Here is a 72,089-nt window from a genome sequence, read left to right on the forward strand (position 1 = left end):
GTGGACGCTCTAACCACTAGGCCACCGGAGCGGTCGACACCAAGGTAACTATTGACAAAGAATTTAAAACACAGGCGTCACTGTCAAGATGCTTCACTCAAAGGGAGTCGATATTGGATATGGTGAATTTCTCATTCTACCTATTCTGGCACTCAGGCTCGTCTGCACGGTGTTTCGTTATTCCTTGAGTAGAATACGGACACGTGTCTGTCTGCATGCATGCCATGTATGTATTATGTACGTACGTATATATGTATGTATGTATGTATGTATGTATGTATGTATGTACAGCTGTATGTATGTATGTATGTATGTGTATGTATGTATGTATGTATGTATGTATGTATGTATGTACAGCTGTATGTATGTATGTATGTATGTATGTATGCATGTATGTATTAATTTCCCCATAGATTCTCTAGATGGCTGTGGTGGCTCAGTTGGCAGAGCGTTAGACATGTAATCCAAGTGTCTTGGGGACATTACCCGCCCAGGCCAGCCCGTGCTGGCTGCTTCAGTGCGTTCATGGAAAAAGCGTTCTGTTCTCATTTTACCGGCATGATATAGCCAAAAATGTGCTCAAAGCGCAGTTAAAAGCACCCAACCGATCTGTATAAACATTCACTCTTTTATCACTCTGTCATGTATTTATTTATTAGCGGACCTGAGATGTATCTAAAAGATGACGTAAGACGGCAATTATCTCTGAATTCAACGTCAGTTATCTCTCCCGAATTTGTAAAAGTATACATTGTGTACAAAACTTTTCTTCCATTAGCTTGTATATCAGTTGATAATTGCCTACTAAATGGCGGCCTAACTATCATATCACTTATTGAGCAATAACTTATCAACATTTTGATATCAACCGACACAGACTAGCAACATAATTATTATCTTGTTTTAACCATCTATGTCGCTGACAAAGACTAACAAAATACGCATAATGCGACGTTAACCCCATATGACTGATTTAATAGGCAAACAACACTGTCACTCATTACATAGTACATAACTGGATAGACAAGATCTCATTACGTGTACACCAAGTACAGCATTGGTTAGAAAAAAATCTCATTATGTGTACACCTAGTACTGCACTAGTTAAACAAAATTTAATTACGTGTACACCAAGTACAGCACTGGTTAGACAAACTCTCATTACGTGTACACTAAGTACCGCACTGGCTAGAGAAAATCTCATTATCTGTACAACAATCACATTTTGGATAATTGTTGGGTTATCAGCTGTTCAGTTCTGTGGCAATAATTCAACTTTTAATTATACGGATTAGATTCAAACTGTAACTAGTAATTTTAATGATGTTTTTAACTTATCCCATAATACATTTTTCATTTTTAATACAATTGTATAACAGCGGTACAAATGTACAACTGCGGTATACCTGTACAACTGCGGTATAACTGTACAACTGTGGTACAACTGTACAACTGCGGTATACTTTAGCCTCTATAGATTAGTTATTGTTCATACTTGCATTACAATCTTGCATTGTGCATAAAATAGGTTTCAAATGCATGAGTGCCCATTTCATGAAATAGGTTTCAAATGCATGAGTGCCCATTTCATGAAATAGGAGATACAAAAAAGAGCAAATACTTCCCAAATTCATTTAATTTGCAAGCAGCTTCTCCACGTGCAATTTCGGGTTGGGGGGGGGGAGAGAGCTTAGTAGTGTAGATTCTGCTTCAACAGGGCTGATGTTTGGCAGATTTTGATCTTGTTTTTTTTTTTGTTGTTGTTGTTGCTGGGATACACGTCAGACACGGGGGTAGATTCTACTGCATGAAACTTCTACCAAATACAAATTTTTCTCTTTTTACATTCGTAGTTCTAGCAACAGAACTCATCTACATCTAGTGTCTCCAGTCAACCTTGTGCTACTAGAATGTTAGGAGCAGATGAAATGTATTGAATCAACCCGCCTCCTGCTACCACAACGGCACAGACCCGAATCAAGTGCCTGTGCACAACGGCCACCTGTTGACACCTCCTCAGAACTGCCATCGCATCAGGACCGGCGTTTCGGGGTGGCAAGTGGGGCGACCTCCCCAGGCCCCGCTCTTGAGGGGGCCCCGCGCTTCAGACCTGAGGTCGTCCTTATGAGTTTGTCAATCTACATTCTCCGGTAAATTGGAAACGCTGATACAGGCCTAACGTAATGCACGCAAATCGCGAAAGCTGATCTAGACTAGACATAATCAGTGTTTGCAGTAGCATACCAATCGAGATATTGATACTCTGGCCCCGCGCGGTCATAGTCGGCCCTAGGCCCCGCGTACTCCTAACGCCGCCTCTGCTTCGCATATCAGGGTCTTCGCATTTCCCTCTACTTGTAACATTGCACAAAGCTTAATCTGTCTCCGCTTGATGGGAAAGTAGATTTGACTGTAAGTTATTTGATACAGGCTCTGTATTTTACACGAATACACGCACTAATTAGCTGAGTCACTGATATTTCTTCCATGTTGTTAATTCTCCAACTTTCGCTGGTATATTAAATCCAAATAGGTGCAATTTTGATTCAGTTGGTACAGCTGACTCGAAATCTAAGAGCTCAGACCTAGCCAGCCAGGACATGCTACCTCTGTTTGTCCTTGGCAAAGGAGCTTGGCTCCCTTTTCCTTGGCAGTATATAGTCAGTAATGTTTTATTTTTAAAAATATAAAAAATCTAAATAGCATAATGTTACTTCAGGAGTATCAATGTATACAGCTCTCACGAATTTGATCTCAAATTCCGGAATGAAAAAGAAAAAAAAAAAAACAACACAATAATTGTCAGTATTCTCTATTCGTTGCCTCTGTTTATTATCAGATGTTCAGGTTTAATTCTCCATGATAACAGAAATAAGAATAGAAATATCGGAACGAACGAAAGAAAGAAATCTTTATTCATCAACCGACTTGATGTTTGAGGTGTTCAGTCAAAGTATTGGATTTACTGTAGGAATCATGGTACTCTTACAGTGTGTGTGTGTGTGTGTGTGTGATTTGGATTTTTAACGTAGCTTTTTTTTAAAAATCAGTCATATCGCCACGATTTCTGCAGTGTGGCAGTTTATAGTGATATCAGCACTGGGGCATCATGCCGCAGACATGTAGCATCAAGTCCCACTCAGCCACATTATTCTAATACGAACCTCTTAATGCGGATCGCCAAGCGAGGCAGCTGTTAGTATCATTTTTATAAGCCTTTGGTATGCCTCGGCTGGGGTTGGAACCCGCGACCTCCCAAATCCGAGGCAGACACTTCAACCACCTAGGCCACCGGAGTGGTCACAGTGGAATGATGAAGTTGTGTGCTCTTCGTTTCCACTTGCGCATGTATGTTCTTTCTTCATGGCACAGCAATACATAAAGGTTATATCGTTCTGAGATAATTTAACTGGAGTAAAATGACATTCCCAGGGATACCCAATGGGATGATTAAAAACTTTGTGGCCTTGGGGGTACGTGTATGTTTATTTTGTAAATTTTAAAAAATAATTTTGATGCATGATTAAATTTTTTCAGAAGGCTATTACTTTAGACCCAGCTTCGTAGTACAGATCAAACATGTTCTGGTTTATTGCATGAAGCATATATTATAACATGTATGGGTATTCCTCGGACTAAAAGTGCTTTTATCATAACATGTATGGGTATTCCTCGGACTAAAAGTGCTTTTATCATAACATGTATGGGTATTCCTCAAACTAAAAGTGCTTTTATCATAACATGTATGGGTATTCCTCAAACTAAAAGTGCTTTTATCTTAACATGTATGGGTATTCCTCGGACTAAAAGTGCTTTTATCATAACATGTATGGGTATTCCTCAAACTAAAAGTGCTTTTATCTTAACATGTATGGGTATTCCTCGGACTAAAAGTGCTTTTATCATAACATGTATGGGTATTCCTCAAACTAAAAGTGCTTTTATCATAATATGTATGGGTATTCCTCGGACTAAAAGTGCTTTTATCATAACATGTATGGGTATTCCTCGGACTAAAAGTGCTTTAATCATAACATGTATGGGTATTCTTCGGACTAAAAGTGTTTATATTACAATATGTATGGGTAGGCATCAGACTAAAAGTGTTTATATTACAATATGTACGGGTAGGCATCAGACTAAAAGTGTTTATATTACAATATGTACGGGTAGGCATCAGACTAAAAGTGTTTATATTACAATATGTACGGGTAGGCATCAGACTAAAAGTATTTATATTACAATATGTACGGGTAGGCATCAGACTAAAAGTGTATATATTACAATATGTACGGGTAGGCATCAGACTAAAAGTGTTTATATTACAATATGTACGGGTAGGCATCAGACTAAAAGTGTTTATATTACAATATGTACGGGTAGGCATCAGACTAAAAGTGTTTATATTACAATATGTACGGGTAGGCATCAGACTAAATGTGTTTATATTACAATATGTACGGGTAGGCATCGGACTAAATGTGCTTTAGCTTATCATAAACCTATATTTTCAGTACGACATTTTTCGCTAATGCTCATTTTTTGTTGGTCTGTTTTACACGAGCATAGCAGATCCTTGCAAATAAATCGCTGCGTAACTGTTTTGCAATCTTGCAGGCGCATAATAATTTATTAACTACGAAACGAATTAATTATTGCTCAGTGGGGAAAACTATAATTGTTTAAGAGTTTAGTGATGGTCTTGGTTCTGAGTACCAAGCATCAGACTGCACTTTATGTGTTTTAAATGTTATGTATATTTAATTTGCATTGTTTATTGGTTAGTTGTTTTTATTTATTGGTCTGTCATTATACGCCATTGTGATGTAACATCGTAAGTTGGGCTTAACCTTGTTCAAAATAAAGTTGTTTATTTTACTTGACCTGAATTATTTATTTTTCATTCTGTAAACAACTAAGACATAGCTAAAATAGTCTCTATGTGTATGGGTTTGATATTAAGATTATTATTAATAGAAGTAAACATGTTTATTTGGGCCTGGGTCTAGTTTATTGGGAATACCCTGACTTACCTGACATAATCCATGTTCAATATTATAATTTTAGTAACAGACCTAATTATAGCTAACATTTTATCTCGTAATCATTTAGAACCTCCCAGATTGAAACTGTCCATTAGGTACTAGTTTTTATTAGAAAATGCTAATTGTGACCTGAAGTCAAGTAGAGGACTATATTATGTTGTCACTGGAAAAAAAAAAAATAATTCAAGCTTTAAGATCTAATAAAATCAATTGTATTATTGTTGTGTCCAGTGATTCATTTGGGTTGGAATTTATTTCTTCAAATTATTTCATTCAAGTGATTTTTCTCTGGAATTACAGAGTGCTCAAAAACATAATGTTATTGGACAGAGACATTCACTGGGGTTTATAGTGACTTCAGACCTGGAATTATATTGTTGTCTTTCAACAAAAGACTTGGTAAAAAACCGCAATACAGGCCACCACAAACACATCAACACTTTTAGCGTTGGATTTAATTTGGATTCCCACTAAAGTTTATTCAGAACTTTTATTATTTGGACTTGTGTCTTTCATTTTAGTTTTTTGGGGGATTTAATTCGCATTACCGTAAGTTTTTTTTTATACTTTCAAGGAAAAGAAATTATTAGTTGAATTTTACGACGCTTGCTGCTTTCCACTCTTTTCTGATAGTTATTTTAATAGCATAGACTCGTAACATAAATGTTTATAATTCTACTTTCTTTTGAGATGAAGTTAATTATTTTACTGACTACCTCTTAATTATACATTGATAGAAACGAGTTATATTCCATAGCCCTTGACAAGAACTCTCTTTCTTCGTTTAAAACTAAATATAGAAGTTACTAATTTATAATCTGTATTCCTGTCTCACTTGAATAATAATTTTATGTAAATTTTAAGTTCACGTCGATGACAAGAATCTCATATGCTTTCATTTACTCAGCTAATTAGAAAAGGTTTTATACATATACACTGAATAACAAGTTAAATCCAAGGTTTATGTTTAAGCAACATGCGCATTAAAATGCCACTCTCTGTCACTCTTGCGGCGTGAAAATAAATTATCTGCCCTCCAACACAAAAAAATCCCCAAAAAAGCACATTTTAATTATAAAAAACAAAATTTGTATTGTTCTAGCAAAGGAACGTCTGAAGCAGCCTTTTTATTATTAATGAGGAGATGAAATCACTCAACAAACGTTGCCATCTACACAATAAAGCATAGACGAAAAAATATCTTGGCTGTGTATTGACACTTCTTTTATTGTGAGAAGTATATATTTTTTCTATTAGTTTTATTCGATTTGACTCAATAAATAATACAGCTAGATATAGACAAAATAATACGGAAATACTATATACAAAAATCAAAAATAATGTATCGTTTAGAACAAATAAATATATAAATACATTAACATACTTTGCAGAAAAGTACTTTTTTGTCATCCTGAAAGTTTTGGGAAATTGATTGTCATTCTGCAGAAATCAAATGATTCTCCATGTTTTCTTTTAGTTATTTTTATATTTTTATTTATAAAATGCGTCAATTTAAATGCAAAAACATTTTTCTTTATTAATGTTTTTCGTTCAAAACGGTCCTGTCCTAACTGTTAGCAGTATATGTTTACCACGGCATCAGGAAAACTTGTGCGTTAAAAAGGGTGGACACTATCTCAGATTCCACGGTTGTTTAAGACAGGAAAGAATCTCACTTACCTGCACCAAAAAGAACAATTTGCGTTCTTGGCAATGTACCGTAGGTACCCACATATAAGTATGTTTAATTGCAAACTGCACAAACCCAGCTCTACCATCGCATAATGCAGTTTGCTATGAGTTATCAGCAGAACAAACAACTTAGACTCTGAATTGCTGGCGCTATGCCACGGCAGATTAGGGTCTGGGTTGTTTCCATCTGGACTCGACTTTTAATCATATAACACGGGATTTAATTTTAAGCCATATTAAAACTAGTTCATATAATGTCTGACCTATACCATACAAAGCTTCCCGAAGATCGGCTTTGAATACAAACATAAATTCTGTTTAACTATGTCGTATCGCAATAATATTTTTACTCTCTTTGTTTTCTTCTGCAAACTGTTGGAAATTTTACATTCATTAAATGTTATATTAATTCAAAACTCGCTTACTATCAGCGAAGAGGGCAAATATAACTATTAGGACTGAATACTATATTTCTATTTCATTTATTTCATAAAGACAATTGCTTTTTCCTTAACGGCCATCTGACTTATTCACACTTTCCAAATTCTCAAATCGTTCAAGAAGGATCCCGTCGCAGTTTGGGGCCTAAGTGGCCCCGATTCTACCATCGCACACGAACGATTCTGGAATAACTCTATGCAGTTTTAGAACTTTCATCATGCGCGACAAGATTCTCGAACTTCGAAGAATAAAACACACACACACACACACACACACACACTTGGAGTTATTTGACATTTAGCTGCATTTGATTGCTTCACAGTTTTCAGACTGAAGACAGTAATGTATTAAGGGATTTAATATTTATAATTATGACAAAAGAGAAAGAGTAACACTGCTGAAAGCCAATATGGAAAACATGTATCAGCTTCAGTCAGCTTCGGACCTTTGTAGATTTCTGACTGTAGTGATAAAAAAATACGCAATGCAAAATATCAGCACATTTGCTTCCTCTCGCTAGACAGGTGACCTGTCTATGACATGACGCTGGGAAACAAAAGATTTGGTCAGTGTCAAATAAAAGATACAGATATGAGACAAAACAACAATTTTGTCACATATAAATCTTCGTGATGGCAGGGACACGCGAGGTTAATAGTGAATAAATAGCCCTGCATGGAAATGCGAATGTCTGAAAAAGTATGTAAATGTGTCTGGTTTATCTTTTTATGCAGTTTAATGTACAGTGTATATGAAGGTAAGGGCGGATTCTTATTGAAGCCCCCATTGGCTCAGGTATGTCTTTTAGACAGACCCGAAAGCATGCACATAATTAACTCTTAAAAATTAGGTATTCTGTCAAATAGTTTGGCTTATGGGTAGGTAACCAAAACGTTCTTTCGGAGACAGTTGGAAGCACGTTGCACCCAAAACCATTTCAAAATAGAAACATATGTCTCTACTAGGAACTTGTTGAAACTTGTTTTATGGATTTTTCAAAATAAGAGTCGATATAAGAAGAGAAGGTTTGGTTACAACACACACGTACAAAGCAAAACGAATGGCACTAGTGCCATAATTAATTACACAGACATGTCTGACAAGGTTAATCACACAGTTGTGTACTCCGAGTTTCTCCGAGTTAAAACATTCTTCCTGGCAGATATTTATATCTTCCGTCCAACATTCGTATATGTTTGCTTGTCCCACGTGCAAAAAAATTAATAGGTAGCAACAAGTTTCTACGTCATCAGAAAAACCAGAAATATAGGGTTATGCCTCCAAGTAAATGTCCACTGGAATCGGCGTTGGTGCATGAGATGTTGCTGTTGTTGTTGTTGTTGGAGGGTTTAACGCCATTTTTCAACACAAGATAGGCTATACATGGCGACCAGTACAAATGGTGAAGGAAGAACCAGGGAAAACCCCAGAAAGAACCACCGACCCACCAGAAGCTACTGACAAGCTTTCTCACAAACCCACATTGGCCGAATCCGAGACTCGAACCCAGGCAGACAGAGGTGAGATGGCAGTGATCCGTAAAGGTAAGCGCTCGGGGCCCCGTTGATGCATAAGAGCTAAATGCTGTCCCTCCCGGCATGAGTTCGATTCGATCACTGTACTACATGAAATGGTATATAGATGTAAATTTACTACAGAAAATGGTATATAGATGTAAATTTACAACAGGAAATGGTATATAGATATAAATTTACTACAGGAAATTTTATATGGGATTAAATTTACTTCTGGAAATGGTATATGGGTATAAATTTACTAGAGGAATGGTATATAGATTTTTACTAAAGGAAACTAGAAAAGTTTACTCGTTTATTCAATGCACAGTTTCACGTAGTACATTGACGATTCGTCATTTCGAGTAGCCTAAAGGGTAGAGGTACACTATCAATATTGGTGAACTAAATTAACCCACTGATCTACATTCTGACTATTATATTGTTTATTCATTAATAAAGTTACTGGTTCAGTCATGCAATCAGCCAGTTGGTTTAATACAATACGCCGCCTATTTCTTTTGATCGGCTTAAATGATACTAATGAGTAATTGGCGTCAAATATATAAGATTATCTAAAGGGGCGTCTTCGATATCAAATATCATAAGACCACGTCCCTTGTGTAATATTTGTGACTAAATATCTTGTATTGACCTACTTACTTTATAGGATTTCTTACACTAAATACAATGCGTTCCTATTCCAGTCAGTATTAACAAACACACATTTAGAGGTCATGAAATTGTAGTTCTCAGGCTTCCTAATTGGAGATTAATGTCCACCTTATATGACGCACTGCCTATTTAGCAATGAATTTATTAATTTAGGTGTGTGTGTGTGTGTGTGTGTGTGTGTGTGTGATTTGGATTTTTAACGTAGCTTTAACAATTGTTCAGTCATATCGCTACGATGTCTGCAGTGTGACAGTTTATAGTGATGTCTAGCACTGGGGCATCATGCCACAGACATGTAGCATGATGTCCCACCCAGTCACATTATTCTAACACCAGGCCGACCAGTCCTAAGACTAACCTCTTAATGCTGAGCGCCAAGCGAGGCAGCTATTAGTACCATTTTTGTAAGTCTTTGGTATGACTCGGCCGGGGATCGAACCCAAGACCTCCCGCATCCAATGTGGACGTTCTAACCACTAGACCACCGGAGCGGTCATTAATTTAAGCATACATATAAAAGTATCTTAATAAATATATTGTCGTTGAAAGATATAGTAACGAATTTTAAAATGTTCAGTTCACGTGGACGGGACCAGGAACATTTTCCCCTTTTTTCTCTCTTGTCGGTTTATGCGTGTTCGTAATGAAGAAAAGCATCATTTTCGCCATAATTTCGCTAAAGATTCGGACATGGCAAAGTCCATGCAAAGGTCCTAAGATATGGTGACCTTGATATGGTATGTATGCGTTTCTGAACTATTCGTGCAAAGGTCCTAATGCAAGCGTCACGTTTGCTAAACTCAGGTATTAAGACATGTATAATTTCCGCGGCCATGTGTTTGATGTCTAAACATTACCACGGGCTAGAGTTAATCTGTTACGCAAGGTTGCCGTGACCCGCCAAAGAGATAGATCGTGCCAACTGGACAAAGGCTTGTCGTATCACACCTACATGTTAAAGTTTTGTTCAGAGATCAGAGAAAAACCGCGGGTTGAACGCGGCGTGTTCTCATCCGTCCCCACGTGGACAGACAGCGAAAATAACATTGTCCGCAAAGTTTGATTGGATTTGTTCACAGCGATATCCAGTCGGATTTGAGATAGAGGGTGTGATTACAATTTAGATTAAAATTATAACTGTATAATTTGCAATCAAAAGGTCAGTAGTTCTCCTGGGAAGATTGCTGAGGAAATATGATTACTTAGAGAAAGCCACTCGTAATTTGGCGGTAAAACTTATAAACAAATTCTAAGAAAAGACAACGCTTTGAAAAGGAAGTTTTTTTAGGGACTGAACTTCCGGTTCAGTTGAGTCCAGAGTCTCCAAGAGGTGGAGGCTGAAGTGAGACTAGCAGAGCCATCGTAGTCGACCAAAGTCTAGCCGGTTGAGAGAGTCGAGGAGGAGGAGGAGGAAAAGGAGTCGAGTAGGAGAAAGTGGAGAAGGAGGAAAATGAGTATAGAAAAGTTGAGGAGGAGAAGGAATTTGGAGAAAGTCGTGAGGAAGAGAAGAAGGAATTGGGAGGAATGGGAGGGAATAATACACAGATGAGTAGAATACAAGGACAGGTGGAAATCTATCTCACACTACTAATCAAGTGATGCAATATGCTATTTACAGGGTCGAGGGGAAGGAAAGTATGTAGAAAATTTGAATCATTTGAGTATTGAATTGTTTTTAAGTTTTTGTTCATTGAATTTCAACCTTTTTGTATATTTAACCATCTAACCATAGGCATTGCTGACTGGAGGCTCTGAACCATACATCTGTCTTTCACTAATTTAACTTCCAACCAAAATCGAACCTGGGTGGGACCTCTATAATAATTTAAATAAATATCTTGGGATCACCCCCCCCCAACCATAACAACCCTCATAGTATGGTGACCTTGATATGGTATATATGCTTACCTGAACTATTGATGCAAAGGTCCTAAGATACGGTGACCCTGATATGGTATCCCTTTTTGGCCATTGCACCATTATTTTAACCATAGAACATGAAATGAGCAAAGCAGACAGCGTACGCTGGAATTAAATTCTAAGTGATAGGAGTACCGAGATTATATTATTCTAATTACTAACAGGTAATAACACTTTTTTTATATCGTTTTGAAACATTTAGTTTTGAAATAACCTCCAAAACGGTTTATAGTTAAGCTGAGGTCAATCACCAGTAATATTAATAACTACTATGCAATTTATAGCTCGTCCTTTGAGCTCAAAGATGACCATGCCATCGCTACCTGGCTTGGTATATGTGCGCAGGTGAATAGCTGATCAGCCAGTTTGTGCTCTGAACGGTCTGTGGCACACTGGACATGAGATTTGGCTTCATTGTTGCTTGATCAACAAAGGACATGCTGCTGTTCCTCATCAATTTTCCTCGGCTCATAATATGCAGCTCCATTATGGATGAGACCGTTCTAGGTGGAACGATCCTGTGAGATTACTTCTGAAGACCAAGGGTCAGGTTTAGATTGTTTCAGTGATGACTCGAGGAAGTCTTTAAAGCGGTTGTTGTGGCCTTCCTGAGATGGATTTATATGATACGCAAAATCGTTCAAAATGAATGATCTGGAGAGATCATAGGATGACCTTAAGTAATTGTAGATTCAGCTGCAGAAGGCAAACTGGAGATGATCGTAGGGTTAACTAAAATAATCATAGGGTGAACTATGGTGCGCTTTCAGCGATCGCAGTGCGAGTTGGTGAGATGAAGTAATCATAGGGTGAGCTTGGTGAGATAGTAGGATGCACTGAGGTGATTGTAGGGTCTGTGTGTGTGTGACTTTGATTTTTAACGTAGCTTTAAGAACACTCCTGACTGAGATCACACCATTCTTGTGTCTAAGATCAATGGGCAAATAGTTCCAATAACTTTTTCCGTATGACTTCGTTATAAAAGTGGGAACAATGCGAATACGAGTGCTGAGAGAGTAGCGTAAGTTTCTAGATTGGGTGTACAAATGGGTTAAGTCAGATATATAAGTTGGACTGGGGCCAGTCAAATAAATTGTTGCATAGTAAACAGATTTTGTGTTTGATTCTGTATCGAACGTGTAGCCAGTGAAGGTTACAGAGCAGGGGGAGGTGTGCTAAGTCCTTCGTACTCTAAGCATAATCCTAGCAGCAGTGTTTTTAACTCTTTGAGGTTTTGTAGTAGATACTGAGACAAGCCAGATACAGTACAATTGGATTACATAGTCAAGTCTTGAATATTCTAACAATACATAGTTGTTTTATTGGCATCAACCGTAAGAAAAATGCGAATGGAGCTGATGCGTCTCAGCTCCAGATATGCAGCCTTGCATATGTTCATGATATGTGGGTTGCAATGAGTACTATCCAGAGCGACACACAGGATTCGTTGGAATTTAATGTTGGTCGTGCTGATACGCATTGTTTGAGGTAAAGTGTGTGGATGAAAAACTATTTACGTGGTGATCAGGATGGTTTCATCTGCAGCTTGTTACATATCATGTATAACTTCACATCGGAAATGCAACTCTCTACGTCTTTGATGGTAGCCTCAGCTTAAGTAGGGCAGCTAGATTTGTAAATTTTAGTGTCATCAGCGTACAATCGGTGTGCCATCTGATGTCCACCTTTGACACTTGAGAGCGGCTGAATGTATAAAATGAAAGGAACAGGGCCGAGATCAGAGCCTTGTGGAACACCAAAACTTAGATCAACTGGGCTGGAATGCTTCCATTTACGGACATAATTTGTGTCCTATTGAGTAGGGCTTGAACCCTAGTAAGGCTGTATTGTGAATACCAAATACATGCTGGAGACGGTGAAGTAATATATTATGATATAGTGATGTCCAGCACTGGGGCATCATTCCACATACATGTAGCATGATGTCCCTCCCAGTCACATTATCCTGACACCAGGCCGACCAGTCCTAACACTTACCCTCTTAATGCTGAGCGCCAAGCGAGGCACCTGTTAGGGTATAGTTTTCCAACCAACATTATTGCATGCTGTGTTTACCAGACTAACGGGAACATACCACCGACGGACACATGCTGATGTTATATGTATAGGGTGTTTCACGGTTAGTATCTCCCCTTGAAAACACCAGAGGGCATCTCTGTGCAGCTCACTTCCGGATAGTTCAATCAATTGAGATGGCAGATGTAGATCAAGAAAATGTGACAGACCGCTCACATTATGCAAGCAGGATCGATATCTCACTATCTTAAAAAGAAATTCTATCAATATTTGATCAATTATTTTTACACCTTTTCTTTCTCTCACTAACTTGCGCTGCTCCCAGCTTTCAAATAAATATTCTCCGCCCATTTCAGAACTTAATTTATATTGTTTGATATTGCGAAAGTGTATCGCTGCGTAAAAAGTTCTTGCAATTTATCTCGCTTGAAGAATAATAAAAACATATTTATTTTATACGGCTTCAAGCATAGCAGTTAATGGAGGTTGAACGAGAACGAGAAAAAAAAATCTAACTTCTTAAGGTTTTGTTATCATTAATTTAGACTGCTGGAGGTTGAACGAGAACGAGAAAAAAAAATTCTAACTTCTTAAGCTTTTTTATTATTGACTTAGACTGCTGCGTTTGCTGGCATACTGAAAAATAGGTGCTGGCATCTCACTCAAAGTTTCCCTACCCATCCCATCATATCAGTAGTACAGAGAGTAAATTGTAGACTTTGGTATCCACACTTCCAATTTGTATCAACAAGTTCTCTGACGTTAGCAAAATGTTTTTACAAGGAGTCATCTATAGTGCAAGCTTAATCAACTCATTTCAGTTAGTTTTAGATTACAGCTTAAACACCAGTTAACATACACCATGCAAATTCGTCTACCATAAGGTACTGACGAATTATGATTTTGTCTTTGAGCTGAGATACTTTATTTTTGTTATCTCAAGATATTGTTTCTTTATTTTTTAAAAATTCATTAAAATAGTGTCACATCCTTGTAAAACAAAATTCAATTGTTGGTCCCTAATGTAATTGAGGTATACCGTGGTACGTATGTTAAAAAAATTTCCATGGAAGACAAATATCTACTAAACAATTTAGATTATGTTTCTCCTTTTATATATATATATATATATATATATATATATATATATATATATATATATATATATATATATATATACGGAGAAACATTATCCAAATTGTATATTGGTATGTATGTATTGTATTGCATGTATGTATGTATGTATGTATATATGTGTGTATATATGTTTGTGTGTCTCTACTAAATAATTTAGATGTTTCTCCTTTTATATATGTGTGTGTGTGTGTGTGTGTGTGTGTGTGTGTGCCGACAGTGTATCAACTGATATAATTTGAGCGAGAACTATTAGGACTCGTATACGAGCAACGGCTGGCTATGAAACAATTTCGCCAAGATGAACCGATGGACATCTTCGCTAGCCAAGTTTCCGATATGTTAACACAACCCTATCTATACCTTAGCGGATTGTGCAGATATTCCTCTGCCTCTGATCTGTGAATTTTATTGGATGCGGTGGCAAGCCACGCATCCAATCAAAATTAAGTTGTTCAAATTTGAACATTGTTCCAATATGATCGAGACAAGGGAGGCACACAACTTGAATGGACTCGTAAATAAGCAATTTACCACTGCCGGTCCGTGTTTGTACCAATACCTCTCACTCAAATACACATGTAATCGCTTCTCGACGTGAATCGTACAAAGTGTCCTTTTGATGTCAATTGCCATCATCATTTTCGGTCGATGTACAATGCACCGCTCTTACACGCTGTTGGTTAGTTGAAGTTATATACTAAGGGAGATAAGACAATAGATGTCGCTAGGACAAAGCACTAAAATATCTGCTCGGCCCTCCAATGTGTAGAGAGGGTTAACATATCGGAACCTCAGGTAGCAAAGATCATTGATGGATGGATGGATGTAGATAGAGAGATAGTGGATGTAGATAGATAGATAGATAGATAGATAGATAGATAGATAGATAGATAGATAGATAGATACATACATACATAGATAGATAGATGAGGTTTTGGACCGGCCGACAGTGGCGATTTTGTTCCACTTGTCAACTGACCACTCCGGTGGCCTAGTGGTTAGAGCGTCCGCCTCGGATGTGGGAGGTCGTGGGTTCGATCCTCGGCCAAGTTATACCAAAGACTTACACAAATGGTACTAACAGCTGCCTCGCTTGGCGCTCAGCATTAATTGGTTAGTCTTAGGACTGGTCGGCCTGGTGTCAGGATAATGTGACTGGGTGGGACATCATGCTACATGTCTGCGGCATGATGCCCCAGTGCTAGATATCACTATAAACTGACACTGCAGACATCGTAGCGATATAAATGAAATTTTTGTAAAGCTACGTTAAAAATCCAAATCAGACACACATCACTTGTCTACCAATATATGCGTGATAATCGTATTACATAACCCTTGTATAAACCAAGATATAATCTTGCCAAGAGCCAAGTAGAAATCAACAACCCGTGTTCATATACCAACTCGAAGCCAGCATGGGATCATTGCATTAGCGCTCGGTCGCAGACTACGCTGTCAGGTGAGAAAACATCGAGAAATTATTTTTACAGCCATGAAGTAAAATTCACCGACAAATCTACGTCGGTTTTATTTCCCGTCAATTAGGTTAAACCAACATTTACTCAACTAGGAAGATAAAATTCTCATTCGCTTTTCAATTTGAACCGACTTGTCCGTGTAACAGTTTTTTTGGCGAAGACGAGAACGATCGTTTGGGACACAAATTAATGGTGTAATCAGCATTGTTGTATATGAGCATAGTATGAATGCACAATCGCCGGAGACTTAAATCTTCCCCAGGGAGATATTTTCAATGATTGCATGACAGTTGTATCATTAAGAAAGAGTAACTGAATAGAACTGCGTGTGCGTCTTGCACCTGAATTTGATGAGATCTGGTCAGGGTCTGCCTGCAGAAGTGTACTTCGCAATCACGTTTTTAATTGAAGAGCTGTAATGGGCCAAAATGTTTCATCGCGAGAAAAAAATTGAAACTGAAAAAACAACCTAGAGAGAACTGTTGTGTGCTGTTGTAAGCTTAGAGGACAGGGGTTATATTTTATGTGCAAATTTAATGCCGCAAGCAGAGACCTAGTATAATAAATAAAAAAAAAAAATCATAAAAAATCAAATACACGCGTAAGGTCAAAAAGGTCCATATTATGGGATACCTATATTAAAATAAAGCATAAGAATAGTATCCGCTTGACCAAAGAAGGCAATGATAGTTCATAGCAGAAGACATTTATGCTCCCCAATCCCAAATTTCTAACCGCAATTTTCATGTCCGAAGGTCATTTTTTACACCATGTGATGCTCACAGTGTAAACACAAGCCTTTTCCTGGGGCCCCGAGTGGCCGAGTGGTCTAAAGCGCTCTCCGTTATGGATCACTGCCATCTCACCTGTCTGCGTGGGTTCGAGTCTAGGATTCGGCCAATGTGGGTATATAAGAAAGCTTGCCAGTAGCTTCTCGTGGGTCGGTGGTTCTTCCCGGGGTTTTCCCGGGTTCTTCCTCCACCATTAATACTGGCCACCATGTATAGCCTATCGTGTGCTGAAAAATGACGTTAACCCCCACAGCAACAACAACAACAACAAGTCCTTTTCCTAGATGACAATTCTGCAAAACAGTGTGTACTAAACAGGCTGATGCGATTGAATATAGTTGGCTTCCAAGCCGTTTTTTAGATATTCTACTTGCCCCAAACCCATCTGCTTAGTGCTATGGGAGGTTAGCTCTTCTTCCTAGCCGAATGTTGGTATTTCACTATCAACATACTGCAGAGTAACTACGGAAGGTGTACATGCCTAACATCAATTTGAAGAACAACACAAGCCCGAAACACCAAGTTTACAAATATATCCATATCTTTAAATAGTAAACAATAATAGCTGAAAATGTCACACCATATCCTTAAGTTAAGAAATTTGCCAGGGGCCAATGTACGAAACTGGACCTGCCACCTTACCGCCGTGATCAGCGTTGGTTTGGGTATGGCAGAAATCGCGACCATAACAATCATCATAAGATAAGCGCACCAGTCTGAATTGTTGTCGGAGCCATAGTAACTGGTGCCGCAGGCGGAGCTACTAAAATAATCGAATACGTGTCTATTCAAAATTCTCGTGGAGGCACAAAGTAGTCCGGGTAAATTTAATAAACTATACTCGGTGGCTATTGAACCTATCGCTGGAACCTAATCTGTCTCCGTGAGTAGTATCGTAATTGATGTATGTGCAGTCTCATAATGGGCATGCACGAGACGAAGCTTACCTATCACTGCTCCCCAGTCCATGAACTTGCGATGTGGACCTGACTAACGAAGCTTCAAAGCGGATCCAGTGGGAAAAGTTATGAGGAATGGAGAACAGATTTCGTTATCTGGTAAAACAAAACCGGTGTGAAAATCTTAAACTCACACCATATTACTACTCAGAAGACGTGTCATTAATTTGCAGTTCCATTTTGGGAAATACGTATTTATGACGGGGGTTGGGGAGGGGGTCTCTTCTTTTTTGCTTTTGTGTTTTGTGTTTGTTTCTTTTCTTAATTTTGTACAGTTAAATTAAACCTTTTTATTGTTTTAAATTTGGATACAATTAAGCCTGGTAGTGATAATCATTTTGGTACCCTTTCTATTGGAAAGCATATTTGTCGCTCTTTTGTAGTAAATGTGAATGGACTAAGATTGTCTACCTTTGTTTTGGGCAAGAAAATGTTCCTGTGTGGTGTTTAGTTAACGTACATGTATCCATTTGGGTCATTACGCTGTATGACTTCAAATGAATACAACAGTAACTATATACAGTCTTGTCATTAAATCTGTGTGGATTATCTAGATTATCTTAATTGATAACAGATAAAATATGTAATAAATTATCAGTAGAACATAAAAAAATTTTTAAACTATCTAATACTTCACTAAAACATGGCCAAAACCAAATCATATCCATGTTTGTCCCTTTTTAACAACCCATATAAATGTATAAGAGAATTCATATCTTTGCTCCATTGTGTATTCAGATGTAGTGGTCACTTATGATATGCTCAAACAACTTCATCTTTTCAATTAGACACGCACGTGGTCATAATGTTTTTTTGAATTTTTGGTGAAATTTTGGAAGTTAAAAAATAAATGTTTCGTTCAAGTGGCAGATGACTAAAATGTTTTAACTATTTGTAATCACAGTAATGAAATCTAATTACTCATATTAATTATAATTAATTACAGTGTATAGCTTCTGCTGCGCTTATTTAAAGTCATATATTCAAATTAAACGGTGCTACAACCAAGAAATCATATTAACATAAAAGCAATTTAATAAATTGTGCGTGCTACATAATGTTTAGATTTAATTTAAGGTCACGGTCCCGACTCTATAGTTATAGAGGCAACGAACGATAAAGAATTAATTTAAAAAAGGTAAATTGCCATAGAGCTTAAACTGTTAAAGTTTAACCCAAAAGAAATTCTATACCAATTACATATTACACCATTAAGTCCTCATTACCCAAACAATTTATAGTGAAGTCAAAAACGTCAGATTGTTGAAATGATTGATAAATTCCCGCAGAATGCTTGCAAGTAAAGTATTCATTCTAAATGGCTATAAATAGACACGAGATATTCCCTGTTTGTGTCATTATGTGTCCTTCATCGTGCGTTACAAATCCGGTGACCTCCCCCACCCCCATTCTGTATAATAAAATTAATTAAGATCCCGTCGATTTTGCTCAAAGGAAAATCTACATTTACCGATTTTCCAATGTCTCGTTTAGTTTTTGAGAACAGGGAGTTTTGAGAACACATTATCTGGTGCAATAAATTAAACCTTTGACATATGATGAAAATATTTTACATGTCTTTCTAATAAGTTTCCTAGAGAGATATTAAAACCACGTGTTGGTATTATTTACGAGGAAAATAACTTCTTAAAGAAGAAGATAGTGGCAAGTACGAGAAAATAATTTGTATGCATAAAAGGTCTCTTGCTTTTGACTACAAAATGTCAGTATAAATCCTGTAGGATCAAATATTCAAGCCTCGCGTTGGATGATGGGCAATTTTGTATTTTCAGATCTTGAAGAAAATGAAACTGTTGGTAACAAACGACTTGTCAAATGCAGATTGTGCAGAAAATTCAGTATACGCGGAAGTGCTTTTTTATATAGGTTTTAAACGATAATTTCTCGATCTCTGTTACGCAGTACATGACTAATGATGCACAGAATGGCACCATATTTGTAAGTTCTTATCCTGTGAGAGTGGTAAATGTATGTTCTTGAGATCTTTAGGGATGCCATCGGCCCTTTCCGCCACCTGCTACACACATGACCTCTGATGTAAAGAATTTCCTGTAATCTGGTCATAGTAACAACTTTATTGACGTCACAACTCGTGACCTGTTATTACTAATAGTGACTTGGGCAATAGTTTAAAGCTATTTAAACCAAACGATTTCGTCACATTGTTTCATTAAAAAAAATTGCAGGAATTACATTTGAATTTAAAAGTGCCGGCATTTAATTGTTGGTTGAAACGTCGTCTATTGTTTATTTCAATACCTATCTGTTATAGGGATTATTCTTCGTACATCTAACTGTTTATCTGCCTGAAAATGACGAATTACTCCGATTACTTCCGAGTCTGAGCGAGTAGATTAAGAACTTATTGGACTATTTTGGGATTTAATTTGCATTACTGTAAGATTTTTTAAATATTCACTTTGTGTATTAGGGAAATACATTATTTGTCGAATTTCTTTTTTTTTTTATATAAAAAAGCTTGTTGGTTTTCGCTCTTTTCTATTGCTTAGTTTAAGACCAACGAGAAATATAACTTTGTATTATTTGTTTACAAAATAAAATAACATCAGTGTCCCACGGGGACGTCCATGAATTATGTCAACAATTTTTAGGCAATTTTTTACCACCACCCCTCCCCCTTGTCAACAACTGTCAAACTTTCAGTGACCCCCCTAATAAAATTTTACCACCACCCCTACAAACTAACAATATTTTATACGGCTGGCTTTTATGCTAAAAATAGAATTATGGAAATTAAAAGGTTTGCAAATAAATTTTAATACATTTTTTTATACTTGTTTAACAGATTTCAAATTGACTATAACACTTTGAATTCATGAAAAAATCGAGAGTTTATATTCTAGCTTCTATCATCTTCCCATGGAGAAGCCAAATGTTCCTCAGTTGTTATAATGGGCATAGTGGCTGATTCATTAATTTCTTGTGGAACCGATACACCCGACAAGTCAACATCATCTTCATCTAACCATTATGCGCTTAACATTTCTCCATGAGCAATAATTGCCATCAGCTGTCTCTGTCTTTTGGCAGCCACTCGTATTGGCCGAATTCTTTGCGGTTGAGGAGCATGTGGTAATTGCCTAGGCCGAAGATCGCGTTGTCGGTGCTGTTGAACATGCTTCTTCAACATGACTTGTGAAGCAACATAGAGGTGACAGATTTTGCAGATCCGTTCAAGCAACGACAACTGAATGGAAGGACAATATAGATCTTATGGAAGAATTCTGAATGCCTTTGCCGATCGAGGTAGCATGTTATCAACTTTCAAAGACTGATTGAAGAAAAGAGATGAAAATCTGTGCAAGTCGCTCTCAGATGCATCTGATGCTTTAAGGCCTAAACTAGTTTGGCAGACTGGAATTGGTGGTGGAATGAATCTATCGGTGATAATCTCAAAGTACGAGCTTCGAATCGGTTGGCAACAATTTACATCATGGCATTTTACAATTTGTAAAAAGTATTGACTTGTTCTTACATGGATTTTGCACCAATCTTGATCCTTAGTTAGCAAATTTTCTGCCTCAAGCTCAGACACTTCAGGCACAATATACTCTATCACTGTTGGAAAATTATCTATAGTTACTTGCGTCCATACTTCTGACAATGTTTCGCCAGCATATTTGAAATTTGATTTTTCCAATTCTTCATCAATTGTTCGACCTTGTGAGTCAAGGTGGCTTCCAAAATGCTCATGTGGTAAAATTAGGCCTGACAGTTCTCGACTCAAAGGAACCATTCGCCTTTCTACTCGATTGAATGCACTCCTGTCTACAGTCCACAATCTACATTGAATAAAAACAAAATATGATGATGCAAGACTATGACTTCCTTGGCAAGAGCTCAACCGGTTTAGGATTAAACTGGTGGGCCGTTGACGGGCGAGTGAGTGTGTGCCATGCCAACGCATCGACTAATTTCCTATTTTTTGATTTATTCAATTTATTGTAAAAAATAACATTGTTGACGTCAATTTATCTTGAACTCCCCCTCCCCCATGTCAACAATTGTCAAACTTCTTCAAACCCCCTCCCCCCCATTTTGTTGACATAATTAATGGACGACCCCCAAGTCAGATACATAGTGAACTTGATTCAAGACAAGGTCAAGTTCAAAATACAATAATACATAAAACATACTTATGGAGATAAAAAAAACTAACAAACAACATAAATTAAATATGCATAGCATAATATAATATGTTCCTACAAACGGCATTAAATTAGGTTTGTCCGTTGCATTGACAGTGTGAAATTTTTTATATAAAAAAATAACAAAAATAGTGGAAACATGCGCAGAAAATTCAACTACATTAGATATTTACTACATACGTTTCTATGAGAAAGTGTAACGCACACAGCTGTTAGTTTTAGTCTTTCACTAATCACGTTGTGTACAATAATACAATACACTGGAAGGAATACGATATAAGTGCCCTTCCTTCTGCGTTCACAAGGACAACTAAAGGAGAAACAAAAACGCCTAGAGGTCAAATGTTATACAAGACATGTATTGATCTAACATTAGACAGCAAAAAGGGTGCGTCCAGTAAGATCCGACACGCACCATCAGGTAACACGCCAGATTATCCGTAGAGTATCAAAGTTTTTTCGTATGTTGCCATTAATGGGTGTTCAAATAGACAAGAAAACAGTAACGTCGCTATTTACAGCAAATAAGAAAGAGAACAGCCGTTGTAGCAAGATGACGCCTGAAGACAAGCAGTGGTTTGTTTGTAGGAACTGTATTTCATATAAAATAATTTAAAGAACACAAAAAAGCAAGTGAACAAATAAAGACAAAACATTTATTTTAGTATTAGACCCTCAGTTCATTAGGTATGATCTGAAATTGTCAATATCGCTAGCTGTATCTTTTGAGACAATTATAACAAATGCATATTCAGTTAAATGGCATCGTTAATACGCATAATAAAGATCCCATGTACTATATTTGAATCACATCGTTCTGAGTGCGTGCATGTTTTGATGACATCTTTGTATTTATCTGTTAGACAGGTCGTGTAACTCATTGTAATCCGAGTTGTCGTTGCATATGCCGTATTAGATAGAGAGCTAAACATAGTCAGAATTATCTCTCCGCCAAGGGGACATACATACATACATACATACATACGGTATGTATCAGATATAAGTTCATGACTCCCCCTACAGCCTACGGATTTGGACTTGACTATAAAACAAGACCATGCATACTAATGAGAAACCTCTAGAGTAACTACCTACACACACACACACACACACACACACACACACACATATATATATATATATATATATATATATATATATATATATATATATATATATATATATATATATATATATATTCGAGTATATCCATAGAGAGCAATTAAATTTCCTTTACAACCTGCACATGTATATATCTATTTCTGTTTACGAGTGAAGCTAAAAACTAAATACATTTATTTTCCTTCCTTCTTGCTTTCATTTCTTCCATCTTATCATTATGGTGGCGATTATCATCATCATCATCATCGTCATCATTATTATTATTATTATTATTATTATTATTATTATTATTATTCTTTGAAAGTATATCCACAAGTGATTTTTCAGAAAGAAAACATATTCACGTGCATCATCACCAAAATTATTTTCATAGATTTACCAATGTCAAATGGCGTCTTGGATATTTGGATTTTGTTGTGAAAATTGTGGTACACGATTCAGCAAATGGGAGGAGTTATTGCGAAGTCGGTACAGTTGTCTGGCTTCGATTCCTTGCGTTCTGAGAAGGACGTCAGTACAATTGTCAGGCCTCGAGTCCTTGCGTTCTGAGAAGGACGTCGGTACAGTTGTCTGACTTCGAGTCCTTGTGTTTTGAGAAGGACGTCGGTACTGTTGTCTGGCTTCGAGTCCTTGCGTTCTGAGGACGTCGGTTCAGCTGTCTGGCTTCTAGTCCTTGCGTTGTGAGAAAAGTAATGATTCCGTGTCAAACTTGTTAACATCACCATAGAAAGAAACAGTTCGAAAACAAGAACAATAATTGTGAATTATTAAAAGCATCTTTTTAAAATGTGGACAGAGTTTTCCTTTCAGAAAGCCTATCACATTTGTCCAGGATAGAATTGTCCAATTTAAAGCATAACAAATTTGTCCAGCATAGAATTATCAAAGTGAACGCCTGTCACATTTGTCCATAACATAAACAATGTCCCAGTTGCCACTACGTTATCGATTTAGTCTACAATCTCTGATATGTGAAAGAATGATTGGATATCCACAACATAAAGAAGAAAATGAAACGGAACCATACAGCATCTTTTTCTTTCTTTTCCTTCTTCTTACCGCTCCGGCGGCTTAGTGGTTAGAGCGTCTGCCTCAGATGCCGTGGGTTCGATCCCCGGCCGAGTCATACCAAAGATATTATTATTATTATTATTATTATTATTATTATTATTATTATTGATCATATATAACAACTGGATTATTTCGTGATTATTTTATCTATCAATCAATATAAAACACCAACCGGAAGTTGTATATGTGAGTAAAAAAAATACTTTTGAGGTATTTGTAAAGAACAAATTGACAGAAGCAGAAACAAGAAAACAGAAAGGTGACATTATAGTACTTTCATATATACATGAATGCATACGTACTGGAAGCGGTCAGAAATATAAAGGATTTTCGGTTTCGGTTTGGTAGAATTATTATTAGTTGCTGGGCTGTGAAGGGGGGTAAACCCGAGAGAATAATTATTCTACGTATTCAATATGTGTACCTTACAAAAATGTACTCGCTAACTGCTGTTGCTAATCTTACTCCAGTCATATGGTGTAACATTTCAGTACACTGATTACAAAGGAATATTAATAGCTACCAAGGACAGAGGTTTAGTTTCATTCCTTTGCGAGGCAAGGACGTCTAAATACAAACTTGAAGATCAAATGACCTCAAGTTAGATAAAAGATAAATGTGTTCTTTCCTTTTAAGGTTATCTTTTAATCATACATGCACATCTCTGGAAAAGGTTGCGTATATGCTTCAGCTGATAAGAAAATTACCAACACCTGAGTAATGTAGAAAACATTGTTGGTTGAAATCCCAGTGTGTTTCATGGATGAAACAGGATAATTAATGATGATTTTTTGGTAAGATTTGTAGGTTAAATATATTTCTTTTTTTCTTTCATATGAAGTAAAAAATGTCAAATATACTACTTATCGGATATATTATCAACTAATATCACTCGAAACTTAAGTAAGGATTTGTTTGCTCTAGTGCCGACAATAACGTTCCCTCTAAGCTGCGCGCGCGGCTGCTCAGACATTCCCGCGCATCGCAATCGACGAAGATCTACACATTTGGCTCAAGTAACCTTAATGCTTGCATAGCGCGCACATCTACCATTCGCATAGAGGGAACGTTGGCCGACAAATTTATTCTGAGATATATAGAGTCAAGTTGTACATGTACCCGAGGCGAATACCTGGATACACTTTGTAACCCACAGTAAAATAATCTCGTGTGTCGACAGTAATAGGTTTTCGAAAGTTCCATTACTGTTCGTATGGAGTGATCAAGCTTTTAAATGTCGTGTGGGTAAACAAAGACAATAATGAAAATTGTGACGGAACGGAATGTTTAATCCCCTAGCACTCGCAAACTATCAAATGAGAACGTGTGATTTGGTGTCGACAGAAACCAAAACGAGGACGTACTATTTAAGACAAAAATGACTCACAACAGAATATTTGCATCGTATAACATACCGAAACTGTTACATAGGTAGTTATTAGAACAAACGTCACACAGACCTTTATAGAAAAATGCACAGGGTGAAGAGTTCGAACGTTCAGCATTTTCACAAAATGGACCAGTTTCGTTTGGTTTTTGGTGTCGTTTGAGGGCGATGCAGTTTTATAATTGGAAACTGTAAAAGGCAATCAGCCTTAATTAGAAGAGTTTATTAATTATTGTAATTAATAGTTAACATTAATCAGAAAACATATAATGGTGGGAAGGTTTAGAAAAAGAGGTGAAAAACAACCAAACATTAGGTTTATTTATCTATTTTGGTTTTAGTGTTATTGCAAAGAATGATTTACTTTTGCTTACCAAACACTGGATAAAAATAGATTACAGTACTGTGTAGCTTTTAGAAAAAGTCATCTACACTAATTAAGTTCTTTATATATTTTATCTACTTTTCTGCTGTTTTAGTGTGTTAATTGAATCTTCAGATGGACCAAGGCTGTCTTTTTTATGTTAGGAAGCAACCTGGATGTAACGTGTTATAAAAGTCAGCATAGGTTATCTTGCATTTTCTAAAACATGGTTGGATTTGATGACTGGAATTTGTAGTGTAAGTGACCTTTCCTGAACCGGCCGAATCACACCAGTTTGCGTTGCCATCATACACAAAACCAAAAATGACCGAACGCAAATAACTCTTTTATTTGTGTTTGAGGCTTTTATTCTGCTTTCTACTGAATTTAAGTAATAATCATTACTAATAAGTAAATTTCAAGGCAAAAAATCAGAGACAAAATATTTTTGATTTTTTATGGAATACAAAAGGATGCAATAAAAGCTTATTGTCACAATTTGTGTAGTGGTATTTAGAAAATGTAAATAGAGTTTTTAGAAAGCATCCGTGATTTGAAACTCTATCATTTATGCTGTATTCATTTACTCACAGAGAGGCAAGGGGTTAAAAGATTCAGCCGTCAACACTACTCGTCATAGTTGTATACATGATGATTTATTACGAATACCATGTGAATTATAAACGGGACAAGAATACGTAAGTTCACGATATTGAAAATTCACGATACGCAATTGAGATATGTGTGTGTGGAGAGAGAGAGAGAGAGAGAGAGATGAGTGATATGTGTGTGTATTTCGTGTTTAATAATAATATGAACTGTGTTTGTTGTTGCTACTTTAATCACGATGAGTATATAATATTGATTTTGATTAATTATTGATATATCCATCCATCATCAGATGACACCATGTTTTTTTATAAACTAAAAACTGAGAATTAGAGACTGTTGTATCAGTTATTTGTTCCTGACTTTGACCTCATATGTTACTCATTTATTATATTATTAACAAAGATATAAAATCATTTTTAATATGAGAATATGAATATAATTGGAACATATAAACACAAAATTGGAACATATAAACACAAAACTGCCATCACTCCATTTACTAGATAATTTCATAATGTTGACACAGAAGCATAGTTGTTGCCGGGAAGAAATAAATCAAACTGCGCAGATGTAATTCTAAAAATCTCAAAAGTGAGCATCAATTTCTGATTACACGTAACGCATATAATAATTTAAACACTCTGCATTTAAAAGTAAAATATTATGGATCAACGGAATTTCAGTGGTTAAAGTGTTGGACTCGTGGCCGGAATGATGATGGTTTGAATTCCACAATCGGATCAGCCTGAGTCGGCTACCTTTGTGTTTCTTGCTCAAGGCACTTTACAATAGAATCTTAAGTGTTGTTTTGCCGTAAAATACGGAACCAGACCAAACTTACACCGAACATGACGACATGTTTGAACTCACCAGCACTTAAAACAAAAGAAAATCTATATGGACTTGCAGAACGTACATATGACGAATTTATATTAAAAATAGTAGATTATGCAATGAATTTGGCTAACACGTTAATTTAGTGTAACGAATCTTAACCATACTCGAACTTTTGTTATACATTTACCTGTGTCTCCATTCAGTTCATATCCTTGCAATATCACACAGCTACATATGTTCTAACATTCGGTTAAAATGCATGCATGCAGCAACAAAAAACGTTTTGTTTGAATGTTATGGCTTTATCCTTCGATTTCATGCGTTTAAAGTATTCTTTTCATTTTTTTTAAACAAAGATATGCCATAGACGATGTCGCCATTAAGAGTCTCATATCATTGAAATAGTGTATAAATTTTAACAACCATTTTTATGCATATGTTCAAAAGACTTTCTAATGTTGTGTTATGAATTTGTATCTTAATTTATTTATTTATTTAATATTTTATTATTAATATTTTTTTTTAATTCATTGCATTTCAAACGTGCTCATTTACCTGTTTGATATAGTACATTATTTCTGTGTGAAAATAAGCATGTATATGATTACGCCAATAATGAGCACGAATGGGTCTACATTCATTTATATTAATCCACTAAATCTCAGGTCTTCTGCTGAATCCCTTCGAATATAATTGACTGTAATAAAGGGTCCTGTACGCAAGGCGTTAATATCAAGCTTACGTCGGCTTTACCGTATTTATCAAAGATTGTAGCCCAAGTTCTCTCGCTAAAGGCCATCAATTATGAAGTTCATTCGATATATTATATACTAAAACAATCCCGGCCTGTATTTTATCAAAGACACATTCAAAATTAAAGCTTATGCAGTGTATGTATCTGACAAATTAAGGGCATGAAAGTGACATGAAAGGTTTCAGCTATGATTACGTCATTATCTGTGTCTCCATTCAGTGTTTTATACCTGTGCAATATTAGAGTATTACGTATGTTCCAACAACCGTTCTATTCATGTATGTGAAAGACTTTTTGTGCTATGACACTATTGTTTCATTTTAAACACTTTTTAACCCATGGTTATACTTCAAACTGTGTTCTCATTCAGTGACTCATATCTTTCAAGGAGTATGTATGTCTAACACCGTTTTAAAATTTTCATGTTGGCAATTCGTCTCTTCATTTGATTTATTTAGAACAATTGCCCATTCGTCTGTTTGCTAAAAGTATTTCATTTATGTGGTAACAAGAAGCACACACACACTTGCGTCAATAATGATCTTGAATTTGAGTAAATTAAATTCAGCTGGTTTAATCCAACGCCGCTTATATTCTTCTAATCTTCATCATTGATAATTGGCCAGTTTTTAAAATGCTAGCACTCAGGAAGCGTCAGTATCTAAATTTACAATCGCGTCCCTTTCTTGTCAGTGGTTACAGACAACTCTTCTCGCAAATCATGATTTTTTCGACCCAATGGTGTCATTTACTATAATACGTGCATAAGAAATCTATGTCAGTATTGACAAAGGTACAGTCATTGAATTTTAAATTCCTATGATACATCCAACTCTGAAATATGTGAATCTCTTTCGTCATGATCATTGGAGTCTATTTCGCTGTGAATGTGTGTATTAAAATAGAAAAACATACTATTAAGTCATACTATTAAGAGCTACTGTCATGTAAATTTGTATTAAATTAAGAACTCTTAAGGCAATTTATTATCACTGCCGTTTTTTTCAAAGAAATAGAGGGAAATATGTGATTATGCCCGTCTGCGCATGCATGCATAATAGCGGACAACAACTACACTGATCCAGATGAAAGTTTATCCTTGTGTATGATCGAGATGATCTGCAGATATGGACTGACCATGGTGGGATGGGAAGGGGACTTTAGCATCCATTAGGCAAACAAAGTGGACAAGAACATCGAAGCCAATGCCAGCGTTATTTGAACACCCAGACGGACACAGTCATGTTTGAGAAGGAGATGGACCTATCCTACATAATAGACCTACCAGTACTGGAAAACTCAAAAATATGGAACGAGAGTAACTAATAAAATATGTGTACTATATTACAGAACTTAAACTAAAGATCTTAAGAGTGCACTGGGTTTAAAAATCTCACAAACCATGACGCAGGCTTAAACCATAGCGATACAACTCACGCTAGACCTGTTACCCAGAAACAAAACTATCTTACTTGTAACAGAAAAAATACAAGAGACAGCTCAATAGGCCAGACATGCTAGATGACGGAAACATACCACTGAGGTACTTAGGGAAAGGCTGTTTCATATGGTCAACCAAAATGAAGTTATTAAATAGTCACACAGAGTTCATGGCTTAAGTGTCACAAGTAACGTATATATTAGAGTAAAGTCTCTGAGAACATCATTAAACACTGGCAATGCATGTCCAATCAATGACAGTCTGATTTGGCTGTCTCGCTTTACATACAAACATACAGACCGCTCTGGTGTCGTGGTGGTTAGAGCGTCCGCCTCGGATGCGGGAGGTCGCGGCCGAGTCGTACCAAATACTTTTAAAAATGGTACTAGCAGCAAGGAGGCTTGGCGCTCAGCATTAAGATGTTAGTGTTAGGACAAGTTGGACTGGTGTCAGGATAATGTGACTGGATAGGACATCACCCATGATGCCCCAGTGACTGACATCTCTATAAACTGTCACACTAATGACATCGTAGCGATATGAATGAAAAATTGTGAAAGCTACGTTAAAAACCCCAAACACACACACACACGCAAGCACGCACGCACGCGCACGCACGCACGCATACATACATACATACATACATACATACATACATGCATACGTGGTGGGCGGCAGGACTGTCAGATCGATAATGCATGTGATAGAGTAAGTAGTACCTGGGACAGATCGATGATATAATAAGCCATAAATTCATTAAAACGGTCAAAAATAAAAGATATTCAATTTTCTTCAAACTTGTAAAAGAATTCATAATGGTTGGTGAGGTGGGGAGGGGTAAATCCCCTGGGAATATACACAGAATAATTCATCTACGTATCCAGTTGAGATAAATAGTGTCAATGTACCTTATAAAAATGCACTCACTTACTTATATTGCAAATCTTTTTTCTTTCAGGTGGTGTAAAATTCCAGTACACTTTTTACAAGGAAATAACAATCGAGCAGTGAGGTTAAATTTCTTTCTCATTCGAGAAAAGGCCGTCTAAATAAAGACCAAATGCCCTACCTGTCTTACATTCAGTGAGGTGTTTGGTCTCAAAAACGTTACGTGTGTTCTACCTTTTGGTCCCATTTTGTTTCGCATATAAAGTTACACCTTTGGAATAAGAAACGGCCTGCACGTATCCCCTCTCCGACAAATAACAAACAGCAACAAACCAACTAAAGAAACCCCAACATAAAACACCTTAGTGACATAGAAAACATTATTTGTTGAACATAATAATTCATTGTATATACTTGGCACGAAGTATTAAGAAGAAATGTATAAATTTATACAGAAGATTTGTTATCGGTCAAATTATTATTATTATTATTATTATTATATATATATATATATATATATATATATATATATATATATATATATATATATATATATATATATATATATATATATATATATATATATATATATATATATATATATATATTCAGTGTAAAGATATACCAATTAACGTTAAATTATCATCATCAGATCTCATCTTAGACTTATGATGCATGGGTTTATATTATATTTATCAATGTGATACGAGATTTATTCTTATATATATATACATACATGCATACATAGAGTGTGTGTTTGTGTCCAACTGCAAATAACGAATGTCCAAAGGTGAGCGTGTCCCTAATGACATGCAATTTTTATAAAAATACTAGTTATGTCAGTAAATTGAAAGACAGCGCTCTCATATCTGTCCACTTAATTTTGAGTATCACTTTATGAGGTAAAATCATGTTTATGCAACCACCAATTTAACAGTACTAATTTAATCAATAAATGCATCAATTTCGCTATTTTATTACTGTAACACGTGATTAGTAGCCTAAAGATGTTATTATTTTGTATTTCCATCTCATCGGAGGTATCGATATTTGATATGTCATTGCAATCCAAGGAGAAAATATTCTCGGATTCTTTGCGACAGTAATGTCAATCGTAAATAAGAGATTTATAAAATTCGACTGCTGACTTCTGCTCAGCTTATACGGCTGTTAGGTTTGTGATCCATTTCTTGATCTCATGAAGGGATCTAGTTATATTTAATGATATATTCTGAAAATAAGTTAAGTGGGCGGATTTATGTATGCACATGAGTACACACACACACACACACACACACCAAGAGTCCCACACAGAGACAGAGAGCATGATTGCACCAGAGGCACTTGCTGTGCGCAGTGTAACATACTGTACAAGTATTTCTTTGTGTTTACATAAATATGGTTTCAACACTCTTTACATGGAATGATTTCACTCTTATAAATTTCAGATGGGTAACACTGACGGCAGTCACTACTGACAATGATGAAATAATCTTGTTCTTTAAATGTCACAACGTCACGTTAGAGTCCATTTGGTTGTATGTTAATAGTTACTTTAGTTTTCCACTACGTGAATAGACCAGAAATAAAAATACACATATTTCTGGCTATATAACATTAAAACGTTTTATTTTTAGGGCATATGAGTTATCTGAAATAGTCTCGTCCCAATTTTGTACGAACTGAAATTAAACGTGTCAACTACGAATGATTTGACATTGCAACCATCCGAAATCAGTAAAGTCAATTGCTGACATCAAGGGCAATCATCTCCCATCCATGTATCATCCATCACTAACACTGATCTTGCTTATAATAAAGTACGATGACAAGACTATTTCTGAAGACAAAATTAATTAATATGTATGTATGTATGTATGTATGTATGTATGTATGTATGTATGTATGTATGCATGCATGCATGTATGTATGTATGTATTCATGCATGTCGTTAGGTAGGTAGAAAGGTACGCCGGTATACTTGAAGAGATGTTTGCATTAATTATTACGCACCGAAGATTAGTATTCATTTACAAAAAGATATTTATTTATTTATTTATTTATTTATTTATTTACGTATTATACACATGTTCTTGTGGACAAGAGCGATGTTTTACATACTTTCAAGATGTATGGCTAGGCATGCAATTAGTTTGGATATATATCACGTTTCTCTCTATCAAAATCTTGGATGCAGGACAGGCATCTTTATTCTGACATAAAGTTCCTTCCTCCGACATACGCAGCCTATCAGCTAGTATAGTCCACGACAAAGTCGGTAAACCACCCACCACATATAACTAAAGAAGTAGCAGTTTGTTATTTCGCTTGTTTATTTGTTTTTTTTTATCTTGGCAAGACATAATGCATGGTATGTGTTTTTGTTTTCTTGGCGAGACATAATGCCATGTATGTTTAAGGCAAATTTAAATATTGATAAATATTTACGAAGTTTGCACAGAGACAGAAAGAAATGTTATCTGTAAATTGAAGACGTCCGATAATGCTAATCCATAGAAAAAAGGCATGAATTAGGTTTGTGTGATTCAAAACAATAATGGGGATGTATTTCATAACTTATTGGAAAGGCCCTGACCTATATAAAAGGTGCAATACATAACTTGGTTACAAACGTTGCAATATTTTGAACTTTAGCTACCTACTCAAAAGCTCCAAACACAAATTACCATGAATTTTGAACAAAATAATTAAAAAAAATAGTACATGAAACATTTTATTCTTCTAAAACTTTTATTACTTTATTAATTTGTCATTTATCACAGATGTACTACTTACCTGAGGATGAATTTCATTTCACTTTTTCACACTGTACTTGTATAATTACAGCACATGTCAATTTGACATTGAGATAGAGGTTGATAACGCTCAGTGAGCTGATAATTTATAAAGATGTTTACATCGAAATTTGTTCCTGATTTCACTCGTCGTTCATATGTCTCCACTGAGGTTCAACTCTTGTATTTGGTACTCAGTACAACAACATACAAGACAAATTATCAATTCACAGATATGCTTTTCAGCGTCAACGAGCCGTAAGCACGCCACACCTGACTTTGATAGTTTGAATTCAAGATGAAATATTGAGTAACTTGGGTTTATTAAATATGTATGTTTATAATTTTTGGATAACACACCTTAACACATAAATTCGATTGGGGGGGGGGGTAAATTATTTTTTTACGTCGCGGTATTGAGTACATCCAGGTTCACAGGTATGATTGACTATGATGTTATCACTCACTTTATATCCATTAGCAATTTTTTAAACTGCTTGCTTGGGTAATATATATGGGGAATTTTTCTGCATATGAAAAGTGTCTACCCTGAACACGGTGTATTTATCAAACTTCCAGAAGAGGTTGAAAACTTTATGCCGATTTAGTCATTGATGGTCACAATGTCTTTGCGGTTCAAGATTATAAAAGCAACCACTTGTAAAATACGCACTTGAGATTTCATAACTTAAATTCCCTTCCTATGATAAAACTGGTAATGAAACGTCCGCACTGATAGCAATGTTCTCCTTGAACAAGGATGCGAATTTGACACAATGTCGATATTATTTCTGGGCGCGTATTTGAAAGACTCTTCGGATGATTGCCAGGAAATTTTCAATATCACCAACGCGCCTGTGTAACTTTAACTCCGGGAACAGCCTCCGCGGTAAAAGTAGCTGCATTGCGACGGCGACGATTTTCCTCATCGGTGACCGAAAATGTTATTTCAGCATCTCTAGAATTTTACTTAGCTCATCAAGTGACACACAATAATGTTGTTTCATTTTGATTATAAACTCTGAATCAGGCTTTTTTAAAATAAATTTTCCTTTCCGGAGTGTTTATCAGCTTAATTTGTAAATCTGCATAGAATTTTCATCAAGTCTTTCTCAGTCCAAGTAAACTCAAATGACCCGTCACTGAGTATTGCACCAGCTGGAACAGGGTCAGGTTTAGTACGTTTGTATCCATGAACTTGAAACGTTCTGGAGTGCTTGCTCCATATGACTTTGAAACGGCTTCGGAAAAAGTCTTCCATATCTTCTTCTGCGGAATTATACATCAATTCTTACACCATCTGATGGTTGGTGAGTATATATATATATATATATATATATATATATATATATATATATATATATATAAGTAGTGAAAGGGGATACCCTAGCGTCAATGGGAATTAGCATTTAAAAAAACCCTTGGGACAATCTAGCGTCAATGGAAAATTAACATGGAGAAAAATCGTGGGACAATCTAGCGTCAAGGGGAATTTAACATGGGAATAAATCGTGGGACAATCTAGCGTCAAGGGGAATTTAACATGGGAATAAATCGTGGGACTGTCTAGCGTCAAGGGGAATTGAATATGGGATTTTTTTTAAAAAAAAAATTTAATTTAAATTTAAATTTAAATTTAAATTTAAAAAAAGGGGTAGGCAATGGAAAGGCTATCTCTTTTCGAGAAATATGGCTGGCCCTGAAAAGGGCCTTTGGTTTTTCTTCTTCTTCTGCTTCTAATTTCTTCTTTTTCTCAACCAACTTCTTATTTTCTCTCCTACACTCTTTTTCTTCTTTTTTTTTCTCCTCCTCTTCTTTCTTCTCTTCCTCTTCTTTCTTCTCTTCCTCCTCCTCTTCTTTCTTCCTCTTCTCATTTTCTTCTTCTTTTTCAATTTTTTCGTTCCATTTTGTGACGATCGTGGATAAATACCTATGTATCTATAATCAGCTGAAATTCCTATGAAATCCCACTATCTATTTATAGCTCCAACTTGTGGGTTTTTCCTTTGGAAAATCCCACTATCTTTTTATAGCCTCAGCTTGAGTGACGTTCCTGTTTATGAATTCTAGTATATATGTATAGCTACAAAATGTGGAAATCCCCAAGTCGATATTTATAGTCTCGAAATTTCTAGCGTCAGTGACGTCACTGTACTGAACACTAGGGATAAATATCAACAGTGTTGCAAGTGGCTGACCTGAATGCACGCTACTGCAGGTAGGTAGGTAGAGTGTATCTGATAGGGATAAAGTGAGTTTTATACGGACAAACAGAGACCAATACACACACCCACACAACGTACGCGCGCAGACATACGCACATACACACACACACACACATACACACACACACACACACACACACATACAGAGGGAAGAGGAAAAAACAAACCCCAAATATACTATCAACACAGAAGGGAGATGATACAAACCCCAAATAAACTATCCACACAAACGTACGCGAACGCATACAAACCCCAAATATACTATCAACACAGAAGGGAGATGATACAAACCCCAAATAAACTATCCACACAAACGTACGCGAACGCATACAAACCCCAAATATACTATCAACACAGAAGGGAGATGATACAAACCCCAAATAAACCATCCACACAAACGTACGCGAACGCATACAAACCCCAAATATACTATCAACACAGAGTGAAGAAGTAAAAGTTTTTTGAAAGCACCTAAGCCCTCGCCTGCAATGACCAACTCTGCCAAACACCTACACCCCACCCCCCCCCCACCCCCCCCCCACTCCCAACACTACAAAACCCATTTAACCCGTTATTTTATGGCATCAGTGTGTGATTTAGGAAACATCAAGACACAAAATAATGGAGGAATAGACTGACTATTGTTTACCGACTTGCATGCCTAAAGAGCGTGCGTGAAGGAAAACATCCTTCCATTTCAATTCTAACTAAAACATGATCCAGAGGGATAGAGATAGGTGAAAGGGCACAATTTCATAAAGTGTGAGTAGAAAACAAAACACGCCATCCTTATTATACAATGTCAAGACCAAGAGACACTTACGTGTTTTTTCTGGTCTATTCTCTTTTAGAAGGTAGTATGAAATTTCACATCAGGGCCAACGCATCGGCTCACATTGTCAATTTTTCCATTTCCATGTCTTTACTGGCACAAGTTCTTCATCATCTTCAATTTCTTCTTCTTCTGAATCCCTCTTCTCTGTTTCGTCTTGTTTTTGTTTATTCTCTTTTCTCGTAGGGCACTCTGAATTCCAGTGTCCTTTCTCCTGACAACGATATTAGGTATCTTGACTTTTGTCTCTCTTTCTTAGACGAAGCAGGTATTCTGGAGACAAATACCCATTTACCTTTGCAGATATAGCAAACTTCATTAGCACTTACACACTTTCGTATGACTCTCATCAAATCAACGACCAAAAGAGTAAGTTTTGTTGCCACTTTCGCATGTGAATTATGCTTTCGTATGACTTTTAGCAAATATTTGACCAGCAGGTCGATCTGTGCTGACTCTTCCATCTTTGATCGTTTGAGAGCGGAATGAATACTCTGACGCTAAGACACTCTCCTTATATACAGAGACCTGCTGCGTATGAAACCTAGTCAAATGTAATTTTGCAATAAGATGAAACGATTTCATTGAGGAAGTAAAAGGCAATGATGTACCGTATCGCCTCACACAAAACCTGAAGTGTTAGTTCAAATCCGTGTCAGCGATTTCGAAGACGACATAACTGGGCTTTAATCAATGCTCTCCATTTCTGCCACAAAACCACGAGTCCTGATTCACGCCAAAAGAAATTTCGTTCGGTCCATAAAAAATAGTATCACATCTGAGAAACGCAAAAACGAACTTCCAGAAAACTGAGAACGACGGCTTACACCTACAACGTAAATGTATGAGTTCAAGTAGTGCGTAAAACTTAGTCAAATTAAATTTTTATAGTCAAGACGAAACGATCTCTTTTCGAAGAAGAAAGCAGACACCAAACGACAATGGCGACCCGTGTCACACAACACTTTTCAAAATGTGTATGATCAGAGGTTTATTTAGCGATCTGCACGGTTAAATTAAATGTTGATGTATTTTGCAATAAGACGGACACAATTTCTATGGGATCGCCCATGGTACGATTGTTCGTGCATTAGTTTAATTTTTAAAAATATTTTTTTATATAAATCGCCTATAGGATAGACCCAGTAAAGCATGGCCATTCTCATCACTGTCTGAATAGCTACTCAAGTCAATTCGAAGCGAACGCGGTAAGAAAATAAGTATAGCCAATGAAATGGCTTACAACGGGTGATGCATTGTTTTGTTCTAGGACTGTGTGGCATAATAATCCCTATGTTCTTGCGTTGTTACCATTACAGTGCAGACACTGAAATGTGAACTTACAAGCCCTCTTTGTGTGTGTGTGTGTGTGTTGTACCATTTCCTCTTACCACATCAAAATACTGAGCGTCACAGTATTGGTTCGCGTTTTCAAGCTGACCATTTTTTTATATCTCACTTAAACATTTCGACATAAACACTCACACTCACATCGGTAGAATCAGAACAGACGTGTTACAGTATTGAGGGGCATGTTATCTTTTTTTTTCAAACCAATAAATTTGGGATTTGTATGAAGTAAAGAACCGAAAGTACAGTGAAACTCAAGGATGATGACCCAATCTGTCTGTCTATTGATGCATGTATTTACTTAAGAAGAAATATGACCTCTAAAACACAAAGAGATACGGCAAGCATGATTAGATTAAACACAACGATGTTTTTCCTTCACGCCTGTGTAATTTAGAGTTTCAATCGTCTTTGAACACAAACTTGGTCTCCTTTTGTAGGGCTTGAAATAATAAAAAAAGCTGAAAAATCTTAAGCACTTTGCTATAGATAATTTCATCAACAGACTAAACAACATAAACATCGTTACAACAATAGAAAGCCTTAAATCTTCTATCAAAAAGAAATGCATGAAAAAAATTAAAGATTAACGATAACTAACCAATGAAACCGAATTTAACAAAGGCAATGACATGTGAAGAAATGCCTCTCACTTTGGAAAGGTAGGCGAATGTACTCTGTCATGCATCATCAACTTGAAAAAAATTATAAACAGAGAGAAACCTGAATTCAAAATTCAGTTGTTTTTTTTTTTCTTCAAAATTATTTCGTTTCTTTTTTCTTTTTTTTTTTGGAACAAATCTAAGCACTAATATAGAGTGGAAAAGGGAAAATGCACATACAAGCTTTGATATTTCTGAAAAAATGAGGGGATATTCCTAACGTTCATAACCACCTATATATGCTTGGACTTGTCTGTGACTTATCCACAGAACAAGATGTACATATTTCTGGTCAAGCTGCAAGTGTGTGCGTGTTTTTGAAAATGGTAAAAACTTGGATATACAATTTTCTCGTGACACTTATAAAGTGAAGAGTCTGTGCAAGTGTCAAAAGCCAAAGTCATATAAGTTTTGTATTTTGTACGGCTTGTAAAGATTTCCACTTTAGGAAATGTGAAGTATCACAAGTTATTATCACAAACAGAAGTGGAACATAGGGGCTTGCAAGAAAGAAAATAACCCAGACAGTTGGTGTCATCAAGAGTGCTAGAGACGGTACCCGAACTTGCTTGCTTGCTTACTTGAATTAAAGTGATTTTCGCTCTAATGGAGCATGTATCACTGGTTTAATAACGCACCGCGTGATTTTTAATTACTCCTGGGGAAGGAAAGAGAGCCTCATCCCCCAGGCTTTTATGTACTCACAGACTATTTTTAAATTTAGCCACTCAGGTGTAGGACTAACTAGTCCTTAACAACCTGACTGAAAGGCTTTACACATGAGTGGGAATTGTCTCACCACACACTCATTTTTCTGTCCGAGCGTGGTAAAGGAGGAAAAAGGTGCTCAGCAAGACAGCCATGGATGTTAAGTACTCACCAAAACGCTAGCCCGTACTTATTTCAAATCAAGTCCCGTTTTTTGCTAATCGACAATAATAAGTACCAATAATGTGTTAACCACCTGTGCAATTAGTTCAAATCTAACGAGTCTGTTAAATTTCCTAACATATCTGTCTAATAGTAGTACTTAGTGTACATAAAAATAGCCATACTGATCTTATTTAAATTATTATGTCTAAGCGACATATACCAGTTTGGTCACTGTTAGGTTTAAAAAGTTAAGTTTGTTGCAGTGTTCCAATGGGTCAAGTTTGTTTCGAGAATAGTTTAGTCAAGGAGGGATACCAAGCCAAATATGGTTCCCTATTTAATAAAAAACAATCTTTTGGAGCCCTAAAAAAAGTCTGTTTTTTCTGTTAGAAGGTAACACGTCTCTCTTTTGCTTTCACGTTCTTTCCCGCACTCCTAGTCACATGATTCTTGATATCAGGAAATGCGTAGCCATGATGGGCGGTAATGTAAGCAGCGGCTTCTACCGGTTGACTGAGGGGGTATCCAGTGTAGGTTTGTCTGTAGAATTGGGGAAGAACTCTGACCCCTAATCCCCATTGAGAAGGTCTTGGTTTAAAGGTGTCTAGAGATCTGTAGGCAACGTATTGTATGGCTCTAATAAACTGCCCTGCTATGTCATACAATGCTTGATCTAGCCCCATTTCGGTGTACTTTTCAACGAGGGTCAGCGTCCCCCTCCTCCTCCTCAACAGCCTCAATTTTTTTTCTGGTTCTGATACTAATTCTTTAGTTGAGGTAGATAGTTTCAAATCCGCGGCTATGGTGTCTGTCGCTGTTATTGTTGTTGTGGTTGTTCTTTCAGCTGAGATTGCCTGTAGTATCGGAGTGAGAAAAGAACGTAATGCCTCCGATAATTACATTTGAGTTTGCCATACCGTTTGTGTAACATAATTGGACCTTTGTTTTGCCACCACTCTTTCCGGGACGGGTTGTTTGTTAGGTATAGTCGGCTGTTGACTAGCTGTTATTTGTGTTCTCGAGGTGGGTGGAGTACTAACTGGCTAGGTCTGCATTTCTTGCTCCCGCTGCTGTTGCGTATATTTCTTCCCTCCACACCGAGTTCTGGACCTAATTCTTTAAATTTCGTTGTACCCGAACTTACATTATCCATATTATCACCAACAAAAGAAAACAAAACGCACAGACCTAAAAGAAACACTCATTCACTTTTTACAGAACATTACTATTTTTAAAATTTTGATAAGCGACGGAAACGAACAACTTAGAGTCACACTTTCTAACCAAGATAAAGAAATCATGTGCTGATAGACTCACTTCTGTATTTTTTCTTCTAACTGACTAACGTATCATAGGCAATGGAATGTGATTTCTTTTCGAGAGTATGGGGTAGCCCTGAAATTTTTTTTGGGAAGTTGAAGCTATGGCGATCGCTTAGGTTATAAGATGACGGCCTCCTCTGACGACAGGCTTTCTCACAGGATAAGGTCTGCTTCTTCGGAAAGAGAAGAAGAACTCTTTGGTGTCGATAAAACTGTTAACAAAGCCTCTGCCAGGTTCATGCTGCTGCTGCTGTTGCTGATCTCTCTGCTGTTTATGAAGTCTGTACTTCTCCGTCCATTCTTCTTTCTCCTTCTTGAATTCCTCCTTGAAGAGCTCTTCTTTCAGGTCTTCAGTGACTTTCAACATTATGATATTGTCTATCTCTTCAGGTCTCGGTATCAGACTTGTCATGACCCTATGCAAATTCACATAGGCTTCTTCTCTTTCCGAAGAAGCAGACCTTATCCTGTGAGAAAGCCTGTCGTCAGAGGAGGCCGCCATCTTATAACCTAAGCGATCGCCATAGCTTCAACTTCCCAAAAAAAATTTCAGGGCTACCCCATACTCTCGAAAAGAAATAACATTCCATTGCCTATGATATGTTAGTCAGTTAGAAGAAAAAATACAGAAGTGAGTCTATCAGCACATGATTTCTTTATCTTGGTTAGAAAGTGTGACTCTAAGTTGTTCGTTTCCGTCGCTTATCAAAATTTTAAAAATAGTAATGTTCTGTAAAAAGTGAATGAGTGTTTCTTTTAGGTCTGTGCGTTTTGTTTTCTTTTGTTGGTGATAATATGGATAATGTAAGTTCGGGTACAACGAAATTTAAAGAATTAGGTCCAGAACTCGGTGTGGAGGGAAGAAATATACGCAACAGCAGCGGGAGCAAGAAATGCAGACCTAGCCAGTTAGTACTCCACCCACCTCGAGAACACAAATAACAGCTAGTCAACAGCCGACTATACCTAACAAACAACCCGTCCCGGAAAGAGTGGTGGCAAAACAAAGGTCCAATTATGTTACACAAACGGTATGGCAAACTCAAATGTAATTATCGGAGGCACTACGTTCTTTTCTCACTCCGATACTACAGGCAATCTCAGCTGAAAGAACAACCACAACAACAATAACAGCGACAGACACCATAGCCGCGGATTTGAAACTATCTACCTCAACTAAAGAATTAGTATCAGAACCAGAAAAAAAATTGAGGCTGTTGAGGAGGAGGAGGGGGACGCTGACCCTCGTTGAAAAGTACACCGAAATGGGGCTAGATCAAGCATTGTATGACATAGCAGGGCAGTTTATTAGAGCCATACAATACGTTGCCTACAGATCTCTAGACACCTTTAAACCAAGACCTTCTCAATGGGGATTAGGGGTCAGAGTTCTTCCCCAATTCTACAGACAAACCTACACTGGATACCCCCTCAGTCAACCGGTAGAAGCCGCTGCTTACATTACCGCCCATCATGGCTACGCATTTCCTGATATCAAGAATCATGTGACTAGGAGTGCGGGAAAGAACGTGAAAGCAAAAGAGAGACGTGTTACCTTCTAACAGAAAAAACAGACTTTTTTTAGGGCTCCAAAAGATTGTTTTTTATTAAATAGGGAACCATATTTGGCTTGGTATCCCTCCTTGACTAAACTATTCTCGAAACAAACTTGACCCATTGGAACACTGCAACAAACTTAACTTTTTAAACCTAACAGTGACCAAACTGGTATATGTCGCTTAGACATAATAATTTAAATAAGATCAGTATGGCTATTTTTATGTACACTAAGTACTACTATTAGACAGATATGTTAGGAAATTTAACAGACTCGTTAGATTTGAACTAATTGCACAGGTGGTTAACACATTATTGGTACTTATTATTGTCGATTAGCAAAAAACGGGACTTGATTTGAAATAAGTACGGGCTAGCGTTTTGGTGAGTACTTAACATCCATGGCTGTCTTGCTGAGCACCTTTTTCCTCCTTTACCACGCTCGGACAGAAAAATGAGTGTGTGGTGAGACAATTCCCACTCATGTGTAAAGCCTTTCAGTCAGGTTGTTAAGGACTAGTTAGTCCTACACCTGAGTGGCTAAATTTAAAAATAGTCTGTGAGTACATAAAAGCCTGGGGGATGAGGCTCTCTTTCCTTCCCCAGGAGTAATTAAAAATCACGCGGTGCGTTATTAAACCAGTGATACATGCTCCATTAGAGCGAAAATCACTTTAATTCAAGTAAGCAAGCAAGCAAGTTCGGGTACCGTCTCTAGCACTCTTGATGACACCAACTGTCTGGGTTATTTTCTTTCTTGCAAGCCCCTATGTTCCACTTCTGTTTGTGATAATAACTTGTGATACTTCACATTTCCTAAAGTGGAAATCTTTACAAGCCGTACAAAATACAAAACTTATATGACTTTGGCTTTTGACACTTGCACAGACTCTTCACTTTATAAGTGTCACGAGAAAATTGTATATCCAAGTTTTTACCATTTTCAAAAACACGCACACACTTGCAGCTTGACCAGAAATATGTACATCTTGTTCTGTGGATAAGTCACAGACAAGTCCAAGCATATATAGGTGGTTATGAACGTTAGGAATATCCCCTCATTTTTTCAGAAATATCAAAGCTTGTATGTGCATTTTCCCTTTTCCACTCTATATTAGTGCTTAGATTTGTTCCAAAAAAAAAAGAAAAAAGAAACGAAATAATTTTGAAGAAAAAAAAAACAACTGAATTTTGAATTCAGGTTTCTCTCTGTTTATAATTTTTTTCAAGTTGATGGTGCATGACAGAGTACATTCGCCTACCTTTCCAAAGTGAGAGGCATTTCTTCACATGTCATTGCCTTTGTTAAATTCGGTTTCATTGGTTAGTTATCGTTAATCTTTAATTTTTTTCATGCATTTCTTTTTGATAGAAGATTTAAGGCTTTCTATTGTTGTAACGATATTTATGTTGTTTAGTCTGTTGATGAAATTATCTATAGCAAAGTGCTTAAGATTTTTCAGCTTTTTTTATTATTTCAAGCCCTACAAAAGGAGACCAAGTTTGTGTTCAAAGACGATTGAAACTCTAAATTACACAGGCGTGAAGGAAAAACATCGTTGTGTTTAATCTAATCATGCTTGCCGTATCTCTTTGTGTTTTAGAGGTCATATTTCTTCTTAAGTAAATACATGCATCAATAGACAGACAGATTGGGTCATCATCCTTGAGTTTCACTGTACTTTCGGTTCTTTACTTCATACAAATCCCAAATTTATTGGTTTGAAAAAAAAAGATAACATGCCCCTCAATACTGTAACACGTCTGTTCTGATTCTACCGATGTGAGTGTGAGTGTTTATGTCGAAATGTTTAAGTGAGATATAAAAAAATGGTCAGCTTGAAAACGCGAACCAATACTGTGACGCTCAGTATTTTGATGTGGTAAGAGGAAATGGTACAACACACACACACACACACAAAGAGGGCTTGTAAGTTCACATTTCAGTGTCTGCACTGTAATGGTAACAACGCAAGAACATAGGGATTATTATGCCACACAGTCCTAGAACAAAACAATGCATCACCCGTTGTAAGCCATTTCATTGGCTATACTTATTTTCTTACCGCGTTCGCTTCGAATTGACTTGAGTAGCTATTCAGACAGTGACGAGAATGGCCATGCTTTACTGGGTCTATCCTATAGGCGATTTATATAAAAAAATATTTTTAAAAATTAAACTAATGCACGAACAATCGTACCATGGGCGATCCCATAGAAATTGTGTCCGTCTTATTGCAAAATACATCAACATTTAATTTAACCGTGCAGATCGCTAAATAAACCTCTGATCATACACATTTTGAAAAGTGTTGTGTGACACGGGTCGCCATTGTCGTTTGGTGTCTGCTTTCTTCTTCGAAAAGAGATCGTTTCGTCTTGACTATAAAAATTTAATTTGACTAAGTTTTACGCACTACTTGAACTCATACATTTACGTTGTAGGTGTAAGCCGTCGTTCTCAGTTTTCTGGAAGTTCGTTTTTGCGTTTCTCAGATGTGATACTATTTTTTATGGACCGAACGAAATTTCTTTTGGCGTGAATCAGGACTCGTGGTTTTGTGGCAGAAATGGAGAGCATTGATTAAAGCCCAGTTATGTCGTCTTCGAAATCGCTGACACGGATTTGAACTAACACTTCAGGTTTTGTGTGAGGCGATACGGTACATCATTGCCTTTTACTTCCTCAATGAAATCGTTTCATCTTATTGCAAAATTACATTTGACTAGGTTTCATACGCAGCAGGTCTCTGTATATAAGGAGAGTGTCTTAGCGTCAGAGTATTCATTCCGCTCTCAAACGATCAAAGATGGAAGAGTCAGCACAGATCGACCTGCTGGTCAAATATTTGCTAAAAGTCATACGAAAGCATAATTCACATGCGAAAGTGGCAACAAAACTTACTCTTTTGGTCGTTGATTTGATGAGAGTCATACGAAAGTGTGCAAGTGCTAATGAAGTTTGCTATATCTGCAAAGGTAAATGGGTATTTGTCTCCAGAATACCTGCTTCGTCTAAGAAAGAGAGACAAAAGTCAAGATACCTAATATCGTTGTCAGGAGAAAGGACACTGGAATTCAGAGTGCCCTACGAGAAAAGAGAATAAACAAAAACAAGACGAAACAGAGAAGAGGGATTCAGAAGAAGAAGAAATTGAAGATGATGAAGAACTTGTGCCAGTAAAGACATGGAAATGGAAAAATTGACAATGTGAGCCGATGCGTTGGCCCTGATGTGAAATTTCATACTACCTTCTAAAAGAGAATAGACCAGAAAAAACACGTAAGTGTCTCTTGGTCTTGACATTGTATAATAAGGATGGCGTGTTTTGTTTTCTACTCACACTTTATGAAATTGTGCCCTTTCACCTATCTCTATCCCTCTGGATCATGTTTTAGTTAGAATTGAAATGGAAGGATGTTTTCCTTCACGCACGCTCTTTAGGCATGCAAGTCGGTAAACAATAGTCAGTCTATTCCTCCATTATTTTGTGTCTTGATGTTTCCTAAATCACACACTGATGCCATAAAATAACGGGTTAAATGGGTTTTGTAGTGTTGGGAGTGGGTGGGGTGGGGTGGGGTGTAGGTGTTTGGCAGAGTTGGTCATTGCAGGCGAGGGCTTAGGTGCTTTCAAAAAACTTTTACTTCTTCACTCTGTGTTGATAGTATATTTGGGGTTTGTATGCGTTCGCGTGCGCTTGTGTGGATAGTTTATTTGGGGTTTGTATCATCTCCCTTCTGTGTTGATAGTATATTTGGGGTTTGTATGCGTTCGCGTACGTTTGTGTGGATAGTTTATTTGGGGTTTGTATCATCTCCCTTCTGTGTTGATAGTATATTTGGGGTTTGTATGCGTTCGCGTACGTTTGTGTGGATAGTTTATTTGGGGTTTGTATCATCTCCCTTCTGTGTTGATAGTATATTTGGGGTTTGTTTTTTCCTCTTCCCTCTGTATGTGTGTGTGTGTGTGTGTGTGTGTATGTGTGTGTGTGTGTGTGTGTGTGTGTGCGTATGTCTGCGCGCGTACGTTGTGTGGGTGTGTGTATTGGTCTCTGTTTGTCCGTATAAAACTCACTTTATCCCTATCAGATACACTCTACCTACCTACCTGCAGTAGCGTGCATTCAGGTCAGCCACTTGCAACACTGTTGATATTTATCCCTAGTGTTCAGTACAGTGACGTCACTGACGCTAGAAATTTCGAGACTATAAATATCGACTTGGGGATTTCCACATTTTGTAGCTATACATATATACTAGAATTCATAAACAGGAACGTCACTCAAGCTGAGGCTATGAAAAGATAGTGGGATTTTCCAAAGGAAAAACCCACAAGTTGGAGCTATAAATAGATAGTGGGATTTCATAGGAATTTCAGCTGATTATAGATACATAGGTATTTATCCACGATCGTCACAGAAGTTGATATTGTAAGTAGTTACTAATTTTATCTATTTTATAGTGTGTGTGTTTATGTGTGTGTGTGAGTATGTCTGCGCGCGTACGTTGTGTGTGTGTGTGTGTGTGTGTGTGTGTGTGTGTGAGTATGTGTGTGTGTGTGAGTATGTCGGCACGCGTATGTTGTGTGTGTGTGTGTGTTTGTGTGTTTTTGTGTGTGTGTGTGTGTCTGCGCGCGTACGCTGTGTGTGTCTATTGGTCTCTGTTTGCCCGTATGAAACTCACTTTATCCCTATCAGATACACTCTTCCTACCTACCTACAGTAGCGCGTATTCAGGTCAGCCACTTGCAACACTGTTGATATTTATCCCTAGTGTTCAGTACAGTGACGTCACTGACGCTGGAAATTTCGAGACTATAAATATCGACTTGGGGATTTCCACATTTTGTAGCTATACATATATACTAGAATTCATAAACAGGAACGTCACTCAAGCTGAGGCTATAAAAAGACAGTGGGATTTTCCAAAGGAAAAACCCACAAGTTGGAGCTATAAATAGATAGTGGGATTTCATAGGAATTTCAGCTGATTATAGATACATAGGTATTTATCCACGATCGTCACAAAATGGAACGAAAAAATTGAAAAAGAAGAAGAAAATGAGAAGAGGAAGAAAGAAGAGGAGGAGGAAGAGAAGAAAGAAGAGGAAGAGAAGAAAGAAGAGGAGGAGAAAAAAAAAGAAGAAAAAGAGTGTAGGAGAGAAAATAAGAAGTTGGTTGAGAAAAAGAAGAAATTAGAAGCAGAAGAAGAAGAAAAACCAAAGGCCCTTTTCAGGGCCAGCCATATTTCTCGAAAAGAGATAGCCTTTCCATTGCCTACCCCTTTTTTTAAATTTAAATTTAAATTTAAATTTAAAAATTTTTAAAAAAAAAAAAAAATCCCATATTCAATTCCCCTTGACGCTAGACAGTCCCACGATTTATTCCCATGTTAAATTCCCCTTGACGCTAGATTGTCCCACGATTTATTCCCATGTTAAATTCCCCTTGACGCTAGATTGTCCCACGATTTTTCTCCATGTTAATTTTCCATTGACGCTAGATTGTCCCAAGGGTTTTTTTAATGCTAATTCCCATTGACGCTAGGGTATCCCCTTTCACTACTTATATATATATATATATATATATATATATATATATATATATATATATATATATATATATATATAACCACAAATAGCAAAATAGTGAATACCTTTATATGCCTGAAAAAACTCTAATGCTTTTGACCGTCATGATTTGTCATAATAGATGATTTTACATTAACATGTTCACAAAAAACGCTGTGTCACTGTCAGAATTAAAATAAACTGGTATGTAAGAGAGTTCAAATAAAACCTATTTTTCGCTTTTTATACGGTATTTCAGCAATTTGGGCTTGGCATTTTGTCGATCATTCAAGACATTTATTACGTTAAACTGCTCTTAAAATGAATTAACGATTTACTGTAAGTGTTTCTTGAAGTATGGTGGCTATAATAACAGAACCAATGATAATAATAACGACAAGAATTGTCAGGACATCTGTATATTTTATGTATCATAAAATGTTCGGGGCCCCGAATGGCCGAGTGGTCTAAAGCGCTCTCCGTTACGGATCACTGCCATCTCACCTCTGTCTGCGTGGGTTCGAGTCTCGGATTCAGTCAAATATGGGTATGTAAGAAAACTTGCCAGTAGCTTCTCGTGGGTCGGTGGTTCTTTCCGGGTGCTTTCCCGGGTTCTTTCTCCACCATTAATACTGGCCGCCATGTTTTGCCTATCGTGTGCTGAAAAAATGGCGTTAAACCCTACAACAACAACAACATAAAATATTTGTTTGAATATGACTTGCACATCATTGCTTATGCATCATAAAATATTCGTTTGAATATGACTTACACATCATTGTATATGCATCATTACATGTTAGTTTGAATATGACTTACACATCATTGTTTATGCATCATTACATGTTCGTTTGAATATGACTTACACATCATTGTATATGCATCATAAAATATTCATTTGAATATGACTTACACATCATAGTATATGCATCATAAAATATTCATTTGAAAATGACTTACACATCATTGTATATACATCATAAAATATTCATTTGAATATGACTTACACATCATTGTATATGCATCATTACATGTTAGTTTGAATATGACTTACACATCATTGTATATGCATCATAAAATATTCATTTGAATATGACTTACACATCATTGTATATGCATCATTACATGTTAGTTTGAATATGACTTACACATCATTGTATATGCATCATAAAATATTCGTTTGAATATGACTTACACATCATTGTATATGCATCATAAAATATTCATTTGAATATGACTTACACATCATAGTATATGCATCATAAAATATTCATTTGAATATGACTTACACATCATTGTATATGCATCATAAAATATTCATTTGAATATGACTTACACATCATTGTATATGCATCATTACATGTTAGTTTGAATATGACTTACACATCATTGTATATGCATCATTACATGTTAGTTTGAATATGACTTACACATCATTGTTTATACATCATTACATGTTCGTTTGAATATGACTTACACATCATTGTATATGCATCATAAAATATTCATTTGAAAATGACTTACATCATTGTATATGCATCATAAAATATTCATTTGAAAATGACTTACACATCATTGTATATGCATCATAAAATATTCATTTGAAAATGACTTACACATCATTGTATATGCATATACATATGTATATGATCAGTACTCACAGCTGGGGGACGTGTATTTTACTGGTGATTTCAATGCAGTAGCTGAACCAGACACTTTCAGAGATTACAAAGATAGAGTATTTCATGAGTTCTTGCGATATAATAATCTAGTGAGTGCTGGACATTTAATAATATGCACTGGTTCCCGTTATACATTCACCCCAGCAGGAACGATGATTGATCATTTTGTACTGTCGGATCAATGCATAGGTAGATTACGAAGTGTGCACATTGTTTCAGATCACGAAGAGCACGTGATATCTGACCACCTCCCTATCCTTACTTCCCTTCGTACAGTGACCTGTGGGAGAGACTTCAGACAGTCTATGAAGAGAAACAACATAGCCTGGAATAAATTAAACGCTGATATCTTGAAAAACTATCAATCTGAGCTGGACCTTCGCCTGAAAACTTTAGATATAGATACTATTTCGGACAATGTTGATAGCTTTTACCGGCACATTGTTAATGCAATACAGCAGTCAAGCGACATCGCGCTTCCAAAGTCTAAATTCAATTATCATGCCAAACCATACTGGTCAAATGAACTCAAAGAAGCACATAAACTTCAAAGACAAGCTAGGTATACTTGGATAAATGAGGGAAGACCGAGGGGTAGTCAATTTAATTCTTACAGAGAATATAAAGATAAGAAGAGAGACTTTAGAAACGTTCAAAAACTGGCTGTGGAAAAATATATGGGGGAGGTGTATGAAGAAACTGAAAAAGCACATGAATGCGATGTAAGACACTTTTGGAAAATGATCAACATTAAGAGAGGGAACAATATAAATTTTTGTCAGGAACTATTAACTGACGGAGTTTGTGTCCGTGATGATGATTCCATCGCAAATGGCTTTGCCAGATACTATGACGACATTCACACGCCGAATTTAAACCATAGTTTTGACGGAAACTTTTATGAATTTATAGAGAGAGAATTAAATCGGGGTCTACAGGACGAAGTAAGCCATATCGAGGCCTTACAGACCAGTATCAGTTTAAACGAAGTAAGAGAAATCATTAAAGGTCTAAAGAAATCAAAAGCATCGGGCCATGATCAAATTTGCAATGAACATTTGATCTATGGCAGCGACTACCTCATCGAGTGTATGACAATTTTATTTGCTCGGATGATTGATCAATCTTACATACCTGTAGATTGCAAAAAAGGGTTAGTAATACCACTGTACAAAGGTAACAGAAAATCAAAGAACTCCCTCGAAAGTTACAGGCCTGTTACTTTACTGCCTGTTATCTACAAAACCTTTGAGAAAATTATTCATGAACGTTTGGTAACTTGGCTCAAAGATACCAATTTTAGTATACCCAGTTCACAACAACATGGTTACCAGAAAGGTTTAGGCTGCACAACAGCGAGTTTTGTGCTGTTGCAATCAGTACAATATAATGTAAACATGGGTTCACGGGTTTTTGCTGCTTTTCTTGATACAAAAATGGCATTTGATACCGTGTGGCACGAAGGACTGCTTTTTAAATTATTTACGTTGGGAATTACGGGTAAATCCCTTTTGATATTTTTTAACATGTATACAAATTATCGAGTAAAGTTCTTGTAAATGGGCAATTTTCAGATTGGTTCTCAATTGGCCAAGGAGTGAGACAAGGGTGTTTTGTTAACCTTGATGTACACAATATTTATAAATGACTTGCTGCTACAGTTAGAAAATAGTGGATTTGGAGCAAAGATTGGATCCTTAGCCGTGGGAAATCCAACCCTAGCTGATGATATTTCACTTTTGGCTATATATCCTAGCAATCTACAAAAGCTGTTAGATATAGCATACGACTACAGTAATAAGTGGCGATTCGAGCTTAGTGTCACAAAGTCATACATTATCATTTTCGGACCCCAGTACAAGAATTATATCAATATGAAATGGTATCTTGGCCCGTCATGTTTGCCGGTTGCCGTTTCGGCAAAACACCTGGGTCACCGGATTAACTCAAAGCTGACATCGCATGACGCAATACTCGATGCATGCAAGAAAGGGAAAAAATCTTTTTTCACGGTCTGTTTGGTATTGGCTTTAAACCGAATGGTTTAAATCCTTTGGTTGCTGCAAATGTAATTAAAAAGGTAATTTTCCCTTCAATGTTTTATGGAAGTGAATTATGGTGTAACATTTCAAAAAGTGACCTCGCTTTATTGGATAAAACTCTGAGGTATTTTGCCAAACATTTACAAGGTTTTCCAATACATACAAGATCAGACATTGCCCTGGGAATGCTAGGATGGACATCAGCGCAGACCGAAATTGATAGAAGAAAATTGATGTTTTTACACAGATTGTGTTTGATGCCTAACAATGTACATACCAAACGTGTGTTTAACGTTGCATTATTTCACTTCATTTTGAGCGGATGCATGTCAAGCTGCGGGTTAATTTCAAATTTATATTATACCTCAAAGAAGTCTGACTTGCTCGGGTATCTAACTGATTATTTACATCATTCTGAAATTCCAGATAAACATAATTGGAAAGAAATTGTAAGGTCAAAAATTGTTGGTCTTGAAAATAGCCTCTGGAGAGTTCGTATGTCTAATCAAGCAGATTTTGATAGATTCTCTTCGATACACGAATACTTACGACCTGCCTCAGTATGACAGTCGGCTAAAACCAGACAACACACTAAGGTATTTACATATGTAGCTAAACTATGGGCTGCTGTTCCACAAACACAGCTTGATATGTGTATTAGATGTGGGAATGTTTATACAGACTTGATACTTCATTGTTGTGTTAGTTGTCCTTATGTGTCGAACTTTCGAAATTCTTTCTGGGATTTCCTTACTGATAAATTTCCCCTGAGCCTGCACATTACGTTATTTAATGCAGAAGATGAGCTGCAACTACAATATCTTTTAGGTAAAAGGTTACCATCAGGAGTAATCGACAAAGAAAACTCCAAGCTATTCGTCCTGTATGCAGCATACTTTGTCATGCAGTGTGCAGCTATCTTCTGTAAATAAGGTACTGAAACTTGCAACTTATGAATTGACGAACACTTTGTTGATTGATATTGTGTAAGAATTTGTATTCTAATATAGAATTTTTTTTTTTTAAATATTTATTGATTGTATTCAGATGATTTATTTTTATATCATGTAATCTTCCATGGAAGGAAATAAAGATGATGATGATGATCATAAAATATTCATTTGAATATGACTTACACATCATTGTATATGCATCATTACATGTTCGTTTGAATATGACTTACACATCATTGTATATGCATCATAAAATATTCATTTGAAAATAACTTACACATCATTGTATATGCATCATTACATGTTAGTTTGAATATGACTTACACATCATTGTATATGCATCATAAAATATTCATTTGAATATGACTTACACATCATGTCTTATGCAATTTTAAACGTGACATTCGATATTCGTACAATTAAATTTATCTCCATTTTCTCCAGTTTTCAAAAATAAAAGATAGTCTTTCATCACAGTTTTCTCTAGTATCTCAGAGTAAAATCGTGAAACATCTTGCAAACAGATGCTAAGTTGTAAAATAATAAAAACTAAAAGCAACAATTAATTAATTTAATTTAATTAATGCAATGTCTTTAAGTCTTTGAATGTCAAAGTCATATTCAACATAAAGTCAATAAAAGTGAAAAGGAAACTTAGTATAATCAGTCTTGCTTATTTGTTTATCCAAGAGACTATAAATCAGTCACAGATAAAAGACGAAAGAAGCAAACAAATATATATATATATATATATATATATATATATATATATATATATATATATATATATATATAGCACGGGGTATTTACCATTCTTTGTTCCTGTTTAAGTAGTATAGAAGAAAAAAAAAGCTAACGTAGAGAACGAGTCTTGAACAGAAAAAGATTCAACAAAATTGCCATTTTTTAAAATCAATTATGGTGATGTGAAAAGAAGTGTAACTAATTATAGATTATATGTTTTACAAAATACCTGCTTGACTACAGCAAGTAAACGGGAAAAGTGGGCAATTTACTTAATCACCCAAAGCAAACTATCTGAACAGGACGTTACGGGCTGTGTATCGTCTCGTGACCTTTTCTTGCAAAAGCCTTGCCTGGGACAATCAGTACATTTATTGAGTGTCGTCAAGCTCCTATTGGGTACATGTACCCGATACGTTTGCTGCTACGTAACACAATCTCACAGAAAGACTCTCAAGGAGCAATAGTTTATAATATCATATATTTATGCGCGATTCAATAATAAGAATTAGAAAAGGATTTATGTTCAGATATATTTGTAGTCTTTTCTATTTTGTAGGAAGAAATTGCAAAACAATATTTAATTTAATATTTTCAGAAATTCTAGTGTTTCTACTGTAGGCTATTATGGATCCACCCCACCCCACCCCGAAGTACACGGGACTCGATAGCTCACGACGTTGTACATAAGCTACAATATTTCATTATTAGATACTGAATTGTATCAGTGGGAGAAAAATGATATCGGCACAGCGGAAATGCCACCTTTATCGGCAGATTGGCGATATCACTTTTGGAACTACATTTTTTTCCATATTTAGGAATTATATCTGCTCTTAAATATGTTATTCAAGTCTGTATTCCAATAGTTAGGCATATATCTTTCTTCTTCTTCCCCCTCCCGCTCCCCCCCCCCTCTCTCGCTCAGGATGAACATATCTTAAAATGTGTCAAGGATTTGTACATTTATTCAATCAATAAGGAGGCGTCATTAAAACTGCTTACAAATGAACTTCAAAGAACAAAAAGTAGGCTTCAGGTATGAACTTGTTATAAATAGGTTTCCATACCAATCGCGCAAATGATTAGTGCCTAAATATACATGAACCGTTGCTATTATATATTCTGTCACCCACACGGTACGCCTTTTGCACCCTATGACAAACTGACATATTCTTAGGAAAAATTCATGGTCGAATATACTAAAAGAATTGTTTATGAAAAGATTATAACTCAAAATACTCTCTTAATCATGTTTGTAAACGAAAGATAAAACGACAATCAAAATTTAGGGTGCAACCTCTCTTGCCGAACTAGACCACGAGTTTGCCTGGACCAAAACATTCACGTATGAATTCGTACAAATTTAACAATAAAATAAACACAGTCCATGCAAACAAACTCAGGATCATTAAAATAGTTTTGTTTAAAGATGCCATGTTCTGAAATATGTTGGGTGTGACTGCCGCGTAATATTTGTATAAATTCCCTTACCCAACAATGTTTACTGTATTATTCAGTGCAAGAAATCTGTTGACGGAAATAAACTGATATTCGTTTTCGTTTGAAAACAGCAATTATTTAGACAAAATAGTTAATATGAAGCATTATTTGTACAAGATACATTTGTAAAACGTTGCTTCCCTAACAGTATTGTAAGCTACGGAACTTCTTTTTTATGGATGTAGTAATGCAGTCGCTACTGACATATAATGGAGGAAAAAATGTGCAATCAAAGGTGTTTGGCTTAAAAAACATAAACACTTAAAAGAAAATATTTTTCGTCAAAAGTAGCTCGTAACATATTTTCTTATATCTACTAAAACAAAACGTAGATATCCATTACGTGTATTTATTTAAAAAATTAGCTATATACTAAATAAATTGTAGCGTTTTTATTGTTGATATTGTGGTCTCGCCCAAACTATATATGACTTGCCCTAAGTACATAGGACTCGCAAGCTCGCCCCATTATACCTCTTCTCGACCACGATATCAAAAAGTACAAACAGTTTAATAAATATGTAAAATCATGTAGCAAATGCAGCTTGCTTGACAAATGCCTGACCTGACTGATATTTCTTGACGTCATTGAGATCTAACACATTGTTCCTCGTGCGTGTTGTTTGCTTACATATTTAATGATCATGCTGTATTATGCTAATCTACATTCTTCCAAATATAATGCTCACGTCGTATCGTGTTTATATCTTGATGGGATTGGCAATATGCTATGCTGTGTGATCATTAAAATCCCGGTATTATCGATACTTACCACTGTATCTTGACATATCTAAACAGCAGGTGGTTGAATCGTCTATAAAGGCATCGTGGCACCCAAAAAGTTCGGAACATTTTATTACAAATTTCACCCTTTCTCCCCCTTTTCATCTGCATATGATAGTACTGTTTTTCACAAATAATCCGTTAAATGGCATTATTTAATTCTGAAAGGAATCATGCAGCGTTATTTCAAGTCTGCTAGGTACAAGCAATTCAAAATGTCCTTAGTAAACAGTTTAGTTGCATCATAATATACGGACCTGAACACGCCCTCTTTAATAAAATAAAACTATTTGTCATTGGTGTTGATCTTACAAATATAATGTATATACACATTTGTCAAGGCGAATCCAAAGCAGCCATTACAACAGTCAAATATTCCCTTTTCATCAAAACACCCATTACCACAGCCAAATATTACCTATTCATCAAAACACCCATTATCACAGTCAAATATTACCTGTTTATCAAAACACCCATTACCACAGTCAAATGTTATATGTTCATCAAACACCAATGACCACAGTCAAATATTACCTGTTCATCAAAGCACCCATGACTACAGTCAAATATTACCTGTTCATCAAAGCACCCATGACCACAGTCAAATATTACCTGTTCATCAAAACACCCATTACCACAGTCAAATGTTATCTGTTCATTAAAACACCCATGACCACAGTAAAATATTACCTGTTCATGAAAATACCCATTCCCACATCCAAATATTACCTGTTCATCAAAACACCCATTGCCACAGTCAAATATTACATGTTTATCAAAACACCCATGACCACAGTCAAATAGTACCTGTTCATCATCTGGACATTTCAGATATTCGTGTTCAGAGATGTTACCCACCATATTTAGAGAGCGTCGGACTCTAACATCTGGCTATATGGTGTACCGTTTTTACATGACATGTGATGACATGAAAAATATTCCACAAATTGGTCGATATTAGTTTCCGTGACATGAACATTTGTACAGATAGCATCGCCACAATTTTTTTAAATTACATTTACATCTAAAAAATTAAGCATGCGCACTAGATGCAGTATAAGTAAATTTAATCATCGGGTGAAAATGATTTAGGCTGTCAATGAATTTTTTCAATTCTTCTTCTGAATGGTCCCAGATCATAAATATGTCATCTAAAAATCAAACCAAACAGATGGATTAAACATTTCGCTTTGAAGATTTTTTTTCCTTCTAATTTACCCATGAGTTTTGGGTAATATGTAGAACTGAGGTGTACGTATTTTATTATTTTTAGTGATGTCATTATTGCATGTTGAAATTTTCGATTTAATTTCTTTCGACGGGTCTTCGTTAATATGTTTGTATCATTTTTCATCATTTGATTGACGTTTAACTTCTTTAACATAATCTTCCCGAGTTATAATTTTAATAGAGTTTGATTTATCAGCCTTTTTAATCACTATACGGCGTCATTCATTAAATTAAATAAAGACTTAATTTCGTCATTAGAAATATTACTATAATATTGAATTTGTTTATTCCCATGTAATATCTCTTGTGTGATCGCGTCAATATAAAAATCTAAATAGGAGTCACGTCCACTAGGTAGTGTAAAAGATGATTTAATTGTGTTGAAATAACACATTCTTTTACAATAAAAAGAATCCGATTTACTCTTAATTGTTGTATAATTTATCATTTAAAAAAAATTCTTTTAATTTTAGGCGTCTAGAAAAATAAAAAAAAATTTCAGCTAATTTAATTGTATTGTGACATTTTCGTTTGGGACAAAACTTTATCCCTTTACCTAACAGTATTTAGTCACTATCAGTTAATCTTCTACGTGAGAGGTTTAACACATTTTTTTAATTACCTTTCGTAATTTGTTTTCTTCGTTGTTTTTTTTCACCCACTCTCTTCTACTTTTGAATCTATGGAACTTCCTATTATTTTGTCTTGTGATGTCGTTTCAATTAGTTCTTGTACAATCGTTACCAGGTTTGTCAATGTCTTTCTCATGGTCACTGTTTCTGATTCCTCCAGTTTTAGTGCTTCTTCGTATATCTTCTTTGTTGTACCCTGGGGAGTCAAGTTATTTGGCTGCTGTCGTTCATCATTTTGATTCTTGTTTGAATTTACAAAATTCTTATTTATCTTGACTCTTTGTTTGACTGATGTTTTGGGAGGTGCTATAAGTGTATTACTGTTCCTTGTCGTAGTTTCTTTGGATTTTGAATACTTTCTTTCTTGCCGCTAATTACTCTGTTGTTGTGAAGATTTGTCGCTTTTTGGCTGCTGCTTTTTCGGTTGTTTATGGATTATATGTTGTTGTCCAGTTTTTTTGACTTGATGACTCTTGTTTACTCTTTCGTAAATAGTTCAGTTTTTCATTTTGGTTCAGAAATATGTTATATTTCGTTGATTCTGGTGGTGGTGGGGGTTGTGCTATACTTCTTGATTACAAGTTTCTTTCTCTTTTCATCCCTAACATTTTCCATCTGTTTTCCTAGCTCGGTGATCTATTTTGTTGTTCTTGTGCTAGTCTCTCGCATATGTTCACCGAGACATTATGTAAAAGACTGTCAGTTGCAATTGACAATACAATTAATTCTTATCCTAATCTTGCCTTTATGTTATATTTGAAACATGTTTGCAGTGTTTCTGATTATGGGTTGTATTGCTCTTTTCTAGAACTGTGGTGCTTATGTACTACTTCACTGTGACTATTATTTATGCAGACAAAGTAAAAGCTATGAAATAATCCACTACCTATATAAAACTCCTTACATGCGACAAATTTTGCAGTGTCTTGACTTGTAACATTCTTTAAAGCCATTATATTCAATACTGTACTGTCTGCCATTTCTTATAACAAGAAAAAGAGGTGCATTTGGGGTACAAATTTGTATTTGAAATTTGGCCCTTGTCAAATGTCAGACTTTACACAATCATAATATATCAATATGTGTAAGATATACTAATTCGTATATTCAAGTGTGTATAGTGTATGGTATGTTGGAAAGCCGCAATCCATCAAAACCTGATATAATTGTCACACTTTTGCATTGTATAAGTATATTATAAACAGCAAGCCTCGAGTACTTACTGCATAAAAATAGTCATCATCGTCAGAATGAAAATAGTATGGAAATATCGAGAAAATCCAACATAGCAATAAATTTCAGTTTATTTTCTTTGTAACTTAAAATAATGGGTTTATTATACAGACTTGGTTGCTGATCTGGGTCTCGTCTTCCCTACGATGATGTATTGGACAAGGCGCTGTACGTCAGAGCTAGGTGATACGTGCTCCGTTGCTCGTGGCATGAGTTTTAATCTTGCAGTGTTTTATTGATAGCAACTACTAATACAACTACTTGTGTTCCCGTGGACTTTAACATTGACTACATGAAAAGAAGGGAGTCAATTCTTCACATCCCTTTTTAGCATGCTTGTTAAAAGGTGCAGTTCTCAATAGTTTGCAGCTATTCACAATCCCTTTGGAAGTTGTAAATTTTGTTCTTTTTCGATGTTCTTTTCCCATTAAAATTGATGAAATAGATAAAAAGTTGCTTAGGATTTAAACATGAAAGATCATTCCAATCCAGAAAGTAGAGTTTTACGAACAGTGCATTGCATGCGTACTGTAGTGGCTCCAACAGCGAAAGCGCTGCCATTCAATCACCGGTGAGTACATCGAATTGAGTATGGGAATAGTCTTAGCAACACGACGAACCAAGAAGAGGTAGTTTCCGCATTTATGGCTATAATTGATCTTAGGAATTATTATGTTTTACTTGCAATTGCTACTGGTCATAGCATTATTTTCACACACACACACGGACACACGACGCACGCGCGCTCTATTTCTCTCTTGGGCTATAACATTTTCTACCAGTGTTACCATCGTTGAGTAAAACTGACAGGGTGACTGAATAACCAACAGAGGGAGCTTACTATAACATCATTTTCGATCCATCGATCGATCGATCGATCGAGAGAGAGAGAGAGAGTGAGAGAGAGAGCAACACTGACTGAGAGAGGGATCCATACCTTCAGACATTTTCGTATTTAAAAATGATATGTTCGAACCGCATTATTGGTCAAAATCAAACGACCAAATAGAGCATGAAACATAACACATGGGCATCGTTTCAGAAAACAACGTGAGTCCCCACATTTTTTTACGAACGACATTCGTACGTGATTACGTTTCTTTCAATAACGAGATTTACGTAAGTTTTTTCCATAGTTTCCCTTACAATTTTACGTAATTTTGTGGCAAGTACCATGGCACCATTTCACAAAATAGTGTACACCCAAGATTTTCTCAAGTATTTACTTACGACATTCGTACGTGAATACGTTTGCTTCACTAACTCGAATTGTGTACTTTTTTAAATCTAAAAATAATGTTGAGATGCGTACTAACATTCCTGTATATTCCATAGTTACGTCTTTTTTTATATAAAAAAGAAGCTATTTTAAAACACATGTATACATGTTATATATAAAGAAAAGTGTATAAACAATAATGTGTATGATTCATTATCTTTACTGAGTAGCCCGAAAAATATAAACAAGCGAGACACGAAATCATCAATTATAATGAAAAATTCTGCCAAAAATAAAGGCAAAAATTAATCTTGTACATACGGTATATCAGGGTCAGTAAATGTTGACAATCAGAGAGGTATTCCATCCAAAGTAAGATAGAATATATTGATGGCAGTACAGCGATAAATCAAGATGCGGAACAATTCTAACTTAGCTATTTTGCATGGCTTCTATTCATCGCGTATATAAAAGAAAATCTGCGTGTTTACATGTGACGATGTCAACTTTTCTAATCCATATGATAATAGCAGCTGTCAGTAGTAAAGTGGGCCACCCTAGCGACAATGGAAATTAGCATTACAGAGACCCCTGGGCCACTCTAGCGACAATGGAAATTTAACATGGAGAAAAATCGTGGGCCACTCTAGCGACAAGGGAAATTAACATGGGGAATAGAGTTTGGGCTTGTCTAGCGACAAGGGAAATTGAACATGGGATTTTTTTTTTTTAAAAATTTAAAAAAAGGGGTAGGCAATGGAAAGGCTCTCTCTTTTCGAGAAATATGGCTGGCCCTGAAAAGGGCCTTTGGGTTTTCTTCTTCTAATTTCTTCTTTTTCTCCACCAAGTTCTTATTTTATCTCCTACACTCTTCTTCCCTTTCTTTTTTTTCTTCTCCTCCTCTTCTTTCTTCTTCTCTTCCTCCTCTTCTTTCTTCCTCTTTTCATTTTCTTCTTCTTTTTCAATTTTTTCGTTCCATTTACGTATTCTTATTCTTTCCTCTTCATCCTCCTTCTCCTCCTTTATCTCTTTCATCACACCACTAATCTTGTCCTTTGCTTTTCTTAAGTTATTAATTTCCATCTTTACACGATGGGGACTATAGGAATAATGGTCTTCAACGAGTCTTATTAGCATCTGTTCCATTATTCCTAAGTTGTCTAAAACGTCTTGCAAGGTTTGTATTTTGTCCATTTGGTTTGACGCCATCTTCTTTTTATTCTTTGCAGAATGGTTTGAACAACGAACACTGTGGGTTCTTATAGTGAAAGCGCGGACGTGAAGGAAAACAACCCCCTAATAACATAAAATTGATCTTACCTAGATCATGACCGAACATCGCGCGTACGTGAAGGAAAACATCCCCCTACTTTCTCATTTCATATAACATAACCACAACTATACTCTCTACATACGCTAAGAATCAATAAATAAACCCATAATCTACTATTCACACAAACTTACTTCATCATTTACAAACACAAACACACAAACTTACTTCAACATTTACAAACACAAACACACAAACACATACACTTCCACTATTAATAAAGAGTTAGTGTTTATATTCACACTACTCTACCTACACACATTGGCAAATCGATCGTTATTTCTTTTCTAGAGTATTGGGTAGCCCTGAAAAGGGCTGTTTTGTTTGGAACTTCATGGACACCTGGTTAATGGTGGCACCTTCCAGGCCTGGCGCCACATACACATCTTATCCCCCAATTACTTTTTACCTTTTGGGGGGAGAGAGCAGAGGCAGGATATGTCGCTTCAGAATCCCAATTTTCGCTCTCTGGGATTCTGAAATTTTTTCTTCTCTGCTTTTCCTCCTCCTCTTCTTTGTATCTTCTCTCCTCCTCTTTGTATCTTCTTTCCTCTTCTTCTTCTTTATATCTTCTTTCCTCCTCTTCTTTGTTTCTTCTTTCCTCCTCTCTTATCCTTCCCTCCTCGACAATGGCTTCCGCGGCCAGTTCATTTAATATGCGCCTGGCATATTCCAGATGCACATGAAGTTCCAACAGTTTCTCCAGTCTCGTGTTCATTTTTGGTCTTGATCAATCAACAAGGGTAGCTGGACTGCCGAACGAGTTTCAATTTATACTGAAAGCGCGGACGTGAAGGAAAACATCCCCCTAAAAACATAAAATTGATCTTACCTAGATCATGACCAAAAAACAACGCGCGGACCTAAAAGAAACACTCACTCACTTTTTATGCTCCCCATCACTATTTTAAATTTTTTTTATAAATCACTTCAATAGACTATCCACATACGCAAAGCAATCCAATCTAACCCCAAATAAACACCTCAAACACCAAAAAAGACATCATTTTTAATCTACTATCCATACCAACTTACTTAACCACTTACAAACACAAACACACAAACACATACCCTCACATTTTTTAAAAAAAAGAGTTAGTGTTTATATTCACACTACTCTACCTACACATTGGCAAATTGATCGTTATTTCTTTTCTAGACCATTGGGTAGCCCTGAAAAGGGCTGTTTTTTTTTTGTTTGCTATGGCATTCATTTTTAAGTTTCTAAGAATGCGATGTCCTCTGAGGATAGACTTTCTGGCAATAGGTCTGCTTCTTCGAAAAGAGAAGAAGAACTCTTTAGTGTCGATACGACAATCGACAAAGCCTCTGTCAGCTTCAGGTTGCTGCTGCTGTTGTTGCTGTTGTTGCTGCTGTTGCTGCTGTCTCTGAAGTCTGTACTTCTCTGTCCATTCTTCTTTTTCCCTGTTTATTTCTTCTCTGAAGAGCTCTTCTATCAGGTCTTCAGTGATTTTTAACATTCTCACATTCTCTATTTCTTCTGGCTTCGGTATCAGACTGTGTCTGACCCTATGCAAATTCACGTAGGCTTCGTTGAGCTTAGCTAGTTTGGAGCATATCTTCTTAGGAGGATGAGTCGACAATGGATGGTTAGACTGGGAACAAACCGGTTCTTAAAGTCAAAGCGCGGACGTGAAGGAAAACATCCCCCACACGGTTTTTCGAGCCGCAACGTTCATGAGAGGGATAGTAAGAAATGAAAGAGCATCAATCCAACATTCTTATAGCTAAACAAAAGACAAAAGCATTTTTTTCAAAACACAACATTTTTTATTCAAAAATCACTTAACAGTAACCAACAACAACTCTAACATATTTTAAACAATAATCCAACACTATAACATCAAACAATTTTTTTCAAATCACAAACATTTTTTTCTCAATGGACAATCTACTTTAAACAGGGCTGACAACGTTGTGAATGAAATTGTGATTTCCACTGTTGGAAATCATTAGGCCATTGATGGACACTACGTTTCCTAGCTTGAGACAAAAGATAAGCATAATGGTCACAAAACCATCGATCTACTTTCACATCGTTTCTAGCAGAAGAACGAGGATCAAAATGAGTCACTAAATGTTCTAAGGAATAGCCCAGGCTGCGATGATGCAGAAAATACACACAGTACTGTCCACACACCAAGGAATCTGTGCCTTGTAATTTCACATTATTGAATCGGGTGGTTTGAGCATTTCTTCTCATAAAGTCGATGATATCGTCTTCCAAAGGGGGCAATCCGTACGAATCGAAATATTCCACACATTCTTCTTGAGGAAAGTAGACGGCTACCCAGTGGGTTCCTGGGAGATGACTGTCGTCCGTGTTGATCACGTAAGCTTGATGGTCTTTAGGTTTGCGATGAGGGAGTTCATCTTTAGCACAGACGACAGGATTCCAAGAAGCTGTATACGAACTGTGGTTCAAAAGGTAATAAAGTTCCCAGGTATCCATGTTTTTTCCTTCTTCACAGGTAATAATAAGTCGTCAATTCGATCCTGACTTTTTGCTTGAAAATGTCTGACGAATAAACAGTTATTCGTTCTGTTTCCTCACTCTGATTCAGGAGAGCTTCGATACGATGGATCTCTTGAGTGGTTAATGGTGGACAAGAATGTTCACGCAAGTCTTTATACCACTGGTGCAACACGTCTTTGTTTGAGATGAGACTCCAAGCTTCGTCCAGATACTCGTCCAATTTTTCTTCTTGACTCAGCATCAGGCATTTATCGTGTTGAATTTGACTGGGATGATCGTTTTGACATCCATAGCAATTTTTCTTGATCAATTCCGTCATTTTGTCGACTAAGTGTTTGGCAAAACAGGAGACTAAATGGGCTTCTTGTTCTGGCCATCTCGACTTCATCATGACCACTTCTTCTTTTTCCACGGGCTCCTCACATTCCATGTCCAAAGTTTCTCCACTAGGTAAAGAGGGATAACAGTCTTCCATGGCTTCTAATAGTCTAGAATGACTTCTCTCAAACTGTTGATTTCTATCGTATTATCGAACTCTGCATACAGGAGGACGTTCACCGTCTCTGGTAGAGCACTCGAAAACTGAAGTTCCACACAAATCTGGCCAGATTTTATAGGGTGGAAATGTCCCTCATCGCTGCCTTGGTCTGGAGTGAAATCAAAAGCCCACAAAGCATAACCTCCTGCATAATCGTCGTACGTAATACCGTGACTGGTGTTGGTTCCTAACTGGCCGGTGGCTTCGTACAGGGACAAGTACGATCTCAAATAATTCTTTGCGGCACCAAAGTTAGGCTCGAAAGGTCGGGTACACAAGGTCTTGCCGTCGCGACTGACTTCAATCTTGGATACATTGTAATGTTGAAACTCAAAAGGATTTTGATCGTGGACTCCATTGAAGGCTGAATTCCTGACGATACCAACAATCAAACGTTTGGGTAACTGTCCTTGGAACAGATGATCTTCGATCATAGATCGCTGTCCAGTGGGAATGGTGAACGTTTTCACTTCTACACGTCGTATCGGGTACTTGGCGGTCGTTCTGCTTAACGTCTGACTGATGTCGTTACCTACTTTAGGTAACACTTCCACACGACGCACGTAAAGTCGGGCTTCTTGAATGATAGTTTTGTATTCATTGGCATGGGCCATCAAATGGAAAGCGGCACTGCTACGATTCAGTCTCAGACGGATATCCACCCCGTTCAGCAAATACTTTTCTTGTAACCACATGTCCAAATGCAAACGATTCATCAGTTCTAAACTTCGCCCTTGCAGAATTTTCTGTCGTCGAGCCATATATCCCGCATTGTGAGGATTGTCATCTTCTGGTGCAATAGCTAGGTCGGTAAACGTGGTTGTACCCGCTGTGTCAGGTTTCCATACCACGCAAGCATCCAGATGAGTGTTCTTGGCTTCTTTTCCGTACGTCAAGAGATTTTCCAGGTAGGCGCGATAAGGGTAAGTATCCATGCTGCTGCTGACCAGTTTGTTATTCAAGTACAAGTCCACTTCGCTGAACAAGGAATGCATGAAATTGTTGACAGGAGCTACTCTAGCATCGCCTCCTGGATTAGTGTTGTCCGTTTTGCTCACTTTCACTTTCAAATACAGGTAACTGCTATTCAGATCGATGTAATCTTCGGGTTGTCCTTTGATTTCAAACTCGATGGGAGCTGATTCCGTCAAAGAGGAGACGGGATGAAATTCCACCCACTGAGATTCTTGCATCGTCATCATGGTAGGGGGCATGGCAAACAGATCCAGTTCCGTCTTGGAACAAGCGCAAGATTCTCGGTGCATCATTTTTTTCTGTGTCTCAATAATCGAAAACGTCTAAGTCTCGAACGGTTCTTCTTTTCTTGGCCTTTCTAGCTTGAAGTCTGGTGAAAGGGTGTTTTCTTCGTCGTCTCTTTCTGCCTTGTCCTTGCTGAATGCCTGACTCGGTAGCGTGCAGGGCATTTATGGGTGTGTCTCGTCGGCCTAAAATGTCTTTACCCGTTTGCAGCAAGACATTTTTGCCTGCCCTCATGAAGGCTTCTTTAGGGTTTTGTTTGTCGATGATGACATTTTGGAGAAATTCTTTGCCTTGCGTCAGTGCCGCATCTTTCAAGGCGTGCAATCCGCGTGTCACCATCGGTTTCAACACCGGAGCCACCGAACGAAAGGCCGATTTTAACATGTCTCCTAAACCGTGTCCTCGCTGTCGTGCAACCCCTCGGTACACTGGATACATGACTTACTTACTAGTCGTGAGAAAACCGTTTTCGAAAATGGAGTTTCACCGTGACTTTTCCTTTGGTGAATGGAATATTTTGTCCCAAATCTCCTTTTATAGTAATGTTGACCGTGTCCAAATACGACTTGCTGACAGGCAAATAGTGAGGATGGACAAATTCGCGGTGGACGTGGTAAGTGTTTCCACCTTCCTCGTCAGCGTTTGCGGCAGAATCCACTTTGAAAGGAATAACACGCAGTAACGGCACGGAGGTGTGTCCCACCACGTTGTACTCCACCACATCGGAGTACACAAACATCAAATTCAGTCCTTGGTTCAGTTCTACCGGGGTACGAAAATACTTGGCAAAAGAATCGTTGTCGTAAATGACTGGTAATTCGGGTTGTCCTTTTTGTTCTACTTTCTTCCTCAGCTCCATGTCTCCGCCCAACATGTCAAACAATTCAGGACAAAATAAGAAAGTCATGATTTTACGCCCCTCAGGAAATTTCATTAGGAAGCGACGAGCTGTTTCGTGGTACTCCAGGGTGACGACACCTTTTTTGACTTCCTCCAAAGCTTTCAGAAACACGCCATTAAACCTGGTGGCTATGGTGCTGACCAAATGTTGACCACTAAAATAATAGCCTGGGGGAATGAACAAGTGATAGGTGGTGTACTTTTGAGTTTTTGTGGGAAGGGTTTTCTTTTCATATTTGCTATGGGTATCCATCCACTGTTGCAATTGCTCGTCATGAACTTCCACATCAAATTTATTTTGATTGGGAAGGACATTGAGGACTTGGGTCGGGTGAATCATTTCCACTAAAGCCACTTCCCAATGGGCTTCGTGATCTAAGGGGATGGCTTGAGGTAATTTGGCCGTGTAACAGCACAACGTGTTGTCGGGAAACACCTCCATGGAACTGTCACTGGGTAAGGTTAAGTAAAATTGGTTTTCGTGACTCATAATTCCAAAGTTCTGTGGCTGTCCGAGGGGATATTACTGGACGTCTGAGGCGTGTCTCCACCCAAAATGGGGTTCTGGTTGTGGTTGTTGTTGTTGTTGGAGTGGTGACTGGCACTGGCACTGGACACAACGTTCCCGTTCGAGGAGAATTTCAGGGAGGGATTGGGAAGCAGGTAACCGATGCAACTGCTCAATAAAATGGTCCACAATTGTTTGTCTCCTTGTTGCAAACTCAAATTGGCAATGGCTGCCCCGATGACACAATACACCACGAAGATTTGGCAGAAAAAGACGATTTGCGTTTTAGGCACACGTTCTCCACACCACACCCACAAAGGTTGTTTTTGTAAATCTTGCACAGAAGAACTAGGGGAAGAAGGAGTGGTCGACGTAGCTGCGTCTGATGTGTGAAAGGGCATGATGGTCACTCCTTCTTTTTATAGTCGATGACTTGCGAAGCGTCGATCCAAGAATCGAAACTGGGTGGATATCCTTTCCAACGTACTTTGACTTCTTTGACACGTCGTTTGCCCACTTTACGGGTTCTGCGTTCGAGAATGCTTTCGATGTCGTACACGTCGTCTTCTTTTTTGGTGACACGTTGTAACTCGGGCAAATAAAACGTTCCTTTGAGTACTTCTCCGTTCATGTCTTCCAATTTATAGACGGCAGGATGACGGCCATGCACTCGTCCAGTGACGCGAAACAATTCGGTCGTCCAGTTAGGTAAGTAACCTTTGTCGAAAGTGCGTTTGGTTTTGCCAATGCGCACCCAATCTCCTACGGTCAACTCTCCACTTTTCTTGGGGACAGCCCTCGTCGGGGACGTACCAAACAGGCGCTCAAACACCAGCACTTCGTTGTCGGGAGTCACGTCTTGCGGGGCACGTCCGATGCTTCGATGGTAAGATTGGTTGTACGCTTGCACCAGGTGCGGTAAGATGTCGATGTACTTCAGAGTGTGGTGATGCGTAAAATATTTCCACATGCGTTCTTTCAAAGTGCGTTGAAAACGTTCCACGATGCTGGCTTTGGTTTCGGGATTCTCGGTGGTAAAAAAATGAATGTCACGTTTCTTTAATTCTTTTTGGAAAGCTTGGTTCAGAAATTCGGTGCCTTTGTCCGTTTGCCATCGAAGAGGGTGACGACCGCTTTGTTTCAACACCCGTTGTAAGGCTCGCACTAACTCGCTGATCGATTTGGAAGTCAAGGGCACGACCCAGGCAAATTTGGAAAAGACGTCGATGACACAAAACAAATATTTGTAGCCACGATTGTAGCTGGCCAAATGAGAGACATCGGCTAAATCGGCTTGCCATTGATGATCGATGCCTTCCACTCGGGTGCGACTTCTGGCAAACTTGCGTCGAATAGGTTTGTGTAAAGTGTAGGTAGCTTGTTCTTGTAACCATCGTTGCACTTGAGGTAAACGAAGACTTTTCAGTCGCGTTTTGGCAGCACGATACAATTTTTGAACTCCTGCGTAACCTGCAGGATGGGAGGGATCGTAGTAAATGCTGGCTAAGCCTTTTTTCATTTTTTTTTGTGTTGGTTAGTGTGTTAATAAGTCACCCACTCTTCGGTGATGCTACTTTGCGTGGGTCGAAAGGGTGGTTTGGAAACGGATTTACGTGTCCGATGGGCTACGGGAGTAGAAGTCGAAGGTAGTGGTGGTGGTGGAGGTGGCAATGGAATGACTTTGGTTTTCTTTTCTTTTTTCGCTTCTGGTTTCCCTTCTTTCTTTTTCACTTCTGTCGAAGGAGGCGTGGACATCATCTTTTTAACCCAAGTTTTCATTTCTTCTCGTTGGGGTGTGGGGGACGGGGTCAACAAGGATGCTGCAATCTTACTCGAAATGGGAGATGCTGACGGTGTTTGAAACACTTCTCGCATCTCTTCTTCCTCAGGTCTTTGTGGGGTAGCATCTCTGGTGACCCTTGGGGATGGTAGTGGTGGTGGTGGTAATGATGATGATGGTGCTGGACTTTTCATCAAGGTCTTAAAATCTTTCAGAGTGGGTAGAGCTGTTTCGTCTAAAGCTTTCTGGTGAAAGAGTTGCAGTCGTTGCAAGAGTTGACCGTACTTTTGCGATTTTTCTGTTTCGGACAAATCTTGGCGATCCATCAAGGATTGCAATTCGTGTTGTAACTGGGACATCTCGCTCAAATTGGGATTGGGAGGTAAATGCGGGGTGCGTTGTTCTTGCCACCGATGGTATTCCATCCATCGTTTGTAAGGCACTAAAGCTAGTTTTCGTCCTTCCATGGGGTTGTCAGGGGTCGATTCTGAGATCTTGGGACTTCCGAGGGCCTTTTTATCTTGCTCCCACCAGTCCTCCCAACATGGTTCCCAAGACTCCTTTCAGTATGGGGCCTAACAAGAGAGGTAAAATACCTCCACGTTGGACGAACATCTTCTTTTTTTGACGAATGGGATTTTTCTTTTGAACCATTTTCCGAAGAACGTGACGATGTTTGCCTAAGCATTGTTTCTGGTGTTTGGACAAAGGGATCGTGCCTTTCAAAACGTTCAAACAACATTCGCACACGGTATCGATGACCTCTTTGGAGGCCGTTTGAATGAGTTTTTTTCGTAGGGGTGGAGAAGCTTTGGACAGGACAGATAACATGTCCCCATGTTTGGCTAAACGTGGTGGCAGTCCTTTCCTTTTCTTTCCTTGGGGTTTTCTGGAGGGTGACATCTTTGAGTCTTTAGGAGCACCTAAAAACACTGATACCCTACTCGGTCACAGGCCTTTTTTATACTGGAACGCGTCGCCATTGATTGTCTTTACGGCGTATCAGTTTGAGGACAGGCATGACACGTCGTGCAGGGGTACGCAACGGACTAAATCGAGCCAGTTCTTGCTTGGACAAATCCAGTAAACTTTGTAACATACCCGATCTTTCATGGACTTTGATTTTGGGAGAAGGTACTTTGTGAGCAGCAGCCACTGCCGCTAAATGGGAAGGTCCTGCCACTGGGGAAGTTCTTTTGGGGGTCATCAACGGAGAAGTTCTTGGTGTGATCAACGTCTCCAAGTACTCTTCAGTTCCTGGTGACATCAACGGAGAAGTGGACAAACGTGAGGCTGTCGGAGACGCAGTCACTGCCGTGGCAGGTCGTGGTTTGCGAGTGCAAGGTTGCGTCCTGGCCGAGGTGCCTCTCTTGCGACTAGTTTTCTTCTGTGGACTTTTCTTTTTCTGAGGACTTTTTCTCTGTTTCTTTTTCTGGGGGCTTCTTTTCTTTTTCCGGGGTGGTGGTGGTGTCTGGTCAGAGGAGGGTCCTGCCACTGGAGAAGTTATTCTTCTTGGGGACCTGGTCTTTTTCTTTTTCTTCTTGGGGCTTCGTTGGACTTTTGTCTTGGGTATAACTTTGGGGGCATTAGGATCCCATCTTAAGAGAGAGCGAATGATGACCCCTCCTAGAGTACCGCTCCCTCCAGGTTTCAAAATGATTTGTTTTTTGGTTTGAGTATCGATGCGGGGATCGGCCAGTTGGACCAAAGCGACTTTGTTTCGATCGAAAAAGCGTTTGGTTTGATGAGGAATCTGAATGATTCCTTGGAGTAATTGACGTGCCGTCACCGTGAACCATCGTAAGACTTCTTTGAGACTAGCTTCTAAGACACGAGCTCGTGTTTGTGGATCTTTTTCTCGACTGATGCCATACAAGGCACGAATCAATTTGACGGGAAGATGCGACTGAAGGGACGTCATGTTCACACTGTGTGAGACAGACGAAAAAGGGTCTGAGGTTTTTATAGATTTTTTCATGGGGAGTGAAATGAAGTCGAGGACGGAGACGTGTACAGGACAGGCCCTCCGTCTTGGCACCAGTGGTGAAACAAGTGGGTACGAAATCGCAAATCCTCGGGAGTCGTAGGTTTCAAATCGACGAGTAAATAGGCGTGTGGCATTTGAGTGGCATCGTCGTACGCCTGAGTCAGCCAAGGCGTTCCTAACTGTTTGGCTAAGACTTGCACTTGCGATTTATCTCGAGGGCTTTTAAACAAGACCACGTAATGCGCATTGAGACTGATGGTGCGATGGGCTTTACTTTGTTGAAACAAATTTTGGGTGATGTAAACGACACTGGCATTACGGCGATGCCCTTTGCGCGTGAACCACAGTTTAATTTCTTCTTCGTCTTCTCCTAACATGTCGTCGAAAATGACCAAATGGGTTTGACGGGAGTCAGAGACGATGCCGTCGTCTTCTTTAGGAATGCCTTCCACAAACACGATGGAATCGCCTTGACTTTCTCGCAAGAGGCTGTACGCCGATTGCCACTCTTTGTAACACCACACGATCCGTTGAGGGGGCCGATCGATCAAATGATGTTTATGTTCGATCAAACGTTTGACGAATTCGGTTTTGCCAGAACCGCTAGGTCCAGCAATGAGCATGTTAAAGGGATGGCGAAGATACAAAGCCTCCCAACTGGCACGATCTAAGTGTTCGTCGATGACTTTGACAGTAGAGGAAGAGGGAGCAGAGACAGTAGAGGTAGCCATGGTGTGAGAAATGTCACTTGTGACACGAAAACAAACAAGACAAGAGTTTATATACTTTTTCAGAACACGTTTATTGAATGTTTTTTTTTTTCAAACATAAATACGAAAGACAAAAATACATAAAAGCCAAAGGCTTAAGTACAAGGATAAAAGGCACATGATAACGATGAACGTGGAATAAACACAAGTGTCTGTACAACATGTTTTGGGTAATGTTCTAACCAGTTCTATAGTAGGGGGTAAGGTCACACAAGTGTCCTCCCGAAAGGGTCTTTCAGGTCTGTCCACGACAGTCCTGTCCTGGGTGACGGGTTCTTCTGGCACCGTCACTAACACGGGTTGAAAAGTAACTTTTTTCCTTGAACAACTCTCGTGCATATTGGGCCACTTCTTGGGTCCAAGCCTCAAAACCCCATTCTTTCCAGGCACGGACATCTGCCCAATGGGGATGTAAGTCACAAGCTACACACACATCGTCATACACGTCTTGGGTAGCTAAAAGTTGACGAATCTTTTTTTCCTGTTGAGGTCGAGAAGTATCCAGATGAAAACGCAAGGCTTTGAGCAAAAGGAGTTTTTCGTGACCATTTAAGGCCATGGAGGTGGTAAGTACTGATCGTAAAGAGTCCACAAAGAATCGGCTGGTAAACGAAATCCCAAAAAACAAGTCACTAAGACACACACCACTTGTCGTCCCAAATTGAATGGATACAGTTCTTGTAATAATTGATGGTAATGATCCACGGTTTGAATATGGTCATTGAGTTCCTTCCACGGAATCTGTTGGATGACATGTGACATAAACAGTGGCATGGCAGCCTGTTTTTATATTCTCTTTTTTTTGGATGCAATACACGTACTTTCTAGCCAGAGATCTTCGTTCTCCAGTAGGGAATCTAAATCTTGCATACTGTAACCGAAATGTCCGAGTTCGTTTAGAAGTTTCCTCTTCCGCTAAGTAGATTCCACGTAACAAATGTTGGTAATCCTT

At 37.5% G+C, this 72,089-nt stretch overlaps 1 protein-coding gene across 2 annotated transcripts; it reads left to right on the forward strand.

Moving 5' to 3' along the window:
- The first annotated feature begins 8,459 nt into the window (after positions 1–8,459).
- LOC149782842 (uncharacterized) lies at positions 8,460–50,795 on the forward strand. Of its 2 annotated transcripts, none has more exons than XM_089934936.1 (2): positions 8,460–8,722; positions 49,448–50,795. In XM_089934936.1, exons 1-2 carry the CDS (start codon positions 8,578–8,580, stop codon positions 50,785–50,787), a joined length of 1,485 nt encoding a protein of 494 aa, XP_089791062.1. In that variant the 5' UTR covers positions 8,460–8,577; the 3' UTR covers positions 50,788–50,795. The 2 variants fall into 2 exon arrangements, with proteins under 2 accessions (XP_089791062.1, XP_089791063.1); XM_089934937.1 differs by lacking the exon at positions 49,448–50,795 and adding an exon at positions 30,429–30,817.
- The last annotated feature ends 21,294 nt before the right edge of the window (positions 50,796–72,089 follow it).

Source organism: Sinohyriopsis cumingii, chromosome 15, assembly GCF_028554795.1.
Source record: "Sinohyriopsis cumingii isolate HCF-2022 chromosome 15, ASM2855479v2, whole genome shotgun sequence".
NCBI classification, from domain to species: domain Eukaryota; kingdom Metazoa; phylum Mollusca; class Bivalvia; order Unionida; family Unionidae; genus Sinohyriopsis; species Sinohyriopsis cumingii.

What these genes read in the sequence shown, in the direction of transcription:
- LOC149782842 (XM_089934936.1), top strand. Translation starts at nt 8,578, where the DNA reads ATGGTGAAGGAAGAACCAGGGAAAACCCCAGAAAGAACCACCGACCCA. An exon ending in GATGGCAGTGATCCGTAAAG is followed by an intron (nt 8,723 to 49,447) that starts GTAAGCGCTCGG and finishes ACATTGTTTCAG; the next exon opens with ATCACGAAGAGCACGTGATA.